This window comes from Heterocephalus glaber, unplaced genomic scaffold (genome assembly GCF_053883595.1).
Source record: "Heterocephalus glaber isolate CG9 unplaced genomic scaffold, H.glaber_assembly_v1.0 deba00001795, whole genome shotgun sequence".
NCBI lineage: Eukaryota > Metazoa > Chordata > Mammalia > Rodentia > Bathyergidae > Heterocephalus > Heterocephalus glaber.
The window spans coordinates 3,602,262-3,672,899 of record NW_028258476.1 but is presented as its reverse complement, the minus strand read 5'-3'; the positions used below and the strand labels follow the sequence as shown (position 1 = coordinate 3,672,899).

General features: G+C 45.2%; 3 protein-coding genes and 2 long non-coding RNA genes across 5 annotated transcripts; 3 read left to right on the top strand and 2 right to left on the bottom strand.

Moving 5' to 3' along the window:
• Positions 1-9,668: 9,668 nt before the first annotated feature.
• LOC147820836 (uncharacterized) lies at positions 9,669-10,602 on the top strand. The gene is made up of 2 exons (XR_015448142.1): positions 9,669-9,797; positions 10,094-10,602. It is a non-coding gene; the product is annotated as an uncharacterized LOC147820836 (long non-coding RNA).
• A 2,328-nt stretch (positions 10,603-12,930) lies between these two features.
• Positions 12,931-14,396, top strand: Crct1 (cysteine rich C-terminal 1). Its single transcript, XM_087203379.1, has 2 exons — positions 12,931-13,039; positions 13,804-14,396. The coding sequence occupies exon 2, from the start codon at positions 13,826-13,828 to the stop codon at positions 14,108-14,110; it is 285 nt and encodes a 94-aa protein (XP_087059505.1). The 5' UTR covers positions 12,931-13,039; positions 13,804-13,825; the 3' UTR covers positions 14,111-14,396.
• Positions 14,397-45,500: 31,104 nt separating this feature from the next.
• Positions 45,501-47,027, bottom strand: LOC147820834 (late cornified envelope protein 3A-like). Its single transcript, XM_087203343.1, has 2 exons — positions 46,573-47,027; positions 45,501-46,090 (listed from the first exon to the last, which is right to left on the bottom strand). Exon 2 carries the CDS (start codon positions 46,069-46,071, stop codon positions 45,775-45,777), a length of 297 nt encoding a protein of 98 aa, XP_087059469.1. The 5' UTR covers positions 46,072-46,090; positions 46,573-47,027; the 3' UTR covers positions 45,501-45,774.
• A 703-nt stretch (positions 47,028-47,730) lies between these two features.
• Positions 47,731-69,657, top strand: LOC110347024 (uncharacterized). The gene is made up of 3 exons (XR_002391358.2): positions 47,731-49,777; positions 66,824-66,959; positions 67,493-69,657. It is a non-coding gene; the product is annotated as an uncharacterized LOC110347024 (long non-coding RNA).
• LOC147820833 (late cornified envelope protein 3A-like) lies at positions 60,835-62,225 on the bottom strand. Its single transcript, XM_087203344.1, has 2 exons — positions 62,133-62,225; positions 60,835-61,763 (listed from the first exon to the last, which is right to left on the bottom strand). The coding sequence occupies exon 2, from the start codon at positions 61,744-61,746 to the stop codon at positions 61,450-61,452; it is 297 nt and encodes a 98-aa protein (XP_087059470.1). The 5' UTR covers positions 61,747-61,763; positions 62,133-62,225; the 3' UTR covers positions 60,835-61,449.
• Positions 69,658-70,638: the final 981 nt, after the last annotated feature.

Below are 70,638 nucleotides of genomic sequence, written 5' to 3'. Positions count from 1 at the left end.
GTTCCCTCAACCAGCCCGATGGCAGCAGGTGCAAGCGTCGGTGTCAGGCTCAGCTTCCTTCCTCTCTCTCTCCCTATTCTTCCTTTGTGCTTTTCTCCTCTCTCTTCCTTCTTGCCACAGAATTTAATGTCTGCCTATCACATTCCCAGCACCTTCTGGGTCCTGGGGATTTACTAATGAGCTAGAAACCTATGGAGATGAACTCTATTGGGGACATGAAGAGTTTGATCCAGGGCCTGAGCTCTCTCTGTACCGGAGAAGCCATGAGCCCTAGGAATACTGCAGTATCTTCCAGGAGCTGCCAGAGTTCTGGATGGCTGGCCTCTCGGAAGCACTTCCATAGAGTAGTAATGCTAACCAAGCCTTCAAGACTGCAGGCCAATTTCTCTCTTTTCCTTCACACTGTGTTACCTGCCCAGGCCTTTTTATTTTGAGACAAGCTCCCAATGGCTAAGTTGCACAGGCTGGCTTTGAACTTACGATCCCAGTTTCCTGCTCCTTTCAGGTAGCTGCCTAGGGGTGTGGAGCCAGCAGCAGAAATAAGATGTCTCTTTTCCCCTAAGATTTTCCCATGATCTACTGGGCTCCCTGGCACTTTTCTGGGCAGTGGCCCTTGAGGGGACACTCTTCCAGGTGGGGAGGGATGGGTCAGATCTCTGAGGACTCCAGTGACCTAGGAGTCCAAGAATAGTTCCAGAAGGACTTGGTGTCACTCAATTTATCAAATGAGGCATCCAAACTTCCAGTGTTTGCCCGGTGTCCCAGGGACACCAAGGCAACAGGTTGAGCAGTGATTTCAGCTACAGCTTCCAACTGATTCAGGCTGAGTCAAGGTCAGAACTTGCTGTGTGGTGACCATGCTGGCCCTGTGGCCTCCTCCCTCCATGACAAGGATAGCTCATTCTTTCATTTCTTCTTTCTCCACCCAAGAAATATTTGCTGAATGCTATGAGCTCTGTGCTTGGCCTGGAGGACTCACAGGGTTAATAACCCAAGGCATCTGCCCTAAGGAGCTCTGCATAGAAGTAGGGATAAGAGTTGCAGGACGTCTCCACCCCATGTTGATGTTTTCCAGGGTAGTGGGGGAGCAGCCAGGGTCTAATATGGAGAGATTCGGTGGTGAGCATAGCCCGGGTCAAGGCCGTGCTGAGGAGGCTCTGCATCGCAGGAGTGAAGGCTGGGGTCTGTCTTGGAGGACAGACCTCGGCAGGCGCCTGAGAAGCAGGCAGGGGTGAAGGAAGAAGGGGGTTCTAGGTGCATTCAAGGATGGCAATAATTTCATGTGGTTATAGTGTCCACATGGTGCAGGGGACACAAGACTGGGGAGGAAGTGCAAAGTCACGAGGAATCCAGGCACCGTTGTGGGAGGTGGGGGGCCGTTGAAGAGTTTTTCCTTTTCACATCTTTTTCTCTTTCTCTTTTCTTTTTTCTTAGTACGTGCTTGTGGTATATAATGACCACTTTTATTGTGGGTATTCGGATCATATACATGACACATTTTAATTCTTTTTGTGTTCTCTTCCCTATTGGTGCCTATTGTTTCTCTCTTTTTTTTTCTTTTTCTTTTTTTTTGGTACCAGGGATTGAACTTGGGACCTTGTGCTTGTGGGGCAGGCGCGGTGCCACTGAGCTACATCCTTGGCCCCGGTGCCTGTTGTTTATGTAGCTAATGGGCTTCATTTTGGACTGAAAAGACCTGTGGATGTTGAAGTAGAGGTGTGGGATGGAGGATACACACAGGGCAATCGGGAGAAGGTCTAGGCCTGAATTCCCTGGATGGAGCAGTCCGCAGCCCTAGAGCTGAGACAGTCCTAGTCCCCATTACTGTGTTAGTTGGCGGAAAGGGCTGGCACAAAGGCAACAGGAAATGCCTGGCCATTTCGTCATTGGCCTCGAGACTTCAGGCACCTGTGCAATTGCTCAGATGCCTGTGACCTAACTCAGGCATGCTCTGCCTGTCCTCCAGAGGCTTGAGTGTGGCTGAGCAGGCTTGGGGAAGTCCTGGCCCCACAGGACAAGGGCAGTCGCAGGCTGGGGCAGGCATGGTGGGTGGTGTCCAGTGCTGAAGGAGGAGGGGAGGAGAGAGAAGCTCCAACCTAAAGAGATGAGTTCTGTTGCCAGCATTTATGAGCAGCTTTCCTTTGCATATTCTGCCGTATTTATTTATTTTTAAATTATCAGCAGAAGCACGACTACCTGAAGAAGAATGGCATGTAGGGGGGAAGAGAAAACTCTGTCACTCATTTCCCGTCCTTTCTTTTCTTTCCTTCTTCCTCTCCCTCCTTGCCTCTTTCTTTGTTCTCTTTCTCTCTTCTTTCCCTTTGCCCTGTTCTCAGCCTGAAACTAGGCCTCGGGTTTGCAAAATTAAATTAAAGTCCTGGCTCATGAACGTGATCAACTGAGCTCTGAGATCTTGAGGAAGAAGATGGAATCTTTGGGTAGGAGAAGTTGTTTTGGGAATGGTCATTTCAATTCAATAAACACTGAGCCCCTTCCCTATGTGAGCCAGGACATGAGGCAGCCCATGGGTGGCGAGGAACACAAAGAAGTGGAGGGCTCACCAGACTGGTCCCCAGCAGGGGCCCAGGGCTTGGCATCAGGATGCACCTCAGGCCCCTGGCACTGGTGACTCTTTATCCGGGCCTCCATGCCTCCCTCCCTCTGCCTGCCTCCGTTCAGCTCTCATTCCCAGGGCATCTGGTGTTTTCCTAGCTCCACACTTTGGACAGTCCATGGAAGGGCAGCACTTGGGTCCTGCTCTGAGTCAGCGAGTGGCCGGGTCGGGCTACCTGAGACCAGGCAGGCAAGCGGAGGCATTTGAGGTGCAGACAGATGAGAGGAGGGTACTCGGGAGCAGTGGGTGGCGGTTCTTCCTTGTACCTCCAGTGCCAAGCAGGTGCCTGGTGCCAGAGAAACTCAGAACATCTAAAACTTTATAGAGAAGCGAAGAGTGCCATTTTATGGAGCCTCCTCTGATCCCTTCGTCTGTTTTCAGTTTCAGTGTCTATGTGCTGTAAACATTTATTGTCCAAGTAATACATATTTGTTGCAGAAAATTAGATGATGTTGGTAAGCAAAATGAAGAAGAAATGCTTGCAATCCCTTGCCTGGAAGTAGTTGCTTTTAACATCTTAATATAGACTCATCCAGTCTTTCTGATGATTATTTACATACTCTATATAAATGTGCAGATGTCTTTAGACCGGATACATAAATGGAAAGGTCACATTGTCCACACTACTGTAACTGGCTGTATGCTTCTCTAGCCCACTGTCCATGGGCTTTGCCCATGATCGGAGACTGCTCCCACTGCAGCCCTTTGGGGCACCTGTGTCTTCACTGGGCTGACAACTCAGTGAACAGTGCTGGTGGCTTTGTCAGCTTTGCCTCCTCACTGCCTAGTCCCAGCCTGGTTCCCTTAACAGAAGTTCTGAGAACTGAAAACCTTCCCCGCAGAGGCCCCTGCTCTGCTGCTGGTAAATAGGGGGCCTCATACAGCTCTGAGGGACAGCTCAGCTCACAGTGGGATGTCCGCTCTTCTGCAGCCAGCCCTCCCTGCTGCCTGCCTCCTGCCACCCGTGCTATCAGACCGTCTCCAGCTGGGAAAACAAGCTGCCTCAGCACAGGCGCTTCCGGGAGCCTCCTGGGCTATTTTTACTCCAGAGTCCCCGCCCTGGATATTTACTTACTCTCCAGCAGGAGCAATCCTCCTTTCTCCAGTTACTCACTCTGGAGGCTCCCTGGGCATCCGCGCCCCAGGCTCTAGCTTTGCAAATACTCCCTACCGGAAGAGATAACACCGCAGCTGGCTGGGAGCATCCCACCTCCCCAGAACCGGCCAGCTGGGCTGGCTGTGCTGGCCCGCAGGCGGAGGTTTTCCAGGAGGTGCTGGGGCACGTGTGTCTCGCTCCCCTACAGCTGTGAGTCAGCCTCTGGTGTCCCTGCTTGCACTCATGTCTGGACATTCATTTCTTGGAGGTGGAGATGCCCAAGAAGGCAAGAAGAGAGCTCTGGCGCTGGAGACCAGAACTGCTAGACCCCTTCCACTTGGCACTCCCTTCGCTTGGGACAAGACCAAAGCTCCATTCGAGGCTCTATTGTAGGATCTTTCCAGAAGAGTAGCACAGTTGGCTTTTGTGCATGACACGTTACTCACTGGGGACTCAGTCTGTGCACAGCTTTCCTAAAGCTACACAGACACTAGGCTGAAGGTCACTGTGATGGTAAGAGTGAACATTTAGGGTCCAACAGAGACTTGGGATCCAAAGAGCAGAGTTTGAAGCCTGGCAACTTTTCTTATTCTCCATGTGACCAAACAAATTGTTTGGCATATCAGGACATTGATTTTCTCTTTGAATTTCAAGGGTAGTACCCTCTTTTATACCCCACAGGGTTGTTGCAAAGATTCAAATAAAGGAATGAATACAAAGATACCTTATAACTGATAAAAGGCTCTCCATGGGTGAAAGACAGAGCAGTCTTCCTGAGAAGAGATGCAAGTAGGTCTTTCTGCCTCTAATGGGCTCACAGTGGTGCAAGTTCATTGTCCTACTCTCTGCAATGTGTAAGGCCTGATTAGGGAGCTGTAGGGCCAAGGAAGGCCCTGAGAATGCCCTAGAAAGCATCCATCCTGACCTACCTGGGTTTTCACTGATAATGATGAAGAAAATGACGAAAATGAGACAGACTAACAGGCACCAAGTACTGTGCACATGCCAGGTCCAGGGCCAAGGGCTTAATGGGCGCTGTCTCGGGGATCCTCATACAGCGGGCCTGCTACTAGCTGGACACTGTTGTCGCCATCCTCATGTCATGGATAATAATGTCCAGGAGCCTTGTCCACCTGTGAGTCCTCTCTGTGGTCTCCTTACTGAGCTTCCCCTTGGCCGAAGGACACCCTCTAACCCAGGGCCATCGAGAATCCTCCTGTTCATCAGATCAGATAGCTTTCAATCCCAGCCACCAATGGAAAGACATATCAATCAATGACCCCATGTTAATTGATTAAGCTACATTCTAAAATTTAAGGCTAGTTTTAGAACTGTGTGTGCTAGTCTTGTATTGCTGCTGTAACAAAGAACCACAGAATTAGTAGATTTAAATAGCACAGATTTAATACCTTTTAAGTTTTGTAGGTCAGAATTGGCATGGGTTTCTCTAGGCTAAAATTGGGGTTTCAGCAGGACTGTGCTCTTTCTGAAGGCTCAGGAAAAATCCATCTTCTGGCTTTTTCCAACTTCCCGAGGCTGCTCCCATTCCTTGGGCTATGGCCCCTTCCCCTGTCTTCAGAATGCCTCACTCCAACCTCTGCTTCTGTTGTCATATCCCTTCTCTCTAACCTTGACCGTCTTGTCTCCCTTCAAAAGGACTCTTGTAATTACATCGATCCCACCTGCATAGCCAGGAAAATCTCCCATTTCAAGATCCTTAACTTAAACACATCTATGAAGTCCCTACGGCTGTGTAAGGTAATATTTCGCAGATTTTGGATGTGTGTGTGTGTGTGTGTGTGTGCATGTGTGTGTGTGTGTAGGGCAGGATGCACATCATTTGGTCTCCCAAAGATCCATATATGCTATATCAGGGCAACAATAAGCAGTAAAAATAAGTTGAATAAAAAGTGATGTTCCATTCGGGATCAGCACATGGATGAGAGCAGCACTGTCCAGGGCCCCAGCAGGTAGGGGTCAGCACAAAGAAGCAGAGAGAGAAAGCCCACTGGAGGACAGAGGCTTGCAGGGTCCCCCGGTCTGTCCTGGTCTGGCAGTGTTGAGACGGCCTGATGGGGATGTCTAGGATTTGTTCTCCTTTACAACTTGAGCTCATTACACAACTCCATGCTCACCGAGCACGTGCAGGTTAAGACTTGACTACTTTGGGGAATTTTCCTACGGGAAGGAAGAGAATGTACCTGTCTGGCCAACATTCAGGACTCATGTTTCTCTTTGTAAACTGATGTCCTCAGTCTCTTGTGAGTTAGGCACAGTGAATCAGTGTCCCCAGGACTGACAAGGTCAGAGGCATGAACAGGGTTGAACTTTTGGGGCAGGCAATAGTCATCTGGGAGGGTTCTTGGGGACCTGCCAACTGGGCCCTCCCTGGTAATGTCTGACTCTGCCTTTCAGACACAGATACCTGATTTCTGGTCATTGAAGGTAGTAGAAGAATTACTTCCAACTTTTCTAAACATGGGATTCAGGCCACAATTCACCACATTTATTAGTATTTCACTCCAGCTTCAATGGTCATTTTTTTTTTTTTTTTTTTTCCAGTACCAGGGATCGAACTCGGCTCCTTCCATTTGCACAGCAGGAGGCAAAACCACTGAGCTAAATCCCTGGCCCCTCAATGGTCATGTTTAATAAGCACATTACAATTATCCCTCAGTTCCTCAGGGGGAGGTTCCAGGACTCCCTTTGGATACCAAATCCTCAGCTGTCCAAGTCCCTTATAATCAATGGCACAACATTTGCAGATGACCTCATTCACCTCCTCTCGCATCTCCAGATCGATACCTAATGGAATGTACAGTTAAATGCTATGCACATAGTTGCCATACCGCACGGCTAGGGAGCAAAGAGAAGACAAAAACTGTACACATTCATGTTTAGTAAGTGCAATCCTTTTCCTGAGTATTTCTGATCTGTAATTGGCTGAATCCATGGCTGAAGAACCACAGATACACAGGGTCATCTGCATGTAAAATAGGGCTTCTACCAAAACACCTTGAAAAGAAATAAATTATTATTCAAGAGCCTGAGGACTGTGATGGGAGAAGGCAGATACCAGGGACTGTGTCCTAGCTCTGCCTGGAATTCTGTGTGTGGCCCAGGGTGAGCCCCTCTCCTTCACTGAGTCTCACTTCCTCTCCCGGGTGGTCTCAGTCAGAGTCCCGGTCCTCACTGTGCATCAGTCCCAGGGAGGCTTTGGAGAATGTCAGCATCTGGGCCTCACCGGGCTGAGAACCACTGGTTCCAAATGATGGTGAAGGTGTCTTCCACATCCTCTGTAATTCCATGACATGCCTGGAATTTATTAATGAGAGTCTGGGTTTGGATTTGTTGGGGGCATCTGTCTTCCTTTCTGAGCAGCAAGTTTAACTGAATATGAAAATTAAAATTGAGCATCTATTCCCGCAAAGCACTAAAAACTAGATCATTTGGGGTTTCTAAACTCAAAAGCTTTACTTATGTAGTCAGGTAGGTGTCTGTAGACCTAGATAAGTATAAGTGAAAGAGGACAGAATTGTTCCTTTAAAAGTCCATCACACCCATGTATTAAATGGGTGATTCCTTTAGCTGCTATTAAACTTCTTCCAGAAATCCTGAGCCTGTGTTTTGTATTCTTTCTTATATTTCTCAGCTTGGAGGGAGAGGTGTGGCCCTGATATCTTGTGGTCAAGGCCGCCTGTCTGTCACAACCTGGTGGTGTTTATCTAAACCCACTCTGCCAACTGTGAGCTGAGACTGAAAAGTGGCAGAGCCTTGGGGTTTCATTGTAATATTTACTGAGTGCTTACTATGTACTAGGCACTATGCCAAGAACTTAATGGATACCAGGGCATTTAATATGCAAAGAACCCTATGGAAGAAACACTATTCTCAGTTTGCGGAGAGGACAGTGACCATACCACTGTGAGCACGGAGCTGGGACTCAAACCCAGAGGCTGGTCCTAGCTCTAAGGCTTTCAACCACTCATACAGAGGTTCTGCACCCTCCATGAAATATTTTTCTAGCACCCAAAATAATGCTCCCCCCAAATTGATGTTTACATTAAGATGTTAAGTGACAAGTTAAACTATTATATGCACTGCGATAAAGACTATATAAGCTCAAAATCAAACACAAATCATTAAAAAACTACACATGGTTTAGAAAAAAAGGAAGGAAATGAGTAAAATATTAATAGTAACTTGGGGATGGGTTTACAGAATGATCTTTAATTTTTAACAGTAAGTATTCTTCCTTTATAATCTAATCTATCAGTGTCAAGTAAATACTCAATCTTTTGCTATGGAAAATATTAGGGCTAAGTTCTGGTATTACAAAAAGAGTATTGGTTTCAAACACAGGGATACCAATAACTTGAAATTTAGAATATATTTTCTCACAAAAATAAGGATATCCACACAGATTACATTATTTTCATTTATTTTTGAAATACCTTAGCTTTTTAATTTTTAATTTATTTTCCAATATGGATGCATAAAACATAAAATTGTACATATTTATAGGGTACAATGTGACGTTTTCACACATTGGTACAGATTGTTTTTAGACTGACATTTTGAACTCATAGTTCCATAGTGTTTTTGAAGAACTTTGTATTGCCTTTTCAAAAATTTTTTTTCTTTTTAATATTTTGTGGACTGAAGATTGAACCTGGGGCCTTAACACTTAGCTACATCCCCAGGTACTTTTTAATTTTTTATTCTGAGTCAGAGTTTCATTAAGTCACCCAGTTTGGGTTTGAACTAGTGATGCTGTTACCTCAACCTTGTGTATTGAGCTAAGATTTGTTACTATCCTTATTTTCCAATGACGATTAGGAAATGTGACTGAGATTGCTCATGTGGAGGGAGCAAACCTGGTAACTGGACCAGGACAGCTTCTCTCCAGAGCCTGGACTGTAACTGAGGCACCATGCTTCCCACTGCAGCCCTTTAACCCAGAATGGAACTGAGGTACCATATGTTTCTCTTGTCTTATATTCTCCCAATGCAAATTTCATTGCCAATATTCCATATTTTGGCTACCTTTCCCATACAAACTAATTTTGATGACTTTCTGGAGACCTAGCTCCCCTTCAGAATATTGTTTGTAGCAAAAATAAGCTTTGGATTCAACGATGGGCTTTCGAAACCTGTGTGCACTTTCCCTCCACCAGCTCCCACCCTCTGTCCCCACATCCAAAGAAGACTTTCTGTCTGTGGCCATTTTCAGAAATGGATCTCTCTAGCTCTTGCCTTAGGGAAGATTAGAGCTGATGCCTTATTTCTGGCAACTTCCAGATGAGTCTAGTTCCCCAGCTCCACTCTCAGTATTCCCAAGGTCCCACCCCCTTACTTTGGGTCCACCAAAGCTGTCTTTTTTTAGGACCACACTGAGATAGGTACATAGGTCATTCCTGGGATTCTTCAGCCCATTCTAAGGGATTGTTCATGCTGAATCTGTGCCACTTGTGAGTCTTGGTGCTTCAAGTTCAGACAGGGGCAGATGTCCAACCACCCACATCATCTGCATTAGACCTGCCAAAAATAACATCACCGGAATATCAAGCATTCCCCCTGCAGGCTACGGCACCATCTGAGAAGGAACAAAGCCATTTTAGACTATTGGTCTGGGCTTGGGATTTTCTTTTGGCTCTCCATCCTTATTCTAAAAAGGACCACTTAATTTCCATATTGAGAATCTCTCTGTCCATTTCCTACTCTAAGGAGCAAACACACCTTTTTTTCACCCCAGACTGGCCCTGCTCAGGAAATAGGAGCCGAGCAGAGCTGCCCGTGAGATTGACAGGCGTGGTGTGCACCATGTAAGGCTCCGTGGCCGTCTCCAAGGCCTGCAACCCTAGGTGACCTGCCTGTGGGTTAATACTTCAGATGCTTTTGGAGGGAGGAATCGGGTGCTTGGGCTGTGAGGGGAGGATGTCACCCATGCCTGTGAAAGATGCTGTCGGCATCCGAGCATGGCCAGGTACCAGGCCAGAGAGGAACTGTATAAAAGGCGAGAGCTTCCGACAGTGCCTCAATCCACCTCAGTCCTTCCTGGGTGATCCAATCGAGTCAGTGAGCCAGGTAGAGCACATCTCGTTGGAGAAAAACAAGGAGAAGGGGGTTGAGGTTGGCAGGGGAAGAGGGTGGGTGGAAGAGGAAGGCATGCGGGGTTAGCATCTTTTTGAAGTTGCTAGGGCTTAATTTGAAAGTCTGAGGTCCTACATTGAAACCATTTGTGGGTTTGTTGTGATGCGTCTTAGGTTTTAAAAATCTGATCATCGTGGAGAGAAACCTTGCGAATTCATAGTTCCATTTTTAAATGTAAGAAAGTTACCTTGGACTCAATGAACTCAACCCCTTTGTATATTGTCTTTCAGCTCATTCATTTCCTGCCCAGATGTCCTGCCAGCAAAGCCAGAAGCAGTGCCAGCCCCCTCCCAAGTGCCCTCCGAAGTACACGCCCAAGTGTCCACCCAAGTCTCCCTGTCCATCTCCAGTCTCCTCCTGCTGCAGCCTTGGCTCTAGCGGCTGCTGTGGCTCCAGCTCTGGGGGCTGCTGCAGCTCTGGGGGTGGTGGCTGCTGCCTGAGCCACCACAAGCCCCGCCGATCTCTCCGACTTCGACACCGACACCAGAGCTCTGGCTGCTGCAGCAGTGACTGCTGTGGCAGCAGTGGAGGTGGCAGTGGCTGCTGTGGCAGCAGTGGAGGTGGCAGTGGCTGCTGTGGCAGCAGTGGAGGTGGCAGTGGCCAGCAGTCTGGGGACTGCTGCTGACCTGGGCCACAAGGACCACCAAGGAGCAGAATTAGCAGAAGACCTGTCCAGCCTGAGGAGTCTCTTGTCCTGTTCTCCAGCAGAAGTGCCTCAGAAATGCTTTGAGGTTCTCCTTCCTCCTGTCATTGTTCATCCACTGTGACATCTACCTCTGATGTTCTCTGTCCCTCTTACAGTTCTCTGGAGCACAAGGTGTTGCAATTCAGTTATGAAGCTGTTTTCTCTGCAACAATAAAGCTTCTTATTTCTGATGTTCCTGCCTCCTGGTTATGCTCTGTTTACTTCCCCCGCTCCCTACCCCCTAAAGTAAGCCATCTCCCCTTCCCTTCCTTTAAGTGCAAGTGGGCACTTAAAGATATCTGTTTGAGAAGCACATTTTGGCTAAGACTTCCAGAAAACAATTATTTCCTTTAATGGTCTGAATTTGGGAATTTCAAATTTGAAGGAAAAAGTCATGTCTGAGACCAGTGTGCTGGACACAAGCTCACACGAGGGAAGGGGCAGGAGTGGCGTGAGGAGAGGAGGGCTGCAAATATCTTCCATAGTTCGGGAAAGTTTCTCTTCTATTATGGGGAATAAGATTGCCAAAAGTGCTCACTCTGAAGTCCAAGGCATGGGAACTCTACTTTTCTGATGATTACAATCCCAGGTGATTCTATGAGTTGGCCAGAGAGGAACACGCTGGGGAGGTTCTGGGGCAGTGGGTTAGGAGGCAGAGATGACATAGCTGAGCCCATTTCCCCTGGATCCTCAAACCCTGGCTTTGGGTCTGAGTAGAGAATCAAGAAACACACTAATCTCTGCCAGAGACCGTCATCACTTGTGTGTGTGTGTGTGTGTGTGTGTGTGCGCACGTGGTGGGAGTGGGGAAGGGGCTTTTAGTCACTATGGGGGGGTCCAGGACATGTTCCTTTAGGAATGGGTTGGTTCCTTCAGGGGACCTCAAAAAGTTCATGATAGAAAGGATTTTTCCAAATCAACTTTCTCTATACAAGTTCTACAGTTGACCCCTCCTTTGATACGAATGAGTTAGCAGGTAAAGTAAGTTCGTATGAGGGATCACAGCAGATCTGTGTGACATGCAGCCACTGGGCCAGATCTCTTCTCATACTGATTCTTATCAAGCCCTTGTCTTCGCTCTTTTTTAAAGAACTTTGCATGGCCCCGAGGAGACCTCCCTGCATCTTGTTGCTCCACCACTTCCTTCTCTCCTCACTTCTTGCACTGTCTCATTCAGACTTGTCAAGAGGTGCTCTGGTTTGGCAACCTGTTAATCAGGCTCCAAAGCTACATTAGATTAAGCTGGTGTCTTTCATGACCTGCCTTTCCTTGCGTGTTTCCTCGTGCTGCTCCCTGCTAGCCTATTCCCAGCCCATCTCTCAGCATGGACCCTTGAATTCTTAGCCTTGTACTTCTCTTGCGCCTCACCTTCGTGGATGTGGCTGGCCAATCGCATTGATTAAGAAGCAGCTCTGTGACAGTGACCTCTGATTCTTAAAACTAGCTATTCTAAAAGAAACAATCATCACTGAGACTTGGGCCTCTGGAGAGGACTTCTTTTTACCTCATTTTCTTTATCTTCCCTTCTCTGCTCACCCCTCCCTCCCTCCTTCCTTTTTCTTCTCTTCTCTTCCCTGTCGGCTTCCCCTCCATCCCTCATTTCCTTTTCTTTTTATTCCTCCCTCATCCCTCCCTTCTATCTCTTTATTCTTTTGTTTTCGTTCCAATGGGGGAAAAAGGCTCCAGGGAGATCCTGTCTTCAAAGGGAGATGGAGGTGGCAGGTGGGGTCAGAAGCAGAGGGTCTGAAGCCTGGTTTTCCACCTGCAGTTGCCCGTATTTTTCTCCTAGGCACACTAGGGCTGTATCATGGGGATATGGTACCCTGATTACCTTCACAACTCTTCTTGTCTTACTGGTCCCTTAAATTTGCCTCGGTTTTTCTTCCTTTCTCTGCACCACTGGAATTCCCACAGGCACACCCTCATCTTCACTGAGCTCCATCTGGGATTATCTGGATGAAAACTAGTGGGTTTAACACATAGCCTGTGGCCTACTCTGAGCTGCCAAGGACCAAAGCCAGAGAGATGCCAACCCAGATAATAACAGAACTACTCACTGTTGAGGGGATGGGTCCATAGGGAAGGATGGGTGGGCAGGAGGACTGTGTGTGTGTGTACAGTGCAGAGGAGTTCAGAAGGGGTCCATCTCTCTTCCCTGGGGCCCCATGCCTGCTCTAGGCACACACAGCCCTTCCAGCTAGGAAGTGTCCTGTTTGGAAAGTAAACATACCACAGCAATCCTGGCACCTCTGTGGAGTGACTTGGATGCCCATGTGCACCACCTCCGGTACTACCAGAGTGATGACTCCTCCTGTGCTGAGTGTCAGCTGAGCATGTGGATTGGGAAATGGGCCCCTCCCAAGCCCAAGCTTGACTGGAATCTTATAAAAGGTTCTCCCAGCTGTCCACTGCTCAGTCCATTGCCTACCTGCAGCAGGTGTCACCTTCTGCTTGGAGAGCTGAGTGAGTCTTCCAGTGGAGCCGGCTTCTGGTAAGTGTCCACTCGGGGCCTAAGGAAGGAAGGTGGGGAGGACTGAGGACAGAGAGGAGGAGAGGGCGGACTCCAGCCGGCGGGTGGATGTGAAAGGAGCCCTGAGGAGCACCTTCGGCACCAAGGGAGCCAACCTCTGAGCTAATGAGGATGTGGAGGCTGAGTGTGTGTGACTTTTGCAAAGTTGTGCAGCGGGTCTGCAGAAGAGCTGAGATGAGAACCCAGGAATTTTCCCATCCTCTGCACAGCTGGCCTTTCCTTAGTGGTAGCAGGGGCAGCGAGGCTCCAGCAAGAGAGAACAACCAGGGCAGCCTTCTGTGTCTGGATACAGACAGGAGGCGGGACTCGTGTCGGTCAGCATTTGCTAACAGATAAAACGGCAATGCTAGTAACCGAGACTATGACCTGAACGTCAGCGGTCAAAGTGAAATGGGGAAAGGAGAACAGCCCCGCGATTTCGACTGGATCATGCAGATACACTGTTGCAACGTCCTCTGTTTTCCACTTTGGAAACCCTGGGTGGTCCTCATTCTAGTCAGAAACTGGGAAACCACTGGCTTTCTGCAGAGGGCGTTTCCTGCCCTCTGCGCTTTTAACTCGCTGGAAACACCTCTTTTGGGTTTGTTTCTTTGCTTCCACCCGTCCTTGGAGCTTTACTTTTTCCTGACACGCCAGGTTGATTTGTTCACTTGAGGCCGAATCCCCAAGCTCAAGTTTCCCAGTTGCAAAGCTGTGCTCTGTCTCAAAGGCCGCATCTCTTCCAGGTTCGCCTTGAGGAGGTCAAGCATGTCCCAGCAGGGTGCATCGTCCGCCAAAGGCTTCTCCAAGGGGTCTTCGCAGGGCCCCACTCCGTGCCCCGCCCCGGCGCCGGCTCCGGTGCCCTCCCGCTCCTCTTCTTGCTGCGGCGGCTGCTGTGGAGACACCGGCTGCTGCGGCTCCGGCTCCACCGGCTGCTGCTGCTTCCCCAGGAGGCGCCGCCGGCAGCGCGGGGGCTGCTGCTGCTGCAGGAGCAGCCAGAGATCGCAGGGCTCCTGCAATAACCACAGCTCAGGCTGCTGCGGAGGCTGCTGAGCTGGCCGAGCCCACGCTGAGCCCAGCGCGACCCCTCCCCGTGTGTGTGACAGCTCCGGGCGGGCTGGGCCTCCGAGTCAGACTCCGCAAAGCTAACTGCACTCCGATGCCCAGGAGCCCACTGTGTCCTCAGTCCCAGTGGGATGTCCCTCTGGGGGTCTGCGGGCCGCGGATGGAACCCTGGACTCTAGTATGTGCAGGGGCCCGTACGCAGCAGGTGCTTAAAACGTGCCCACTGAGTTGTCCTGTGAAGACGCCATAATAAAGCTTCTACCTGCTGAGAACACTTCTTTCCCTGTTCATTTCCTCATCGTGTGTTTATTAGCCTTACTTTATTACCTCATTCACGACCACTCACAGGAGGTAAAAGAAGAAAAACTTTATGCTGGAAAAAGCATGTGGCCTTCTGGTAGTTAACTGCAATAGCCGGGATTACCTATCAACTCTCCTAGGTATTCTAAGAATTTTTCGAGGCAAGCGTCATCAGATTTCCCGGATGACTCACTAAGTGGGTGTTGTTGCGCCCGTTTTGTAGAAGAGAAACTGAGGTTAAGTACTCTGCAGTCACTTAGGCTTGCCTGCTGAGGAGGACTGGACATGTGATTCCAGGGCTTGCTCTGCCACCGCTCTGCTCTGCGGGGGCCCCAGCCACACACCCTCTGTGTGGCTGAGGTTCGGATGGGAAACTTCAGGGGACTTTGGACGCAGGGCCGCTGAGGTTTGTTTGTTATTGCTTTTGTTTTGTTTCTTGTCAGGGAGGATCCTCGAGCCTGGCTCAGTGTGGAGACTTTCTAAACTGTGCCTTTCCAGAGACTAGAGCTGCCTCCCCCTTGTAGCCCAGGGAGGGTCAGGACCCCAGGGATGTGACATGCTGTGCTCAGAAAAGCACCAACCTCCTTTCCTGGTAAGGGTGGTGGTGCCATCATGAATAGGACAGAAGCCCGGCGGTGGGCCAGGGTTTGATGGCTCACTGTAGGGGAGAGGAAGTACCAGGAAGAGCCTTCCACATGGTGTCAGCTGGGTTCAGAGAGGAGGAAATCATAATGGTGATAATCATAGGTAATAAAGTAGCTACTAACTTTGTTCCAGACACATGCTGAGGCACCTTATATATTATGTCACTTAATCCGCATGTAATCTCTCAAAAATAGACATTGACTCCTCTCTCTTTATATATTGGGGTTCAAGGAGTTTCAGTGATTTGGCTCAGAGATGCACAGGTAGCCTCTGACACCGAGTGATAGATTTGAGATTCGAACTGAAGACCTTAACACCAAAGTGGATGCTCTCGTGCCCACTGTCACGCTCTACAACCTTAGAAATCACCGCCTCGCAGGGGAAGAGGTACTTGAGAGACACACCCAGGCTCTTAGGAAATTACAGCTTGGCTTCTCAGCCACTGTGGTATTCATGATCGAGTGACTGGAGCGCTCTGACACAGCATCCACCCAAAGGCATCTACTCGAGGTAGCTCCTCGGAGACAAGGTCAGAAATGTTCACTGATTCATCAGGCTGTTTAAAGCTGAGGTCAAGCAACCCCCATGAAGGAGGCTCGCAAGGGCAGCCTGCCATGCACGGGAGTGGCCCTCGCTTCCATCCCTGAGATTCTGTGGTTCCCCGTGGGAGGGGACTGGTGGAAGCTGTTAGTAAACAGATGACGCCACCCAGGACCTGCCTCCTCCACACGAGGAGCGTGAGGTGCGTGGCAGCAACAGACCCTGGGATTGGTGGACTGAGTCAGGAAGGGAAACAGCTTGACTCAGAGCAGACTGGAAAGCCAACCGAGGGCCAGGGGCAGCCCCAGAGCAGGAAGCCGAAGCTGAGTATTGGGAAAGAAAGTGGCTTACCAGGAGACACGTGAATGTGAACGGGAATACATCCCTGTGCACATGAGGCGCGTGGACGGTGTTGCGTGGCTCACTGTGAGGGTGGCAGCAGCAGGGGTCCCACGCATTGCTGAAGCCCCGCAAGCACACAGCAGGGAGACAGATGGTTTCAGGGTTCCGCCCTCACTGGCAACTTGAGGCCATGAGTGTTTAAGGGCTGCTTCCAGGTACCTTGGCCACCAGACACTTTCACTAACTACCCCCTTTCTCTGAAAATAAGACCGGGCTGGAAAATAATCAGCCTTGGAAACGAGAGATGAAAAGTGCCTAAGTCAGCCCATCTGGCCTTCCCCGGCGTCAGTGTTCTCCTGCTCGGTGGCTGCTGTGTAAGGCGGGGAAGGCAGGATGGGCTGATGGGGGCTGGCAGTTTTCATCTCTCGTTTTCAAGGCTGATTATTTTCCAGCCCGGTCTTGTTTTCAGGAAAAGAGGGTACTAAAAGAGTAGCTTTGCGTCTAGTCACTCAGCACACTGAATTGCTAGGGCGATCAATAGCATGCTCGAAGCTTGGCATTATTTTATTCACTTCTTGCAACTTCCCCGCAAGATAAGTTTCCTCCACTTTTTCTTGGTAAGAAAACTGGTACACGGGACTGTTGGTTAGCTCATAAATGGCAGAATAAGGCTTTGGGCTTGATGTTTCTGGTTCCCAAATCAACCTTTTCAACCAAATTCTATACTACGCATTTCGGGGACGAAGAGGAATAGCTGTGTACTTGACGGATGAAGGAGAAAGGGGGTCTGAGGGCATGGTGGTGGGGTAGAAAAATCCTTGTGGCACATTCTCAGAGAGGGAGAGAGGAAACCAGGTCAAGAATGATTTGAGCACCAATTAAAGGAATTTAAATGCTATATTTGCGGTGTAATAGGAAAATAGTGCTGAAAGAAATACTTCAAAGAGGTAGGAGTTGACCCACATAGCATCTACAGTGGTCTTGGCCATGCCCTTAAGATTAACCAGGTGCAAGAGTTGGCGTGCTCTAGAGTGATGTGTCCAGAGCAATACCACTGTGGGCAGGAGCAATGGCCTGGGCTTGCCGCGGGAGTCTGAACCCTGCACACAGGGTGAGTCAGAAAAGGAAATGATAGACATGCAAAGCACTTGTCTGGAAGGAAGGAGAATAGATAAAGTTGGGTGCAGTGTTGGGATGAGGATGGGACTGCGACTCCAGATACAGAGTCCTTGAGAACTGGAATGAACACAGCTGAGATAAATACTAAGACGCCGTACAAAGGTGGGAGCCAGTCTTAGTGAATGGATGTGGTTTCGCTTCTGCAGCGAAAGATACGAGCCAACAGACGGCTCTGTCTTTTGCAGCCCAGAGATCTCCGTGTAAAGAACAAAAATGGAGACGCTGGGGTGCACAAGGACTATGTGGTGAGAAATGAATAAATGAATGGGCAAAACAGACACCTACGAGGTTAGCTGAGGAGGAGACCAAACGGTGAGGGAGAAGCTGAGTTACACGCGAAGAGGACGAAGACAATGGAGTCCGAGAAATCCCTCAGAGACGTGGCCTAGACAGTTTGTAAGGCTCTGGCTCTAGAAATCCAGGCGGAAGAGAACCAAGATTGCAGAAGCTGGAGGGTGTCGCACGCTCAGGTTAGTCACACAGGATCTTCCTTCCCAGGGCCAAAGCCGTCTTGGTGTCTTTAGACCACTGAACAGTTATAGTAGGAAACTCCATCTGGGAGGATAGCAGTTTCATCTTAATTCGGTGAAACAGGTTGGACAAGCGAACTGGCATCAGGGTGCATCAGGAAAACACCCTTTTCTGGAGATGACGCTGCCCCAGCTCAAAGTGACTTGGCTCTGATGACAGTCAGCGCTAGAAAATCAAGTATCTCCTCTTCTCTGATAAACATTTCAAGGCAGGATCATGGTTACGAATTGAACTATGTACCTCATGTTTGAGAATTTAATAGTTCTATAGCCAATGAGCTGTGTTTATTTGAAAACTTAATTTGTAGTGTTTAAAGGCCATTTTCCATTCTCTTTTCCTCCATAGCCCATTTTTCTACTCATAGGAAACTTAACTGCATGTATGTAAGAGATAGGAATTAATATTCTCCCTCTTTCCCAGCCTTTACATGATTTTCTGTACATTCACTACTGTAATCTTTTATTCATTAAAAACTTATTGAGCAGGGTAGTATTTTCTGGGCATTTTATGATACAAAAAAGTAACTTCTCCAGTTAATCAGTGGGAAAGTCAAATATCATAAAAGTGTGTAATGGGAGAAATGCTTGAAGTCAGCACCAGAGAGGGGGGTGGCCCATCCAGCTGAGGCAACAGGTGTTGCTTGAATTGAACCCTGAAGGGTATATAGGCATTGGTCAGGCTGAGAATGTAGGAAAAAATTAGTTAAATTAATACTTGCATTAAATATTTATTGGAGTAAACAAGCGGAAAGGCCAGAGAGGTGAGCCTGGGTTTTGTAGCAAACAATTTTGTACGGCTGAGGCTCATGGAGACAGAATAGGTGGGATGATCTCCATCCCTGTCAGGAAACAGGCGTTGCAGGGCTTTGTGTGTCTTGCCAAAGCTCCTGGGCTTTGCCCGGGAGCCATGATGGGTCTTGGCATTTTGCATTTTGGGGCTTGATAGGTCTCTCTCTCTCTGCAATTATATTAAAGACACCCTGAGCTGGGGTTGAAGCTCAGTGGTACAGCCCTTGCTTTGCATGCTCAAGACTCCAAGTCCAATCCCCAGGGCTGAAAAACAACAAACTTTAGCCCAAGAAAGAGGGCTCCTAACTTCATCTCGAGGGTTATGCCCACCTACCTTTTCTTACTGTCTCTCTTCAATTTCAGAGTGCCAATCACAATTCTGTCACGTAAATCTTCCTTAGCCCTGTTGGATAATGATTGCTCCACTAACCATATTGCCAGATCGTCTCACTCCAGTCACCAAGCCATCTCTGAAGCTAACATCCAGCGATGTCCCCTGAGTCCCCCTGGTCCCCAGCATCCTGGCTTTCCTTCCAGTGCCGCCCACCACTGATCAGCCCCTGCCCTTGCGCTCTGGACCCTGCATTTCTCTCAGTGTTTTCTAATCGTTGCTCACCTCCCAGCCCTTCAGTCTCTGCTAGGATCTCCTCAGGTTCACTCATGCATTTCACCTAAAGTTCTGCCTTTTTGTTTCTACAGACCTCCTTAATTCGGTCGCACATTCTTCCTATTTTTATTTGAGGGCCTCATATGTCCAGGCTGTTAGTCAGAATTTCAGATAGGAACGTGGAACCTGATGATTCCTTTATGTGAATGACTCCAAAGTCTCTACTAGTAGTCTTATTACAGGTTAAAAGTTGCAAATTTTGGGGCCAGGGATTTAGCTCAGTGGCACCGTGCTTGCCTTGCAAGAGCAAGGTCCTGAGTTCGATCACTGGTACTGCAAAAATAAAAAAAAATAAATAAAAGTTGCAAATTCCTATGGGATAGTTTCTTTTGGATATCTCACATACATCTCACATAAACATAATTACTCTACAATTAGTTATTTTCTTTCTTTCTTTTTTCTTTTGTTTTTTCTGTATCGGGACTTTGTACTTACCAGGCAGGCACGGCGCCGCTGAGCTACATCTCCAGTTATTTTCTTTTTCCTTCAGATTTTTCTAGTCAGAGTGGGAACACTGCCACTAGCTGCACTAAAAAAGTGCAGTGAAACTTGGGACTCTTTCTTTTCTGTTGTTTTTGTATCTAAACAGATAGCAAGCTATATTGTTTTTTCCTTTCCAGGAGTCCTCCTTTTTATCCTTTCCTTTCTCTATCTACAACCATCATTTCTAGATTTTCAACAAAAAAAGGGCAAGGAATTTGAAAGTGAAGGAGCCTATCTATCCTGCAGTGCCAGAGCGGCTGGAGTTGGAAATCTTTATCCACGCGGACACCGGCTGCCTATAGGGAGGTCAGAACCCCAAGCCGCTAACTCTGACTAACATTGTGTTACTTTAAATTCTTTGTTGTCCAATATTATAGCCTTAATCTTTTCTTTTTGTGGTACCAGGGATCAAACTTGGGGCCTTGCTCTTGCAAGGCAGGCTGCAGAACCACTGAGCTAAATCAGCGACCCCTATTGTAGCTTAATCTTAATACCCTCAAATTAGCCATCATTATTTCTACCATTTTATATTATCAATGGTTGTTATTTTATTCATATTTCCATCTTTTTCCCTCTTCCCTTGTCATTTATTTACATCATTCTTGCCTTCCTGTTCAATTTCCTTCTTCATGAAATAAATACTCTGGTATTCTTTTAGTTATTATTCACTAAGGGTAAACTCAATCTTTATCTGAAACTATCTTAGGTTGGTCCTTGCGCTTAAATGACATTTTACCCGAATATACCATCCAGGTATGCAAATTTTGCTTAGAAACATTTTAGAGATATTTCTGGTACTAATGATCGAGAAGAGTAAGCTTAATTTATTTTCTTTTCCTCTCTCCTCCCTCGCTCCCTCCTTTCCTTCCTTTTGTACTGAGGATTGAACACAGGGTGCTGTACCATGAGCTACATCCCTACCTCTTTTACTACTTTTTGTTTGTTTTAAATTTTAGACAGGATCTCACTGAGTTGCCCGGACAGGACTGAAACTTGTGGTTCTCCTTGCTCAGCTTCCATAAATGTGGGAATTACAAGAGTGCACCTCTGTGGCCAGCTTTAATTTTCTCTTGTGGAGGAAGGCAAGTAATCTGTTTCATCTTCTGTCACTTTTATATTTCTGAGGACCTGTGACTTTATTCATTCTTGAAAATTTAAAGTTAATATTCTTCAAATACTGCCTTTCATTCTTTCTTAGGTTTCCTTTTAGAAGCATGAAGGATATTCCAGAAACCACTATTCTAAATCATTTCAACATATAGTCAGCGCTCTGTCCACAGGTTCTGTGTCCATGGATTCAAACAACTGCATTGAAAATATGTTTTAAAAGTTGCCTTTGTACTAAACATGTGCAGAATTTGTAAAATTTTCACTATGCCCTCAACAATCCACAACGACAACTATTTATGTTGCATTTACATTGTGTTAGGTATTATAAATAATCTAGCACTGATGTAAAGTATGGGAGAATGTGCGTAGGTTAGGTTCAAATACTATACCATTTGATACAAGGGACTGAGCAACCTCAGATTTATCCCTGGGATTCTTGGAACTAATTTCCTATACATTCTGAGGGTTTCTTCAGTTTATAAGTCCTCTTCTCAATGCTTTTAAACATTTTGTCTGCCAACTAACTATTATGTTAACTTTCATATCTATATCTCCTTCTGTATAGCTTAATAAAACTCCCAATTTTTAATGGAATTTGTGGGTGCCCAGAATAAGCATTCCAGGCTCCCTTGCAGCTAAGGGTGGTGCATGGCCCAGGTCTCAACAATAGGATACTAGTGGAAGTATCTCTGAGACAATTATTAAAAATGATAGACCCCCAAACTTTGCCCCTTTCCTTCTTCACCCTTTTCTTCTCATTGCATGGGATGTATATCAGTGGCTGGCACTGCATATAGGATCAAAAAAACAAGTGTCACCCACTAGGAGCAGAAACAGAAAGATAGAAAAAGAATCAGCTCCAAACGAGAGCAGCTTCTTTGTAGCTTGTGGCATGCTTTCTTTAGTCCATCCTTTGCAGTGAAGTAGTCTGCCTTTGGGTTCTCAAAGTTTTTTCCTATTCTTCATGCCCTTAGATCTCAAATTCCTAAAAAATGACAACTTCCACCCTCAGCCAACTGCCATATCAACTTAAAGGCTTCCTATTTTGGTTTTGGTTTTCAATTGTTCCTTTCATTCTGGAATTTGAGGATTTCTCTTACTTTATTGCAACTTTACATAAACATTAAAATGATTCATTATATTTTATCTAATACTTAAGATGATTATAATAACAAAGATTTAAAAATCTTCTAATAAAAAATTACTGCTAGAACCAGTAGTCGGTACTTTGAAAGTCCTAGACTGTCTTGTTTGTACTAAGGATGTATTAAGGAAAATGATGTTGTATTAAGGAAAAGAGAAATTTCTGCTGTTCTTGAAGGCACATATGCTCTGGGTACTGCTGTGGAGGGACCAGTGGTACTTGATGTGAAAGAACCTCAAAAGAAAGTCAAGCCCCTGCGTGGACCCCTGATTGTCATCCCATGGCTAAACACAGCAGGTCTTTTATACAACTTGTAGACTCTGAGTTTCTGAGGACCGTGATTGTATCCTATACATCTTGATGTTTCTCCAGTTTGCACTATGATTTATAGGTAGAAGTTGGTCAACCCAGCTGTTGATTGTGTTGACAGCAGAAGGTATATAATTTAATCCTTGCTTTGCACTTTATACTCACCAGAAAATTACACCAAGGTGTGGCACATTTCAGTATGAAGTAGCATATTAATCTGTACTCCACCCAGACCAGAAACATACAAAAAATACCTGGGCTCATTTTTGACATTATATTCATTCCAGAACTAATTTATAATCAATAATAAAGTAGAAATGATTCATGCAATAACTGTTTAGTTCAAAATATTTAAAAAAACCCTTGTAGTCATAAATGGTCCAAAATTTAGGTCATCTTTAGCATTTTATGGAATTATTAGATTTGATCACTTACTCAAATGTAGAAAAAAGTCCCCTGGTTAATTCTGAATAGAGACAGGATGTTAAATCAATGCCTTACATGGTAGTTTATTTTATCTTGAAAAATTTCATTTTTAAGAAAATCATTGTATTCACTTTTAGATATTGAAGTAACTTTTTCTCTTATTACTGAATGATTGTATTCATTGTAGAAAAATTAATATAAATAAGCAAATGATAACTCATAATTTTATCATCCACAGATAATCATTTTCACACCTGATTGTGTATTCTTCTAGATCTTTCTTTTTGGAAAAGTTTTTTCTTTTAAAAATATCCAGGCTGTGAAGGTTATTTTTTTATGTGATGTTTTCACTCAATAATGTAATAGCATTTTTTCATGACAATAAACATTCATCCAGAGCATATTTTTATGTTTGAATAGTTTTGTGTTTCACGGGTAGTCCACTATTTATTTAACCCACTCCTTATTGTTGGGCATTGTCTCACCTGCAATTCTTTACTGTAATCAAATCTGCACGGAATGCACATAATTTCTTCATTCAACAAATATTTATTAAACACTTTAACTCTACCCAGTACTATATTAAGTACAGAGGATTCAAAACGGGGGACAAAGTTCCTGCACTCACTGTTACCTACACAGGGAGCTAGACAACAAACAAGTAACCAGACCACGAATAAGATAATCACAGAGTGACAATTGCTAAGAAGAAAATAAAGCAGGTAATGAGATAGACAGTGACAGAGTCAGGTCTGTAATTTAGGGTTAGAAGATGGGCGGAGTCACACGGCCACAGGATAAACCTCAGGTGAACCGGCAGAGATAGAAGGTGCTGCACGCTGTACTATGCCAGCCTTCCACCCCAGGAGCAGAGCCTGCTGGTTGACACCAGTCCCCTGCCCCGAGCCCAGCCCGACCTCCGCTGTCTGACCCCAGTGTTGCCCTCTGGGAGCGCTGTCTGCTCTGTCTGCCTTGTAAAAATAATATCCCTTGAACGTATGAAGCCTGACATTTCGCAAAGAAGTTGCACATTCAACCTAACATATTTATCACTATTTTCTTTACTTTTAATATGGAATTGTTCAAACCTGTGCAAATAGAAAATGCAATAGCCCTCAATTATTCAGCAATCAGATGATAAAAGTTAATATTTTACCAATACTGATTAATAGTTACTAATTCATCTACTCCCTGGACTCCTATTTTTTTCTATATTGACCATTTTTTTTATATTGGTGTATCTTGCTGGACTATTTTAAAGCAAAGTTCAGAATCATATTTTACAACCCTTAAATACTAAAGTATGAATCTTTACCCACAGGGACATTCTGTATAACATGAACACCATTACTATTCCTAACAGAATGGACAATCCTTCTTCAATATCTCAAAACAGTTTATGCTCACATTTTCACAATACAAGTGGTGCCTTGGTTCACGAATGGTTCTTGTCCAATTCTGTTTGTGACCCGAATCAAGGAAAGAATTAAGTTTGTGAACAGAAGTACTGCTTGTAATCTCAAAAATGTGGCTCTAGCATCGGTTTGCTTGATGCAAATGGAGTCCACACATTTAGTCAAATGTCTCTAAAGTTTCTTCTAATCCTTGACAAATCCTCTTTCTCCTCCACATTATTTATTCTTTAAAAGAAACAGCCTATTTATCTTAAAGAATTACTCACATTTTGAATTTGAATGATTGTTTCTTTTTGGTGTCATTTATCTTTCTTGTGATGTGCCTCACTAATTCTTATAAACTTATACGTAGATCTAGGAGCTTCAATTAAATTCATTCAATTTTTTTCTTGGCAAGTACATGTCAGATGTGATGCTGTACACTTATTATCGTATCACAGAAGACATATACTGTCTGGATGATCTACTCTTAGTGATATTAACATTGACTTCTCTAAGTTCCCCATGAACCTGTCACTTAATGGTATAAACATGTCCCATGCTTGTTGCTAGAGCCATTATTTCACTAGAGGTTAATAAATGGTGATTTCCTAATTCTATCACTCATTCTTCATTTATGAACTGGAATTGCTTTTTTTTTTGTTTTAACCAAAAATAACTTTCTCATCAACTGGTGGCCTGAAACACTGCATATAGGAAAGACAGAATGAAAACTAAATTCTTTCTCTTGTTAATTTTCAGAAAAAGGAGATGTTAGCTTATCAATTTCCAAAGATAACCTTTAAAAAGAATTATGAATTTTCTGTTTTCATAGGTATTGATCAGTGGTAGTTGCTATTTCTCCACTGTTTTAAACAGTGGGAGCCCTTGAATATTGGCTCTTGTGTGTTTTTGTCACAATGCCAATAGACTACCATAACATCCTTGATATCTAGTACAGTAGATCTCTTGGGCTGCCTCATAACTAGACTCAGGTATTTTTTTCCTAGGATGTCTGTTTTCTTGTAGTGGGAAATGGTATTTGGTTACCTTAATGTGAATACTATAGATGCAAAATGTTACTAAATTATTATTCTTGCCAGATCCTTCACTGAACAAATCCAGTATATATTTAAAAAGAGAAAATCATCAATTAATAATGATATTTCTGATTAAAACTTTACATTTCAGGATATGTGCTTAAGTTCTTTGATCTTATGCTTGTAGCTTTTTCTTACACTGAAAATTTTGTTTTTTTAAAATTTTAACCTACAATACAGCCATGTTCCTTTCCAAATGATAATGCGAACATTGCTACTGTTGGTAAGATCTTTAAATGCTATGTAAGCTTACTCTGAGACTCATTTGGTCCCTGGGAGACAGATGAGTAAAAAAATTGTGTTTTAAAGTTACTTGGCCTAATTCTTTTCTTTTTTTTTAAATTTTAAAAAATTTTTTTTAGTTTGATTTTGATGTTTAGACATTTTAGTTTAAAATTTTACTCCTGTAACATTTATATTAATCCAAATCCCCAAATAAGAAACAAGATACATTCAGCAAAATCCAGCTTCCTTCCTAGTTTCTGTTACAAAAGTAATCTTTTTCAATATCAGTTTTTAGTTTAGTTTCTTTAAGTCATTATCTTTCCATCTTATTTCAACCCCTTTGTATAAAGCTATTATTATTACGTTGATAATAGAGGAAGTAGCACCATCCTGTTTAAACTCAGGCCAACGAAATTCAAATCCTGCGCTCCTTCCCGTGTCCCATACTGCCGCCTACAGGCACCTTAAGGAATTTCAAGGGAAGGCAACCTTCAGTTAACCTTCGGGTTAGGTGTCCAATTAAAGACTTCTTGCTTTAGGGATGAATCCGCCATCTCTAGAATTACATAATACACGTATGAGGATTATTTTAGGGCTTAGTGTGTGGACAAAAATGTGTGACTAACCACATATGTGTGCTCTCAGGGAAACAAACTATCCTTAAACGCTGTTGTTTCGTGCTGCACAGTGCAAGTTTCCCTGAGTCCCCGCGAGACACTTGCCGGGGACAATGTACAAGAGAAAAGTAGTTCTGACATTAACGAGGACGATAATCCATGAAACAACTGTAATTTCTTGAAGTCTCATTTGGGTCCTTTTAACAGTAAAAAAAAAAATCTGTTCAATGTACTAAAATGATGATAGTTTTAATTTTTTCCTTCTAATATAATCTAATTTTAGATTGTATTGACAACTAGGCAGAAAATAATGAATATATTTATTTATTTCTGTACTGATAGCTGAACCCAGGGCCTTTGCACTGAGATATATACATATATTTTAAGTCTTAAGACAGGATTTTGTTAAGTTGTCCAGGTTGAGCTTCAGCTTCGGATCCTTCTTCCTCTGCCTGTCCCTAATTGGGCAAGTGCACAAACAGGATAGGGTGGCATTTATTTTCCTCCAAAGGGTTTCTTCTGGACTCACCTAGCTGCCCTGGGTCACCTGGAGGCCACACTCAACACGAGGACTTAAAGGCAAGCTCCAAACCTGGCCAAGCCTCTCTCCTGTTTAGTTCTGCTTCCTGGGACAACCAGAGACAAAAGAAAGGGTTTTGTAGAGCGGGGCTTGAAGCAGGCTCAGGACAGATTCAGAAGGCAGAGCCACAGCTTTCCTGGCACCCCTGCTCTGCCTTGGAAAGATCCAAGGATGCGTCTTCGTAACTTTTGGGCTCAATTTCAGACACGTTTCCATGGCAGAGCGTTTGTCAGTGTCCCAGGCAGTTCCTTGTTAACAATAGAATCGAGTTATTTTTAAACAAGGGCAGGAGGTGGGAGAAGGTCCATAGGAGGTGGCATTAGGGCAAGGCAGCCCCAAAAGTGCTCGGCAGAGCGAGCCCATCCCGCCAAGGAGCAGGAGCAGGGCTTGGGGCCACCAGGGCTCCCTCCAGCCAGGGCTGGGGGTCCCGCAGCTGCACACCGGAGCCACGGCTGTCCCACTCTTTCTTCTGGGTCAGCGGCCATGCAGGAGGAGCAGTCACTGCCTGGTGACCTGGAAGGGCCAAGCCACTGCTCCTTTGGTTACAATGAACCCAGAGGTCGACTTGTCCAGGGCTGCAGCCGAGGAGTGTTTCTTCCTTTGGTGCTGGCACAGTCAGGACCCCTCATTCTTAGGAAACTGACGCTGCCCAACTACTTCTTTGAAAAATAAAGTTATTTTCTGACATTTCATACACATAAGTCATACGCATTTGTTAAATTTTGGGAAACAATGAAAACATGAAAAACGGACTGTGTATACAATGGGGACCGCATCTCACGTCTGTATGTGCTGCCTTCCCACGTTATAAGAATTTGTCTGTATTTTTTGTCCACCTTCCGAAATAGTTGTAACCACTGAGCAGTATTTTACCCATTTTATGGGTGCACATTTTTGCCTAACCCATTTCTGTTGGACATCGAAGCAGGTCCTACTTCATTACCTCTCTAAAGAATGACACATCACCGCCTGCTTCCCAAGCCCATGGACCCGAGTTCCACCCCCGGTACCAAAAAAAAAAAAAAAAAAAAAAAAAAAAAGGAATGACACACACATTTTTAAAGAAAAAAAATCTCTAATTTAACTGATTTAACCGAGGGCATTTCCTAGCAGTAATTGCCACTGTCAAATCAAAGATCTCTCCAGGGTTTGGGCCGCGTGGTGGCTGGACCATTCCCACGCATGCAGGCGCCCTCTGGTGGCGGAAGCTAGACATTCGGAAAGAGGTCATTAGTAGGTAAGCAGTTTTTTATTGGGCTACTTAACAGTTCTTTTGCTACCTGCCTTTGTCCTTTATCAAAATTTTCAGAAACTGAAATAATTTTTTATGTCTTAATATGTTGGGGCTTTTTGCATTCATGTTACATGGGAATTATAGTGTCAATAATATGGAATAACATTAATATTGCTTAATATATGATATAAAAGCTTTTTTTTTTTCTTTTCTTTTGTCTGTTTTTTCTTTCTTTCTTTTTTTTAGTGTGCCGGGAATTGACAGAGGTGCACTGAGCTACATCCGCAGTCCTTTATTTTTTATTTTGAGACAGGGTCTCATTAAGTTGTTAAATTGCCCGGGCCGGGCTAGAACTCACGATTGTCCTGCCTCAGCCTTCCGCGGACAGGGTTGCAGGCGTGGGCCACAGCGCCGTGCTTACCCACATGTCCATAGTTTTTCCTCCCTCCCTCCCCCTTCCTTTCTCCCTCCCACACTTCCTTCCTTCTCTGTTCACTCTGCAAAGGCCTCACCCTGTGCTTTGGTGCTGACGTGGGTTCCACTGGGCGATTTGGGGGCTTGGGTACGCAGTGGTTTCTCTGCGCTGGACGCCGTTACCTAGCGATCACCCACGGCGCGGGGAGCTCCGGACTGGCTGCTCCTGGTCCCCAGGCCTGCCCACCCCGCGCTGTGTGGGAGAAGCAGCACAGCATCCCAGGCGCAGGCTAGAGAAGGGGTGGGCAGGACAGGGACCTGAGGGGGGGAGCGAACAGTTTGCCAAGGACGGCCTCCCAGTGCCCTTTCTGGGGCCGGGGGCGGGACGATGCGCAAAGCAAACAGTGCAGGCTGCTTCCGACTGGGCCACACGGAAGCGGAAGGCGTGGGGCAACAAGGAAGGAAGGGGCTTTAGGAAGGAGCAGACACCTGGGCCCAGCAGGATGGGGAAAACTTCCTAGGCCGCCCTCGTCCTAACGCTTATTTACAGGACCGGAGACCCCTCCCTCCCTGGTGGCCACATCCTTTGCGGTTTTAAATCTCCCCGTTATTCTCCAGATCTTCACCGAAGCAGTTGTGTTCGTCATCCCGCAGCTTTCCTTTCTTCCTCTGGTCCCTTAACAACTTTTCTGCTAATTTTTTTTTTTTTTTTTTTGGAAGCCGGGATCGAACTCTGGGCCTTGCGCTTGTGAGGCAGGCGGCAGCACCACTGAGCTAAATCCCCGGCCCTTTCTGCTAATTATGGTGTCCTTTGACACCCCATTCCCTGCCTCTTAGTGGGGAACCTAGAGTAGCTTTTCGTACTTGGGTGGCAATGGGATCCAACAGAGTCCAGAGCACGTTAGGGGAAGCCAGGCCCTGCCGGGGTGTGGTGTGCTCTTCTTGCCCCGACGTAACCTGTTTCTACGGGCCATGGACAGGAGTTAAAGCCCCTGTTCTGGTCTTCAGTGACCATTTGTTCAGTGGCTGGAGGGGCGGAAGGGAGACGCCCACAGAACAAGGTCAGCAAAAAACTTTATTTTTTCGTAGGAGGAGACACAGGTGATAGCGAGGCAGATACTGCAAGCCCTGCAGGTAGGCGAGGTCTTCGGCCGCTCCTGGGAGTAGGCAGGAAGAGCCCTTGGAGAGAGCTCAGAGCTTTCTCCACACATCTCTCAGTGCTAAAGGGGACTGAAGTGTCTGGAAAAAGCATAGCATGCTGGCAGCAGTCCTTGGACTCTGCTTCCTTGAAAACTTCTTAGCACGGGGCAGCCGTCGCCCCCGGAGCTGGAGCTGAGGCCCCCGCAGCCCGCAGAGCTGGGCGCACAGCAGGAGGAGGCAGCAGGCAGACACTGTGCCGGGCTCTTCTGGGGGCACTCGGGGGAGGGGCACTGGGGAGGGGCCTGGCGCTGCTGCTGCTGGCTCTGCTGGCAGGACATCTCGCTGGGGTCGGAGAGCCTGGAGAGAGCACAGAAAAAGGTCAGTGCAAAAGTCTATGTCTGGCATAAACGGTGTCTCTGGGAATGGATTTACAGAGCCCTTGCTCCTAAGTCCAGCTGCTTCCTGAGCTGGACAGGAAAAAGGGAAACTGGTCTCCCACTGAACAGACCTGGACATACATCTCTTCCCACTGTGCCCTGCTTGCGGAAGAGGAGCTGACGCTTCCAAGTGGACCTAAGTCCTTGTGTTCACAGAAGCAGTGAGGGGAGTCCACTCAGGTGGCTGAGGGCTCCTGCAGCACCCTCGGGGCCCTGTGTCTCAGGAAAGAGTGGCAGGGCTGAGAGCCAGGACTCACATCCCGCAGAGCTCCCTGCTCTGCCCCTGTGCCCTGCCTGGGCTGCCCTCTGAGTTCTCTCTGCTGCCTCCACAGCAGACACCTCTGCTTCCCTGTCTTCCCCCCACCCTCCTGACTGAGCATCTGTCCCCTGCTGGGCACTCACCGGATTCAGAGGAGGCAGCGGAAGGCAGAAGGCTGTGCCCCAGGAGGCTGTGGATGAGGAGGCCCAGGCAGGAGCCCTTTATCCTGTGCAGGGCTGGTGATGCATGGGCTGGGCAGGCTGCTGCTTTCACACCCAGGGAGCCGACAGAGCCCAGTGCTCCCACTAGGTCTCCGTCTTCCTCTTGCCTGCCAAGATGCCTGGCAGGAGGGAATCAGTGAGCCCTGATTACCTCTCTCTAGGTGTGATGAGGACCTGACATTTCTTTCCTTTCACTTATTCAGCGCAGATGCTAGAACTTGAACTTTTGTGTTTCGCTGGGCAGTGTAAATGTAGAGTTGCATATGACCCATTTCCTGACCTCGAGTATTTCAAGTTTAACTGGAGCAACAGAGAAATAAACACATATGTCTGATGCCATGTGATTCACCTGTGAGATCACTGTCTCCAAATGCATCTATTGCTATGCATGTTCTCAAAGAGAAAGAGGTGTTTAAATGTGGTCAGTGCCTGACTCTTGAGGGTGTTGGGTGGTCTGAGATCCTTGTGCCCTGGGAATGCAGTGTAATAGGTAATGGGTGGAGGAATAGAGCCAGGCCCTATGTGAGGCAGGTGGAGACCCTCGGAGAACCAAAGTCGAGGTAGGGTTGTGTAGACAAGCAGACAAAATTGCCAAAGGACCTACAAGACTCATTCTTAATATGAGAAAGGCCAATTTGTCCATATTTGTCTTCCCAAGGGATTTATGATATTTATAAGAAAATAGAATGACCTGTGAGCATGGAGTATTGAAGATAATTGATGGGAGTCAGGAAGATGATTATTTTGTGAGTAATGATGAGGTTCATGATGGTGGTGATATCATGTGGATTGCAATTAATAGAACAAATCTGATAATTATTAATATTTGTGTAAGATGATTTTTATGAAGTCATAATTTGATTTCCGCATTGGATTTCATAGTGGTATTAGAGATAAAATTCTCAGTGAATTCATCCGCTGTCACAATAGTGGCATTTTGCTATTTGTTTCCAAAAAAGTTACAGTCAGAATTAGAGCATTATTTGTGCTTAGATTAAATTATAGTTTTTAAGTGAAGCATTTTTAGGGTTAATGTATGTTATTATTCTTTGTACTTTATAGTTTGTGCCTTTTAGATGCAAAATTTCCAAAAAGTGTATGTAGTTTTTTAGCTTACCCTCTTTAAAGCATGGTGATTCCATGATTTTATTTAGAGATAGTCAAGGGCAAATGAATGGCTCTTGTTCTTAAAGAATGTGGTTTGGGATGGAAGAAAGTGGGAGGGCTAGAGTTGGTATTGGCTCTCTTCTCTGATTTTTTTCTTTCTCCAAGAATCTCTTGCTGAGGGATATCTTTTAAGGCTTAGGTCTAAAACTATACTGGAATGTAGACTTATTTGGAATGGTTTAAGACCTCACCATTGCTAGTACATTGGAAGGATTTACTCATGAAGGGTGAAGAGGGTACATTTTCACACCAGTCTGGATGATGATGTTGAAGAAGGACACGAAGGGTTGAAAAGCACATCACAATTTCTCCCAGTTTTTCTGATGATGGAGGCCAGAGACTGCAGCATGGGCAGAGGACCAGGCTAATGAAAGCTGCCACTGGGGAACTCCAGACCTTCTAAAGGTTCTATCCTGGCCCCTTCCTTGTTGGGACTCTCCTCTAGTCTGTCTTTCCTCACAGTTTCAATATTTGCCCCAAGCTCCCTCTCCTGCCACCACTAGCACCTCTCCCCAATGAATTATCTTCCACTTAAGTCACTCATCTCATATTACTTCATTTAGTAAACTCTTATTGGACAACATCAATATTCCCCATGCAAAGAGCACTGGGGAAACCTCTGTAGTAGAACAGTTATGTTGACGGGCTTGTAGCTGTTGTAGAGATGGTACACCATCTGGAATATGAAGAGATGGTTGTTATAGGAATGGGGCTTGTGCTAGTTAATTTGGAGGAAGACTCCCAGGAAAATGAAGTTCTGCTCTGGTTTGGGTGGGTTTGAAAGCAGAGACATTTCTGTGACAGAATGTCTTAATACTTTTTAACTAGAAAGCAGGAGCAATGAGGCAGGGCTAAAGCCATTACTGGTGAAGAGGTAGAAGTCACTACTATTGGCTAAGAAAAGGGGAAGTTTGGCCATTTTTGTGGTTTGGACAATGCTCTTACATTGTTGATACTCACAGTGGTTTTGTTTGTGCCTTGTCCCCTCAGGGTTGCAGAGTTATCTTGTCTGATTTTGGAGTTTGGGGAAATTGTTTGTATTTGACAGCAGATCATTAGCCTAGCTACTAGAGCCAGGCCAGCTGCTGCCAGTACTCTGGGGCTGCTCCCTCTTTTCTTAGCAATCATTTTGGGCCAGGTTTCTTGGCCTGCAGTAGGGATACAGCAGTTAACAGAGAGTATTTCTATTCTGTGAGTTAATAGTCTGGTAAATTGAACAAATATAGAAAAATTAACTACACCAGGCCCCTCAAAGGAATTCCAAGTGCCTTGGGGCGTGTAAAAATGTAACGGAGTCCAGCCACTGCGGCCAAAGTGAGCTTTGTTTCCTGAGGCCCTCCGAAGGAAGCTGTCTCACAACCGCAGCAAGAGCAGCAGTCATTTTTCCCTCAGGGCTGCCACCCTGCATTCTCACAGGACCGGAGGTGGGAGGAGGGAGCAACACTTGAAAAAGTAACACAAGTCACATTTTGGGAAAGTTTCAGAGGATCCCAACCTCTTTGCCAGGATTAAATAGCTACTTTTACCTCTTTTGTTTCATGCTTCTTTCTCTTTTACTTTTTTATTAGTGCATGTTTGCAGTTGTGACGTCTACATTCCTTGTGTGGAGTTGGTACGTGTGCAACACACACCTTAATTCCTTTTCTCATCCCCTTTCCCTCTTTTCTCCATCTCCTTTATGAAACACAAAGGGATGTCAGTAGAGCTTTCCTCTAGCCCCGTCCCTGCCTGCCCATCTTAGAAGCTTTCCCGAGAGATGAAGACATGGAGAGCATCGATCCCACGTTCACCTCCTCGAGCTGCTCCTGTCTTGTCCTCCTCTTCCTCACGCAATCAGGTGCTCTGCAGCTGCCATGTGAGGACAGACAGTAGCTGTGAGGCTAGGTCTGCCCACTTCTCCCAGAGCAGAAGAGCACCAGTTCCCGGGTCTTACCCCGACGAATCTTGGCTCTCTGTGGCCTCACAGCATTGAGGAAATAGTGATGCTGGCCTGGCTGGATGAAGGTTGAGGGACTCTCGTGACTTAGTCATTCTAATGGGAGGTGAGGGAACAGGCAGCAAGGATCTCAGGTTAGCTCCTCGGAGCCCATGTCAGCAATCTAGGATGAATCAGCAAACACAAAACTCTTCTCCCTTTGCCTGCAACTCACAGTTCCTTCTCAGTTCTGTCCCTCCCATACCTGTAACAGTTGTATTCCATGACAAGCAGCTGAGGCACTCTTAAGGAAAAGAGGAAGAAATGGCCAGACAGTGCCACGTACCTTCAATGCCAGTTACATAGATTCTCATTTCCTCCTGAGATTAAGTGTAGTATTTTTTTTTTTTTTTTGGCACCGGGGATCGAGCTCGGGTCCTTCTGCTTTCAAAGCAGGTGGTGGCACCACTGAGCTAAATCCCCGGCCCTAAGTGTAGTATTTTGAGGTATACTCACCTCCCTAGCCCCTGAGAATGCTCGGGATGTTTTCAGTATGTATGAGTAGGTTGGAATAGAATTTTCTTTCAGAATTGGATGTTGTCTGAAGTCCAGAAGCTAAAAATAATAGTTACCCCTTATTCTCTTAAATTAAAGTAAGCCTAGGAGAAGCCATAGAACATCTCTGCAGCACTTGCTACAAAAAGATGAAGCCCCATTGATCTGTCCCAGCTATATATTGAGAAGGCGGAATTCTGAAGAGGACTTTTAGGAAGGAAGTTAATGTCCTAGAAGAGAGTGCTGTGCTTTCTCCTTTATTTTGTACAGGAGAGGGAAGTGGTTGCTCTCCCGCAGTATAAATAAGTTTAAGGGAGGATTTACAGTGACAACTTGTAGGTGTCAGAGGTCCTAAAAGGAAGGGACATAGAATTATTTTTGTGGTCCTGGGAATTGAACCCAGGCCCTTCACACTGAGATACGTCCCCAGCAGCCACCCCCCCCACCCCTCCCCGCTTTAGTTTTATTTTGAAACAGGGTCTCACTCAGTAGCCTGACGTGGGCTTGAATTTGTGATCTTCCTGCCTCAGCCCGCCAGAGTCCTAGGACTACAGTTACAGGTATGTGCCACCAGGCCTGACAGGGAGACAGGATTTTTATCCTCAAGATGAATGTCTGCTTTGATAGCAGACTTGCTTGCTGATGTCCCCTCTGATCCTATTGTTGAAAGAAGAGAAGGAACTAAAGAGATAGAACAGGGTGTTAACACAAGGCAGTAGAGGACGTCTGGGGAGAAAGGTAAGCTTGCAGTCTTGCTGTTGTTGTGCTTGGGACGACTGCCTGGTAGGTGCAGTGCTCTTAGCATCAAGAAGCTACGGCTTGTGCCAATGAAGGTATGGGCTTGGGCCGCACCTGAAGAGCTCAGATTGGACTGCACATCCCAGGTCTAGGAGCTGTACCATGGAGGGACCCTTTGCAGATGCCCAGCAGGACTTACATAAGTACCTGCAACATGGCCCTCGTGTGGAGCCTGCCATCCTGAGGGAGCAAGCAAGGACCAGTGGAAGCTAGTGGTATAGTCAGCTATGAACTAAATTTCCCCTTCTCTTTCCCATCTCCTAGTACAATGGAAGGGAAAGGGCCCTCAGGAGGGAGGTGGGGAGAAGGAGGAGGAGTGAGTCAATTACGTCTCCTTCTAACTCTAGTTCCTGAGGGGAGCCATGGACAGTGTTCAGGAAAGGGAGGATTTGAGTTTGAGGATTTTGAACAGAATTAAATTTGGCTGGTTTGGACGTAATTATCCATGAAAGTGACTGAAAAAAACCCGTGGAATTTCTCTGAGATGCTGTTTCAGTTAACATAATAGAGGGAAAAACAATGACTCAAGGGCCGGGGATTTAGCTCAGTGGTTCTGCCGCCTACCTCACAAGCGCAAGGTCCCAAGTTCGATCCCTGGTACCAAAAAAACACACAAAAAAATGACTAGAAAACAACAACAAAAAAACCTGCTTCTTCTTCTATCACACTGAGTTTGGAGCATTAAATGCACTAGTTAAGAGGCTCTAAGAAGATCTTTTTAACAGCAAGGGCATTTTTAAAAGAATCTATGCCTTTTCTAGTTTTAGTTCAAATCGGTAAATGCCGAGACTCCATATCACACAGGACAGGCAAAGAGCAGACTCAGAGCAGTTGAGTGGAAGTTTCATGATGTCCCCACAGGTGTGGAGGCTCACTGGGAAGTGGGAACTGGGAAGTTCCTGTGGATGAGGGATATGGTAAAGTTGTGAAGGTCAGAGTGGGAGTCTTCGAGGCATAGGAGGATCTTAGAAGCTCAAGAGGCAGAGGAGAGGACGTAGGGTGTGGAATGAGAGGAACATCTGTGTGCTACTCACCTGTAGCCCACAGGAAAGATGGAAAAAGCTAAACTCTCCGGGAGGCAGTAAACTGTTGGCCAAGTTCTTTGGCTTCAGCACCTTCCACCTCCTTTTCCGGGTCTTCTCTGGAATTCTTCTGTTTTCTCAGAACTTCCTGTCTGTCCCGAATGTGAAGAGAGGAAGTTGACACATTAGGCACACGGAGGGTCTGTGGTGGGTATGGGCAGCAGTGTCGCTTTAGTGACTGCTGCTCAGTGTTTAAGGAATTCACTTTGGCTTTGAGGGAGGCCTCATCTCTAGAGGGCCTGAAGTGCATCCAGGTTCATATGGGATAAGTGGCTGTAGGGTGGCTGGGAGGGAAAGTAAATGGGATCATTGAAGGAACCCAGTGACATTCAATAGAGAAAACATGGAGTAGGCACCACAAAAATAGTGTCTGGGAAAACGCCAATAGTGTCCGAGTGGGTCATTCTGGAAATTAGATCCAAAGTACGGTTGCCAACACCAGAACACAGCGAAAACTGAAACCCACTATTTATGAATGAACACGGTTTAAAAATGAAAAAGCTTAGGGTTTGGGGTGCGTATGTGATTTTCAGGTTGACTAGCACATTCTGTGAGGGACTCACCCACTCCTGCTTTCATCACCAATGTCCCGGTTGGGACTTCTCACCCAGGAGGTAGAGGGACAAGGGAGGAGGAAAGGCAGCACCCAGCACATCTGTGTGGCTCACTGGATCACCCGGTGTTGCTCCTGTGTGGCTTGCGTCTGAGCTGTGCCCAACAGGATATGAAAGCCTGTGACTGCGCAGGCAGAAAGGCTCCCCAGAGAAGAGACTGCAGCAGCACTGAGGAGACGCTTGGCCCTGGCTTAACGCTCCTCTACTTTCGCTTCTAGGATATCTTGGGGAGATTTAGAGTCCAGATGAGGGAAAAATGCAAATCATGGCACGTGTTTACATCCATGTTAAACCTGTTTATTTCAGAGCTTGTGGTTGTGAACACACAGCTTAGCCGAAATTCCTGAGCAGAGACTGAAGAGAAATAGAAAGTAACTTGGGTTGAGGAGTCGTGAGTCCAGTGAGAACTGATGAAATTTTAGAGCTCTTTTCCCGTTTTGGTTTGCAGGTGAGAAGTGCGTGGTGCAGTGGGGAAGTGCAATTATGTCTTATTTCAGGGGCAGTATCGTGAGTTTTGAGGAGAGACGGGCTCCAATAAACCCAAGACTGTTAAACTCTCTGTTCCTCAGTCTTTCTATTGTTCTGTCAGTCTTAATTTTTTCATTCATTAAAAATCATTCATTCTTTCAAACAACTCATATTCAGATGACAATATACACTATGTTGGGCAAAGGAGATACAAGAACGAAGAAGATACTATCCCTGTCCTTAAGGTGATAATGTAGGGCTGAGAGACAAGTAGTTAAATAAAAATGAACCCCTGAGGATGCAGAAATACATGTGTGTGGGAATCCTCAGGCCGGAGGGGACAGTTCTGTGGTGCCCTGCAGTGACTTTGAATGAATAGTGCATCCAGAGGTTGCCATCTGCTCTCGTGATGGTGGATGAGATAAGCAGGTTGTAGAGCTTGTATCTGTCCAGGGGCAGTAAATCCAGTTGGCTCAACAAGACGATGCCTGTGAACCCTAGAGGCATTGTGGGGGCCACAAGGATAGAGATATAATTCTGGGGAAGAGGGGAAATGGGACCGAGGGAAGCTCTGGGGGCATACAAGCCTTAGAAGCAGAATAATATGCTAAGAGTATCTGTTCTTTTAGACACATGCTTCCAGGCTTGAATCTCTCCCTGATTCTCCTAATAGTTGCATTAAAGTACAGATATCTGAAGAAAAAAACTATTTATGTAGAGGAACCATGACCCAAAGATGTCACAAGTGAAACTATAGATTGAGTAAGAAATCTACAAAGACTGTGGCTATGTGCCTTACACATCGATGACTGTTTAAATACTATGCCAGTGTCATAGTGACTGTAGTATTCATTCTAAGAGAACCAGGATAAAGAGTGATTCAGACTGTCTGCTCTGGCTAAGGAAGATTAGCCCAAAGATGAATGATTACATTTGCACGTGATTCTAATGCATTGATAAGGGGATAAATGTGTACACCTAACATAAGGTGGACTGAGGTTGTGGGAAGTGCAGCTAGGTAAGGTCTGTAGCACTTTCCATTGGATTTTTATAACAGCGGATGTCTATATCCTGAATCAGTATATTAAAGATATGTAAGAAAGTGACCACCATTTAGCTTTGAGAAAACATTACTCTGTTAAACGTGTCTGATTATTCTGATTCAGGAAGGGCTCTAGGCACAGCCATGCTTTTAGATGTTCTCATGCATCATAGCCAAGTGGAAAACTAAAGATCTTTCAAGACACTTGAGTGAATATGGCTGTTTACTGCACCTGTGGGTGGAGAAAAGGAGACAGGAAAGGAGGTGGACTGTTCAATTTTTGAACTAACATTTTACCATCAGAATCAGAAATCCCTTGTGTTGATCAGCTCATACCTTTGGTGTGAAAATAAGCAGATGTTAGATGTCCTTTTTGTATCCACCAAAACAAAGACATCGAATTATACATTAATTGCCCATGGTGGAGGCCTTCATTGAGTTCAGTACCCTTTACCAGCATCTATTCCATATCCCAGAATGAAAATCCAACTGAATAAAGACCTGAATTTGCCTGACTCTAAGACTTTGCAAAGAAATCAAAATATGTCTCCATCAGTCCCACTGGAATGTAAGATCCCCAAGAGGGGAAATCATCTTGTTCTACAATGATTCAAGTGTCTAGCCTGGTAGCACATAATAACTGTTGAACAAGTGAATTACTGAGGAAGTGGGTTTGAGCGTTAGAGAAGGAGTCTCCTGAGGAGGACCAAAAAATCTTTCTCTTTGTATTTACTGCAACCTAACTTATCTGAGCCAACTTTGAGTGACATTAATAACTGACATTACTTCTTCTTTCGTTTGACTATAAAAATGGCTCACATCTCTGAGCAGAACCCTAGTGGCACATTGCAATTTAGACCTAACTGGACGGGCATTGCCAAATCTCTCAGCCCGGTGCCAGAGAGTCCTGGCTGATGCCATGTTACAGGGTTTAAATTGCAAACCAAAAACTGAGAACTATTTCTCTGACTCCCAATGTGAACTTTTGCCCTTGGCCCATAAATCTCAGTCATGTCCATCTTCAAATACTAATTTAGGGCCATTGGGCAGATCTACGATCCATTTTATAGGCTCAAATTACAAAAACATTCTAATACAAGGTTTTGCAAACTTAAAATTCTTGGCAAATCTCTTTCTAGGAACCAAGGATATTCATCCTTTTACCTTATTTGTCATATTTGCATCATAACTTGTCATCTTTCATGGCCCTGGGTCTAGTTCTTTCCAAGAACTTCTCAAATTTTGAGTAGTATGTGGTGTGTAGCAGACAATTGAAAGTCTATTATAATGTAAGTCTTAAAACTGTGGAAACTTTTAAAAAATGTAGTTTCTTAGATGACTGATTTGAGTATTGGACGTAAATTTCTCAGAGCATTTCTGGCCTCAGCTCCCTCCCAGGACTCCTTTTGGCACCTTTGTGATCCTCAGGCCTTAAAAAAAATGAGTGTCTGTGAACATAGGAGAAGAAATTAATTTCTAGTTTCCTATTTTCCAAGAGCTTCAAAAACCTTTTGCAATTGAAGCATTCATATGTTATCAGACATAACACTTTCCATTTTTATGTGGCCTTAGACTGGTTTCTCGGTATTTATCCACTTCAGCTCAGGGTCTGTCTTATCTCTTTGGATTTCTGTATTTTCCTGAGAAACATTCTGGCTTGAATTCTGACTGGCCCTTTCTCTTGTATGCTATTATGCTCAAACCTGGTATTGTTTGGCTGCACACCAGGCACAGTGATTTCCATCCTGGGGTGTCGCTGAGTTCCAAACTCTTGAGGGAACGTTCTTAAAAGTGTGGCTCAGGTGGCTTGGCATTTTAGTGAGATGACATTTAGCAAGCACAGTGCTGCAGAGTACAATAATTGCCGAGGAAGTCTACTCTTTTCTTACATCTAAAACATCTTAGAAGGAATCAGAAAACCATGGTGGCCAGGAGTACGGGCTGGGTTGTGTAGTTCAAAGGATGAGAGTGAAGATTAAACCATTAACGTCCGTCAGGGCCTGGGTGTACAGGAGGTGGTAAGCAAGTCTTTGAATTTATGGATGTGCCTGATTGATAACCACTGCAGTGGTCTCACTTTTATTTCCTCTTTCTCCAACATTTCTCTCAGTGTTTGCCCTTGCAGTCACCTCCCCGTTCCTCTCCTTCCATGCGTATATTCAGCCTCCCAGAGCCCATTCCCATCTTCTGACCCATTTCTTACACGTGGAAATGAGGTGAATGCTCCCCCCGGCCATGTCTTCTACTGAAGCCTCTTTCCAGCCCCATCACAAAACTCCTCACGCTCTTCTGAGGATGGAGGGGACTGTGGTTTCTGCTGCCTCTAAAACTGCCCATGTCAAGCTCACTGCCCAGGGCAACAGTGGTCTCCAAGCCACGGAAGTGGCTGGAGCCTGGAAGCTCACAGTCAGCAGCTGGGACTCTGGGTCTTGCAGTGGAAGAGATGGGACCTCAAGTAGCATTGCCACCTGCCCACGGTGCTGTGAGCCCCAGAGCTGGAATGAGCATATGAGTGGACACGGGGGCAAATGCTTCGGGACTCCTATGGATCAGCACCGCTGCTGATTTTGCTGGCCAGGCCTCTCAGCAGAGTCAGTGACCCTAGAGAGAATCAACAAGCTCAGCCGTGCAGAAGGCTCTGGTCAGCGTCTCCTCTGAACTGAGAAACGCATGAACGAAATGAAAACTGCTTTGCAGTTAGTTTATCAGCAGAATTTGCTCTTTTCCCTCTGGTCTTCTGCTAGAAAAGAACATTGAACCTTTTCTAATTGGGCTCCCAAGTCATCTCCTCTCCTTGTGATCATGGAGGGAGTGGAACCTGTTAGGCTAAAGCGTCCTCGAGGCTGCTGGCTGGATGCGAGCCTCTGTCGGAACACGCACCCCGGGGTTGGGATGGGGGTGTGAGGAGAACTCGTGCTCTCTGCAGTCACGGAACCTCTGAGACATCGCCTGAAGGTGGCATTCACTGACCCCTCCTTCTGCTGCTTCCACCCTTGCTTCTCTCTCCTCTGATGGAAGCCTGGCCTTGTCTTTCTAATTCTTGCAGCTCAGGTTGTGTCTCCAGCTAGATACTTGTCTGATTGTATGGAAGAGAGAGAAAGTTGTCCCTGAAGAGTCTGTGGATTGAAGAGCCCGATCAGGGCCTCCAAACTGTGGTGCTCAGGACTGGGTTGCTGGGAGAAGGTGACAGCACCGAATTCCCAGCCTAACTTCATGTCTTCATCATCTTTCAGGCACAGAACGATGCATGTGACTACAGCGAGCCAGGAAGCCCTGCTTCTTGCTTATGTGTTTTCTGCTCAGGTTGCCTACATACTTGTACATAGAGACCCTGTCCCACACTTGTCAGTGGGATGGGGAGTTGGCTATGACACTGAGTCCGATACAAAGCAATGAACTGAATACTAGAAAGACAAGCCCATAAATAGGGTACCCCTGCGTGATAAATGCTGTCATGCAAGTGACTAGGCGCAAAGCCTGCCATTCTTTGGGTGTCAGCCTGCTTTTTACCAGTATGTCCCCTCAGAAACACTGGGCACCCACATGCCATCAGCTCTTGCTTTTGGGGAGGTTCCCGAGCAAGGGGTTCTGGGAATGGATGGGAGAAAGTCAGCGGAGTGAGGGTTCCCAAAGAGCCTTTGTGGTATCCAGCGGCAGCCTGGGGTTCCTGGGCAGGAGAAGGTCAGATCAGCGCCGATTGAAAGGCTGATGTAGAGGAGGTGGTTGCAGTTGTAGCCACAAGAGTTACAGTTCACGGATATGGGCTCATTGAAGAAGTTCTGCAAATGTGAATGACAGTTGTGGGTTTCATGAGAATAATTCTCTCAGGTGGGATGCTGCTTATGAGGTGGGTGTGGTGTTGAGTGCACCTCATTTAATAGCTTGAGTGTTTTGGGTACAGTCAATTGGTGTAAACTGAGTGTATTTTCCTTGAGAATTTCATTTTAATTTGGGGGATTGATTTTTTATCCAGTTTCTAATATTAAAATAATTATACTTTCATAGATAATTTTCAAGATAAACAACAGTCAAGACTGCAATCATTTTTTTCTTTGTTTTGGTACCAGGGATCGAACTCCGGTCCTTGTGCTTGGGAGGAAGACTACAATCTTTACAGCACTTAGGAAGTGGGATCTAAGCTGTTAAAAGGAGTGGGGCCATGAGCACCTGAAGCTCAGAGGGGATGAGCTCTCTGGACCAGCCAAGAAGATCCAGGCTCATGTCTTGAGGGAGAGAAGGTATCTGTACACGGGCCCAGCGCAGGAAGGGGAGCGGCCCAGGGTCATTCTGGGGCCCCTACAGAGACACAGTACCTCGTGGTGTGGATCCCGGCCTGCCACTCACTATGGACTTCAGTCTCATGGTGGGTGGGAGGGAAATGGAAAGGGAGAGGGTGGTTCTGATGGAAGAGACCCTGATGACCCCCCGAATGCCTGGCCTTGAATTTTGTTCAGGGCTTCCTTTCCCTCCCTCCCCCTTTCTTCCTGTTGTTGTTTCTTTAGAATTGTGCTGAGCAGGAGAGCTCCTTATAATCTCCCTTCCCAGACCCTCCATATTTTCCTGGGCAGATGCCAAGAGTTTTTCCAGGAGGGAAGTCACGGGACTCTCAGTACCTGTGCCCCAGCCTCATTGTAGGCCTTCCGTTTAAGTTTTCTCACCCATTCATTCGCTCATCCATGTACTCATATTCACACAGGACATGCAGCACTGATAGAGCACACATGCATTCTGCCGCACACAGGGGACTTAGACTTGTCTCTCTCCTAGAGCAGCGGGGCAGACAGACACTTAATAACACAAGCAGGACTCAACAGGGTAAGTGCCACAGTATGGGTGCGTGGCAAGTTCTCAGGTCTGAGGTTGGAGCCTTTGGGTGTTAGTGCCCTTTTCCTGAAGTGACTGAGTGGGAGGATGTGTCTGGATGTTGTCACCTGCTGTCATCTGGGACGAGAGGAGAGATGAAGTCACTGGCCTATGAGAATAGCATTTCGATGAGCAGTAGCAGCAGAGATAGAACTGGCTGATGTGTCCATGCGCAGCCAGCCGGAGGGCGACATCAAGATGAGCTCATGGACCACGGGGTGTCCACACCAGTGGGGAGAGGCAGTGCAGGCACTGAGGGGGACCGGAGCTGAGGGGGGTGCTGGCAATAATCACAGACAACATAGCACACGTTAAGAGCATTCATTTTGGAGTCAAACATTCCTGAGTTTGAAGCCCACTTCCCCAGGAAACATTAGTGTCTGGAGAAAGTTGTAGAATAATAGAAGCACAGTAAGACAATGATATCTCAGTGACAGAGACAAGAAATCTGTAGAAGCTGGAACAACATAGTTTGAAAATTAAAATACATCCGAGGGAGGGCCACGTATCTTAGTGACTTTGGTGTTTATTCTAAAAGCTCCAGGAGCAGTTTAAGGGCAGGAGTGGCTCACCCTGGCTGGGGCGGTGAAAGGAGATTAGTGAGCTGTGAGTAATGTTCATGGGTGTGGCAGTGAAGCTTGGCAGTGATTGACCAAGGGCTTGGAAACTGCAGTTCTGTAAGCCGCACAGTGTTTTTCCGTAGCATTTGATTCCGTCCTCTGAAACATCACTTTCAGGAATGGGAGAAGTTTTTCAAGCCACAAAGATCCATTAAAGCTTTTAAAAAAAAAATGTTGATGACAATTACATGTCTGGTTATCCCGTTACAAGAAGACCTTTAGGTGCAGCTGAAATAGGGAATATTCATGGGCAGAAAAGAGTGGCTGGGAGAAGAGATTTCCTGGGGCTGTGGGAATCCCACACGCAGGGGTAGGAGAGGGCATAGGAGGAGGCCAGGAGGGCAAGTGTCTCCTTGCATAGGGCCTGTCTCCTCAGCCCTCACGCGCTACCCTCTCCACACCTAACTGTTGTCTCTGGGCATGGAATTAGCAAATGCCTGTCTTTCTTGTCACTACCAACACCCCCATTTCAAATCCTCAGTGCTTTCCCAAGCTGGGAATCTTCCCTGGGAGTATGAAGTGAATCCTATTGTTCCCTCACCTCTAAAGCACGAGAGGCTGTCTGAGGAAAGAACCCCTCTCTGTGATGCATGGGGAACCGTGGACGTCTCCCTCGGACCCATTTTGAATGTGAGTTCACAAGAAAAGAAATTTTGTCTCTCTGACTCCTTGCTGCACCACTGGGGGCTAGGATCAAGTGCATAAGAGGTACTCAATCAATATGGGAGTGAATGAATACGTCAGGGGCTCAGGATTTTGTGTCACGTTGATGAGGTTTGGGAGGGGGTTGTTCCGGTCCTTTTTTCCATTGCTGAGGGCTCTGCTTTGGTCACTTTGAGCTTCCCAGGATCTCTGTGGTGTCCCAGTTAGGCACTTTTTGGGTGGACCCGATCCCTTTTCTCTTCACTCGTACTTGCTTCAGAGCAGTGCTTGGAGCTGCTTTGGGCCCCTGAGCTGTGTTCTGCAGCTCCTGTCCCTGCAGCTCCCACCCTCCAGTCTGGTTGGGTCTGGGATGGTGTCCAGGTGTGCACAGAGCTGTGAGGCCCATGCACTGTCCCCTGTGTCCCATGTGCGAAGCCCTTCAGGCCCTCAGGTGTGTGTGGCCATTCCTTGGGAGCTGGCTGCTCACTGCTGTGTACTCACTCAGCTGGTTCCTGTCTCTTGGTGACTCTGACTGAACACAACCTAAAGCCCCAAGCTGAAGCTCCTGCTGCAACTCGTGCCTTGGTGTTTTAGACCTGGTTGCTGCACGTTTGGTATTAAGCTCCTCTGGGGCTCCTCCTGATGCCTCCAATTTTAAGAATTACTGGATTGGGTTGGATAAAATTCTTTTAAAATTCAGTACCTCCATAAAGTGATCCATAATTTTTAGCCCTCTGCCTGCTTTACATGGTTCATAATATTAATTTCTCTTAGTATTTGCAGTTTGGCTGTAGCTGGGGTTCTGCGACATTTCAAAGGTGTTCTGGCAGTCAAAGCGAGCTATTACTCTTCCTTCACATTTAGGAACATTATTCAATCTCAGGAGCACCAGGATCACACAACTGAGGCCTAAAAATACCACTCACTGAGCTTGCACCTCTCATGCATTGGAATCAGGGTCGTAAAGAGATTCAAAATTAATGAATATTTACTTTTTTGATTATATCAATTTATAATTCCTGCAACAGTTCTCCTTTTCTTCCCCCGAAACTCTAATTTTCACAACTCCACTCATCTTGTTGACTGAACTCCCAGCCGTACCTCTGCTCCTTGGTGTCACCGATGCCAACAGTCCTGGCAGTCTTCACTTGTCTCTCTGGATCCTCAAAGAGTAAGCAAGATGTCTTCCTCCATCTTTTCTCTTCCTTTGTCTTTTTGTTCTGCTTTTCTGCCCAGGTTCTGTTGCTTCATGCTGGGACCCCCTGCCTCTGCATTAGGACCCCATAAAGAGCTTATTGAAATCATTCCCTTGGGACACACTGAAAATTTGGGCTGTATCCGTGTCTCAGTTTCCACGAAGAGTCAAACCCCTTTTCTCCCTCTCATTTTAACATAAGACTCTTTGTAGCCCTCCTACCAATGGAGGGGAGAAGATTTGCTGTTTCTTTCTGGTGCATGACTCGGAATCTGCACCCAGAACTGGGTTGTACGGGCCAAGGAACTGAGCAGAGGACAGAATGAAGGACAAGTGAGACTTCAGTGACAACAGGACTGGAAACTTTATTTTCGGATAGGATTGGGTGCACGTGCTGCCACTCCTCAGCTGGAGTGGAGACTGTGAGATGCTGACATCGGGGAGGAAGCGGTCTCTGGGAGAACATGGGACCCTGGACAGCAACCCGCAGCCTGGCCAGTGAAAGCCACAGCAAGGCCTCTGGAAAGGGTGCAACAAGATGAGCCGCTCTCTGGCTCTTGGGATTCTTGTTTCCTCCGAAATCCGGGTCTCAGCATCAGGTCCAGGTCAGCAGCCGCCCCCAGAGCTGTGGCCACAGCCAGAGCCCCCACACTGCCGGCCGCTGGCACCATCACACGAGTCCGAGCTCCGCAGCCTGCACCTGTGCGACCTGCGGCGCCTGTGCGGGCTCAGGCAGCAGCCGCCCCCGGAGCTGGAGCTGAGGCCCCCGCAGCCCGCAGAGCTGGGCGCACAGCAGGAGGAGGCAGCAGGCAGACACTGTGCCGGGCTCTTCTGGGGGCACTCGGGGGAGGGGCACTGGGGAGGGGCCTGGCGCTGCTGCTGCTGGCTCTGCTGGCAGGACATCTCGCTGGGGTCGGAGAGCCTGGAGAGAGCACAGAAAAAGGTCAGTGCAAAAGTCTATGTCTGGCATAAACGGTGTCTCTGGGAATGGATTTACAGAGCCCTTGCTCCTAAGTCCAGCTGCTTCCTGAGCTGGACAGGAAAAAGGGAAACTGGTCTCCCACTGAACAGACCTGGACATACATCTCTTCCCACTGTGCCCTGCTTGCGGAAGAGGAGCTGACGCTTCCAAGTGGACCTAAGTCCTTGTGTTCACAGAAGCAGTGAGGGGAGTCCACTCAGGTGGCTGAGGGCTCCTGCAGCACCCTCGGGGCCCTGTGTCTCAGGAAAGAGTGGCAGGGCTGAGAGCCAGGACTCACATCCCGCAGAGCTCCCTGCTCTGCCCCTGTGCCCTGCCTGGGCTGCCCTCTGAGTTCTCTCTGCTGCCTCCACAGCAGACACCTCTGCTTCCCTGTCTTCCCCCCACCCTCCTGACTGAGCATCTGTCCCCTGCTGGGCACTCACCGGATTCAGAGGAGGCAGCGGAAGGCAGAAGGCTGTGCCCCAGGAGGCTGTGGATGAGCAGGCCCAGGCAGGAGCCCTTTTATCCTGTGTAGGGCTGGTGATGCATGGGCTGGGCAGGCTGCTATTTCACACCCAGGGAGCCGACAGCTGGGGCAGGGCCAGCATCATCCATTCATCACCTTCCTGTGTGCTCACTGTGATGCCTGACAAGGGACACCCAGGAAGTTGCTTCCTGCCCCCTGTCACCTCACTCAGGCCTGGTGTGGTCCCCCGCTGTCCCCTGGGAGCAGTTATTCAGCTCCCATTCCTTCACTCAGGCTCTGCACCATGGCTCTTCTGGGAACACGTCATACCTGGACGGACACGGCTCTTCTCTGTTCTTGAGTAGCTCAGTCTGCAGGAAAGAGAGACGGATATGTTAATACACACACTTGGGAACAGAGTCAAACCCCCAGTGTAAATGCTGCAGTGCAACCATGAATGAGGCCTGCAGGCTTGAAGTCTTGGTCTTCGATGTCAGCCTTCCCTCACCCTGAATATGACCCAAAGCTCCCATATCAAGATGTCACCAGCCGCTGTCCACTCAAGCCCCTGGGCTGAGAGGAGGGGTGGAAGTGCGGTACATAGAGCCAAGACTTCATTTGGGTGAAGTGGCATCCAGGGTCCAACTACGGGGCTCCATAGAAAATGAGATAAAATTGAGTTGTTAGCTTTTGATGAATACAATAATTTAGTAGAGCCAACAGTATATGACATTTGTGTATGGTCTACTGAATTAAGCTGAAGGCCTTTTTCAGGTGAGTAATTTAGCATTCGTTGTGTTGTATTTATTACATTTTTAATGGAAAGTAACTGTCAAGGGTACAATAACATTTAATAATCCTATTTAAATCTCATTTTCTATTAAGTTATATTTCTTATTTATATTTTCTGACATAGATCGATATTCGTGGTCTGTTTAAAACTGGTTGTAGCAGTTTATAAAATGACATATAGAATTATTCAAAAAAGGTATTTTAAATAAAATGCTTTTCCAGTAAGTATGTCCCATTCTATGAATATTAAAGCTTATAGGATTAGTTACTTATTTTTTGTTAAAATTTTTATTATAGGCCTTAATTCCTCCCTCTTTTGCTTCCTCTCTCTCTCTGTCTCTCTGTCTCTCTCTCTCTCTCTCCCTTTTGCTTCACTTTTCAAGTGCTCTTCTCTGAAACATGGAGATTTCATAGTTCTTTCTCCCGAGACTCCTGAGATAATGCATTGCCCTGTGTCAGTGGAAGTTGCAGCTCAGGATGCTAAGCGGGAGGGTGTTCAGAGACACATGCCCTCCAGAGCTGTTTCCCTCACATTGCTGAGTGTTCCAGCAAATAGCTACTGTTCTGGAGAAGGAACTGATGAGAGAGGATGACGAGATTACCTTCATACCACCCTGTGCGAGAAAGCTGAAGATAGATGTAGACTGGTGGAAAACATCGGCCTTCTTCACCAGCTTTGCCAGTGTGCAATGCTTGGGAGAATGCCAGATTGGAAGAAGGGCCTAGACTAATTCAGTGGCCACTTTCAGGGAACTCTGGGCCTCATGTAAAGTCCATCTGGTCTCTGGTCTGTGGTCATGGTAGGAGAAAGCACCCCATGTCTGTCTTCCACAGCCTTAGCATTTGGCCTGCAACACTGCTACAGATTTAGTGTTTTTTCTTTCTCCTCACAATTCATGTCTGAAATCCCAACACCCATTATGGTGGTATTAGAGGATGGGGCCTTTGTGAAGTAATGGAACCATGGAAATGCTGCCCCAACAAATGGGGATTAGTGCCCTTAAAAAAAAAGACCTCAGGGTGCCTTCTAGTCTCCTTTCAATTATGTGTGGAAACAAGGAGACGTTCACAGAAATAGGGCAGGAAGAAGCCCTCACTAAAATTTGACTGGGTTGCTACCCTGACACAGAAGAGCTGTGAGAAATAAATTTCTGTTCTTTTTAAGTCTCCTTCCTCTATGGTATTGTATTATAGCAGCCTGAATGAGTTAAGAAAGCCATGGCTTCCTGTTCTTCATACCCCGTTTCCTGGAATTTCCTCTCACTTAAGCCATTCATCTCTAGCTGTCTTCATTGAGAAATGCTTTGTGGAACATAAACCATGGACTAGGCACCCTGGATGGCACTGGGAACATGGTAGAAAACGAGGAGGGCTTATAGCCCAGCACAGAGGGTGAACATCAAGTGAAGAAGGACAACTCCTTCCAGGGTGCAGGGCTCTTAGTTCTCTGAATCTTATCTAAACAAGTCTGGGGTTTGGGCCTCTGGACAAGTGAGCATTTATTTGAAAATTTTGTGATATTTCCAGAAGCATGAGTAGGAGCCATTTTCGGCTAAGTGCATAAAAATTTGAGTCATTTGGGAACAACATTTGAAAAGTAAGCCCAGGATAATTTAGCATGGCCCAAATCAAAGCTTCCAGAACCAATCAGTGAGGAGTCTTCTCTGTTCTTTATGAAATGCAGGTCATCTTCGATTGGGCTTCTCTCTGGTCCACCCCTAACTGCCTGTCTCAATGCTGTGGTTTCAAGTCCTTAATCCTAGAGAAGGAGTGGCTCTTCCCTGGTTGTCCAGGGAGTATTACTGAGGTCCCCACTGAGAGTCTCAATCTCCTGCAAGGAAATATGACAGAAGGTGAAAGAAAGACACAGAAATAAGACTTAAACAGAAAGCAAGGATCTGGTATCATCTGAGCTGATCTGGGCAGCAAAGACAAAAGGCACACAAAACCTCCTGTGTTTACTGATTACAAGCACGGGAATAGGGCAGGGTATATGTGAGACACTTGCCAAGACTAGTCATCACAAGCAAGCTCATAACAGAGGGGCAGTGCATTCCTGCAGGAGAAACAAAGGGAGACCAGGACTCGGTTGCAGTTAACCGGTAACTGATCAGGTCAGTGGGGGAGGCCGCAATGCAGGGAAAGGAATTTAGTTGGAGCCACACTGTTCTCAGCCATGATGTTATCTCAATCAGGGTCCTGCAGCTTCACAGACCAGGACAGAGTCTCCTCTACAGCCTGCCAGTAAACTGGACAGGAGAGTCAGCTGGAGAGTATCGGGTAACCCCACAGGGTCACCACTGCAGGAATGCCATCTCAAGGAGAATAGATATTCCAGGATCCAGAGGGTGCAGGAGCAGCACAAAGACTTGTCAGAGGGATGACCTGAGGTAAGTCAGATGACCTGACTTATTAATAATGGAGATAAGTATGAAGCCTTCTGGGTTTACTTCCTTGGGTATATTTTGATTAGGTCACGTAACTTACAAGTCAGTGATGACTCTTCCTTTCCAACCAATCAGAGATAATTATCAATTCAAGATTTTCTTCTCACCAAAATAGTGTATACTTGGTGACACTTAGCTGAGTCATAATTAGGTAAGATGGGAGGAGAGAGATGGACAATGTTGCCTTTTTGTTTTGTTGAGCTATAATCATATGCCATAAATTCCACCTTTGTAAAGTGTATAATTTGTTGGCTTTCAAGATATTCAAAAGTTGTGCAAACACAACAACTTAATCCAGAACATTTTTATCACTCCCAGAAAGAACCCTGTACCCATTACTAGTCACCCTTCATTCCCCATTGTCCTCCTGGTAACTAATAATCTACTTTGTGTTTCCATGGATTTGCCTATTATACACAATGTACCACTTTTTGTTTTGATTTCTTGCATTTAGCATATGGTTTTCAAGGTTTATGTATGCTGTGGTATTTATTAGTACTCCATTTCTTTTTATAGTAAATAATGAATATTTGGATTATTTCCAATTTTTGACCATTAAAAATAGTGTAGCTATGTACTTAGTCTTTGTTGTTTTCTACCTTCTGCTTTCAGTTTAGTTTGCTCCTTTTTTCTATTACCTTAATGTATAAGATTAGTTTATTGATCTGAGATTTTTCTTCTTGTTTAATATAGGTGACTACAGCTGTATACTTCTCTCTGAGCACTCCTTTGGATGTATCTCATAAGTTTTGATATGTTGTGTCTTCATTTTTATTCATCTCGAAATGTTTTTAAATTTCCCTTCTGATTTCTTCTTTGACCCATTGGTTGCTTATCACTGTGTTGTTTAATTTGCAAATACTTTTGAATTTTCTAGTTTCCTTATCTACTAATTTCTAGTTTCATTTTACTGTGGTTGGAGAAAATACTTTGGTTTTTTTTTTTTTTGATACTGGGGATTGAACTCAGGTCCTTGTGCTTGCGAGGCAGGTGGAGGAACCACTGAGCTAAATCCCCTGGCCCGAGAAGATACTTTGTATTATTTCAGTTGTTTAAAATTTAGTGATGCTTCTTTTTAAAGTCAAACAAATCATCAATCCTAATCAATGTTCCATGTGCATTTGAGAAAAATGTATGTTCTGCTATTGTGGTTGGAGTATTTAAAAAGATGTCTGTTAGGTCGACTTGGTTTAGAGTGCTGTTAAAGACTTCGTTTCTGTGATGATCTTTTGTCTAGTTGTTCCATTATTCAAAGTGGAGTATGAAAGGCTTCAATTATTATTATTATTATTACACTGACAATGTATTGTCTATTTCTTTGTTAGTCTTGCTTCATGTAATTTGAGACTCTATTGTTAGGTGCCTATACATATATGTGCGGTAACCATTTCTTTAATCGACTGATCTTTTTATCATTACAAGATGTTCTTCTTTGTCTCTAATATTTATTTCTCTTAAAGTCTATCTTGTCCTATATAAGGATGGTGATTCTAGCTTTTTCATTTATTGTTACATGGTGTATGTCTTCTATCTTGTACTTTTAATCTGTTTATGACCTTGAATCTAAAGTGTCTTTTGTAGACTGTCCTTTGTTGTATCATTCTATTTTATCCTTTAGGTCAATTTCTACCTTTTGATTGTAGTATTTAACATATACACATTTAACATAATTACTTTAAGGTAGAATTGATGTCCCAAAGAACATCAATTTTTGTTCCTGTTTTTTTCTAATATGGTTTTCATTTAATAGCTAATTTCTAGTGTACTCTTTCAGTTTCTATGTTATATATTTTGCTGTATTTTTTGAGTTATTTTCTCAGTAGTTACTTTTGGGATTATTAATATCAGCATCTCAATTTAAAACAATTCCATTCAGATCACTAAAAACAATTTTTGATAACACACGAAAGCTTTGGTTTTACATAGCATCATTCTTTTTCTCTTCTACATGCTGTTATTGTCACACAAATCACATCTTTATTTGTTATAAGATCGTTAACCTAGTTTTATAATTATTGCTTTACGCATTGTTTTAAAATCAGATAGAATAATAAAGGTACAAATACAAAATGTATTTATACTGTTTTTTATATTTATCTGTGTACTTTATCCACACTCTTTTATTTCTGTGTATGAATTTGTGCCCATATTAGTGTCCTTTCATTCAGTCTGAAAGACTCTCTTATATTTCTTGTAGAGTAAGGGTTCCAGGCCACAAGGTCCTGTGTGTGTGTGTGTGTGTGTGTGTGTTTAAATCTAGGAATGTCTTTATTTCCCCTTATTCTTAAAGCATAGTTTTGCTAAACAAAGTGTGGTGGTGCAAATTTGGGATCCTATCACTTGGGAGGTGATGGAATTAGAATTGTAAGTTCAAGGGCCGGGATTTAGCTCCATGGCACTGCACCTGCCTCGTAAGTGCAAGGTCCTGAGTTCAATCCCCGGTACCAAAAAAAAAAAAAAAAAAAAGAATTGTGAGTTCAGGGACAGCCTGGGGGACACAGTTAGTTCAAGGTTAGCCTGGACTAAGCAGTGAGACCCTTTTTTAAAAAACAAAAAGGAGAGTTTTTCTGGATATAAAACTGTGTAAAACTATTGGCTCACACTTGTTTTCTTTCAGCACTTTAAATATGCCATCTTGTTGACTTCTGTTTGGCATAGTTTTGGATGAGAAACCAGCTGTTAATCTCACTGTCTTACTTGTATGTAATGAGTTTTTTCTCTCTTGTTGTTTTAAAGATTTTCTCTTTGTTTTTGTCTTTTGATAGTCTGATTATGATACGCTCATATATGGAGTTCTCTGACCATATCTACTTGGAGTTTGTTGCTCTTGGATGAGTAGATCGATATATTTTAAAAAATTGATCTATTTTACAAAATCAAATTTAGGAGGTCTTGACTTTTATTACTTCAAGTATTCTTTCTGTCCTTTTATTTCTAACATCTCTTACTGGGGCTCTCATTATGTGAATATTGGCGAATTCGATGGTACTCCACACATTTCTGATGCTCTGCTCAGCTTTTTACAATTTTTTTTCTTTTTGTTCCTCAGATTAGGTAATCACAATTGCTTTATCTGCAAACTCTCAAATATGCTATTGAGCACATCTAGGGAATTTTAATTATTATTCTTTTCAAGCCAAAAAATTTCACTTGCTTATTTTTAAATTCTAATTTTTTATTACTATTCTCTATTTGGCAAGACAACATTCTAACACCTTCTTTTAGCTCTTGAGGCATAGTTTATGTTAGTATTTTGAACACATTGAAATAGCTGATTTTCATCTTTGTCTGGTAAATCTCCCTCAGGGACAGTTTCTGTTGACTGATTTGTTCCTGTTGGGTGGGTCATATTTTGTTGTTTATTTGCCTGCCCAGCACTGTGCCTGAAATTATTTTAAATAATATAATATGGCAATCACTTCCCCACCCCTCCCTGGGGTTTGTGGCAGTTGTTTGTTATTATTGTTATTTTTGTTTGTTTATCTATTTAATGACTTTCCTGAACTAGTTCTGTAAAGTTTGTATTCGTCCATATTTGTGGTCAAGGAATTCTGTTAGCTAAGGGGACAGCAATTTCCTTAAATGCTTTGTGCTGAGAAGTACCTCAGTTTTTGCTGGGAAATTGTGTTTGTGTGTGTGTGTGTGTGTGTGTGTGTGTGTATGTGTCAAGACTTCAGAAAGCAATTTACAAATATGCTTTGGGTTTCATTTCACAAATATGTGCAGAACTTCAAAAGTATTCAAATGTGGGATCTTAGGACAGTCACAGGTCTTTCCTGGGCATACAGATGTTCTTAGAAATCCACATAGATGCCTAGGTTTTCAGGAATACGTCAGAGATTTCTCTAGACACCTTGCTCCTCAGGCTTTTCATTAAAGCTTTTTGTTCGACCTCTGGTTTGCTCAATGGTTACCACCATCTCAGACAGCTGCGATGTTAACAATTTCCACTAATTGTTTTCAACAACTGTTGTGGGAGCAAAGCTGTTGGCAGTGAGTGAGCTCCGAGTCAGGTGGAATAAAGAGGTCCCCTGCTGCCTGGGATTCCAGGGGACCGCCATGTAGCACAGCTCATCACAATTCTTTAGACATGTAGCTTTTGGGCCTTCCAGACCTTTTCTTTTCTCCCCAGTGGCTACTAAAATTGTAGTTCTCAAGAGTGCTATGGCACCAGGGACAGCGAGAGGGGAATAGAGGACGTTTAAATGGCATAAAGTTCACTGTTCTTACTGATATTCTGCTGCTTTTCTTGATTGAACAGTTCTAATATTTTATAAACCTTTCTGGTAAATTTTCAGAGCCAATTTCTTTTGATAAATTGATTTTGACAATTTTGTGAGTTCTTGAGACTTTTTAAATGGAGGAGCAGATTTTTAGGCCTCCAGGCTCCACCATTCCTAGCCTTTCCTTCTTAACTGGACAATATTTGTCCCTACTTCATCGTCTAGGTTATAAACTCTCCTACAGTAAGGTTTATCATTTTGAGAGAAACAGTTCACGTTATTGCCCTTACAGACCTCCATGTATAGCTGGGATATGTGAAGCAATGAGATTAAGCTTTTCCTCTTTGTTTTTCAAGAATTTCCAAAAAGCAACTCCTACCTTGTCAGGTACAGGCCCTAAGAATCCCCCACTTGGCAGATGGAGGCTGGAGGGAGCCCTGATGCTACCCCTCTCTGGCCTGCTAGGGAGGATTAGAAAGATTAGAAAGCTACAAAATGATGAGAAGTGTCCCAAGTAGGACAGAACACTGTGGCTTTCTTATTACCTTTCATGTAAGGAAGGGAAGACGTTATTTCTCCAACCCTCCACTAGAGAAAAGCGACAGACATTTCAAGAGACATTTTGGAGTTTAGAGATGCCTGAAAGACAGGGAGACTGAAATTTTATAGCTCAGCTTCGTTACTAGACTTGCTGTGGGCTTATTAGAGCTGCAAACAAGTTGGAAATAGAAAATAGGAAGGAGGCAGGGAAAGCAAAATTGTCAAGACCCCGCTGTTTTTTTCTGAAGGTGATATGTTTACTTTTTCTCATTTTATTTGTTTTCTTTTTTGATGTTTTGCTTTTTGTTGTTTTGGTTTGTTTTGAAGCACAACTTCTGCTGGTATTTTTTAGATATGTATAATGATACCACCCATCACAGGGAATTTGTACCTGTGCACCATGTATCTTGCTTGTTTTTTCCCATCCCCGCTCGACCTCTTCCTCTCCTTATACACAAAAGGTTTGTTTCCATTTTTCCTTACATTTTCTCATTGTTCCCCTGCCCCTTCTTTCCTTCCCCCCTCTCTCTCCCTCGTTCCCCTTACCCTTTGGACGCTTGCTTCCCATTGCCCAATTACTAGTGCACATTGTTGGCAGTGCAGTCCTTATTTGCACTTTCGGTTTCTCACACCAGACCCCACCTCTGACATGGTGAGAGCGCAGGAGTTTCCCTGAGCCAGGTGCACAGGTTGGAAGGCAGCCGGGCTACAGCTGTCCTGCCATGGTCCTGCCGGGAACGTGGCTGCCAAGGTGAGAACTCTGAGGCTTCTACCAACCAGTCTGAAAGAAGAGAGGACAAGGGTCCAAGAAGATCCAACGTTCCAAGTCAGGTCGCCGTGTTACAAGTAGACCCTGGGTCTGACTCCTTGGAGGAAGCAGCTGTTTACTTGGTGATAGCACCCTGGGTCTTCGACACAGAGCTCATACAGCTAAGAAAGCACTCCAGCAGCACTAATCATATAGGGGCTGTTTTTCTCCTCCTCTCCCTCATCCTGGCTCACAAACAGTGGAGGAGGTGGGGACCCAGCAGGTAGAGGAGGAGGCCTGGAATGAGTGACAGCTCCCTGGGTGTCTCGCACACTGTCCTTCAGGAGAGGTTTGGATTGTGCCTGGGGAGGGAAAGGGGTCAAGATTCTTACACTGAGTTAAATTCTACCGGATAACATGAGAAAAATCCCTGAATCCTTGAAAATGGTTAGCATGCTCTGAAATAAACTTGAGATATTATCAAAGGAGAGCCAGTGAAGCATAGTAGGAAATAGAGACGTGGCGGAATTACATTTTTTTATCCAATGAGTTCAGGCTGCTTAAAAGTACTTGTTAAAAGGTCCTTGGAAGGTTTTTGTTTCTTTGGTACCAGGGATTAAACCCGGGTCCTTGGGCTTGTGCAGCAGGCGGTGAAACCACTGAGCTAAATCCCCGGCCTGGCCCTTGGAAGATTTTTGCAGTGGAGACTCTCTTGCTTCCTCCTCCCTGCCCACTATCAGTCAGTAGATAAACCAATACCCAGTTTCATAAAGTATGTAATGTTTCCCAAACTGCACGTAGGAAATCATTCCGTTCTGGCATTAATTATTGCTTTGTAAAGTTAGGCTTTTATGATAAAAACATGAAAAGCTTCTGATGTCAAGACTGGAAAGTATTGTGGCTCCCAATTCTTATCACCTCAACCTCCAGTTTCAGCAAGGCTTCACAGAGGGTGGTATTTCTGGAGAGAACTGAGAGCTCTCTGCAGCAAACACCCTCAACTTTGGCTGTACCTTGGACTCCTCTGGGAAAATTTTAATAAACCACTAAAGTCTGAGCTCCACCCCTAACGGCTGACTGAGTTGAAGTGAAGGCTAGGACTTTTAAACTTTCTCCAGTGATCCTAATGCACAGCTCATTTGAGAAGATCAGGTCATACGGGGTGGAAGGAAAAGAATTGGGAGTTGAATGGGACTCTGTAGGTTTCAAGTCCTACGTCCACAGAAAAACAGTCTCTGGTAAGCAGCATCTTTCTCTGCCCGGGAGTAGCTAGCTGCCTTCTCCGGTCCCAACTGCTGTCATTCTCTCCTAAAACTCTCCTCTCCAGCTTTTCACCACTCTGTGACGTGTCAGTTGCCCGAGGACCTTTGTCTGAGGCCAGGACTGAGCAGGAGGGTGCTTTAGTGACCTGTGCTCTGTGTCTGTCTGAACATGCTAGGGAAAGATGCTGGTGTCAGGGAGGGTTGGGGCCCACGGAGGGTCTGGATGGGACCTGGCCACCAGGCACCCTGTGCCTCACGCATAGGCTTCTGCGTCTGCTGGAGGAAAGAGGAGAGAAAAAGGAAGCTTTCCCTTGAGAAGACCTGGCCTTACACCCGCGATGGGAAACCTTTTAGAGACCCAGTACCCAAACTGCATCCCACTTCGGTATTGCAAAGTGCCAACCCTGCAATTAAACCTGAATAAGGTTTTAGTTTAGCAAAAGCTACTCATACAGCTTGTGATGTCATTGCAGAGAGAGCCTTCCGTGCCTGCTGTGGCACGTTTGCCATAGGTCACTGCCTCAGTCCGAGACTCTCCAAATACCTGCTCCTTAACCTTGCAAGCTTGTTTTCTTCCCTCTTTTCCTTCCCTTTCTTTTTACATTACTTTTTTTTCTTACTTTTTCTTTTACTCTTTAGAAAAATAAATAGACACTGCAGAAATAGCACCGTGATAGACATACAGTCCCCAAGGCAGTACGCACATCTAATCGTAAGCAAATAAGATACGATCCTGGCCGAGTAGCTCACTGGGTAGCAGGGCAGACAGTGAGGCAATCCTGGAACTGTGGCCCAGGGTGAGAAGAGTATTGAACCCGTGTGAGGAGGCTACAGGCTCAGGCAAGAGCTTGTGGGCCTCAGTCCTTCCTTGCTTCATGAGTTTAGATGTTGTCATTTAGGGTCACTTAGGAGTGGTGGTGGTGAGGTCAGCCGCTTGTCACAGCTGACACTGGGCACAAAGCAGGGACAGCGGCAGCTGCTCCTGGGGCACACTGAGAGGGAATCCTGAAACCCTGGAGGCAGCCATCTCCCTTCAGAAGGGAGGGGCCAGATAAAACCCATGTCTGAGGGCAGAGCAAGGAGGCCAGAAGAGGCCCGCATGAAATACTGTGTAAGAACACTGGCCAGGGAGCAGGATGTCCCCAGCTTTGTTTCCTCGGTGAGGGTTATCCTAAGGTAGAGGTGTTTGAGGAGAGGAAAGGCTACAATGTAACGAAACAACAATGGCCAAAGATGTTAGAGGCACCTGATGAGCAGTGTATCAGAAAGTCACTCAGGCTGTGTTTTGAAGTTTCATGCATATGTCAGAGAAGGAGCTGATTCAGAGGCTGGGACATCCAGGGAGAATTTGGCTGGAAGGTGAGCTCTTACTGATGAAACATGAATAGTAATAGATGAGGGTGTGATTTGTGTACACCTAACACAATGCAATTGATATGACAGAATGTTTGTAGAAGTTGCATTCAAATTAGCTGTGTGTAATTTCCTATTGCATATTTCTTTTGAGTTTAATCAAACCTAAGAGTAGAACAAATCTCTCATATCATGGTGTGATGGAACTACAGCTTTTGATAAAACATTATCATTACAGTAAATGTCTCTGTTTATCCTGCTGCGGGAAGACCTGGAGTTCCAGCAGCCCAGGAGGAGATAAGGTGTACTAGGAAGAGAAGGGAAACATCTTCACAGCAGGGTGCAGACAGGTTTTCCACTGAGACTTGGGAGGAAGTGAGGAAGGGAGGCCGGAAATGGCATGGAACACGGGCCTGCTTTGCACCAGGACCTCCTCCTCAGCATTAGCACCGCATCCTTAATTCCCCTTTAACTTATGCCTAAGTATGAAATAAAAATGTTGCTACCTGAGATTTTTGCCACCCACAAGGCCAATATGCTTCATTCCCAATGTTTGTTTCCAGTCTGTGGTGCTTCACTGTGTTTATTAAACCTATATCGCCATCTCCATAGGCATGGAAATCTGCTAGATGAGGGGTTTTGTACCTTTGCTGCTGAACAAGAAACTTAGGGAACTCTCTTGAACAGATGATTCATGAGAAGAACATCTTTACTATTTTTTCTTCTCTCTCTCCAGCACTTTGAAGAAAGTCTGTAAATAACAGATGCTCAGTAAGTTATTTTTGAATGAATGAATGCTTAATTGCTGGCTCTTGGACATGGTCTATATGGTCTCCAGGTGAAAATCAGAGCATCTTTCCAATCCACTGAGCTTTTATAGATTGGGGACTACTTTGAGTGACAGCATCACAAATTGCAGAAGTTACAAATGATTGTCTTTGACTGTCCTGGTATTGTAGGTCCTAACTTTATTAGGTGGTTTGATTCCTATTTCTTCTCCTTCCTAGTGGATGTATTGATTTGAGGAACTGTTGGTCGCTTTGGCATTGAGAGCATGGACTTGAGATGTGCTTCTGAGTTTGTCCTCATTTTATAGTCCTTGGCGAATGGTGAGCGTCACTTCATCAAAGGTTGAATTCCTTCTTCTGTAGCTGATGTGCAGCTAGGAATATGGACCATGAATTCTAGCCATTCTTCACCCAGTGGTCCTCAATTTCAGGACCAGTGCAGTGGTTTTGCCCAGATTTGTGTGGTTCATGGCTCTTGGTCCACATGGCAAGACCTCACACACATGGTGGCAACTCCAACTTCGCAACCAACCTTATGCATCCTGAACATATTTAAAGGCATATTTTGAGCATACCTTGGGTACTATTTCTGTCTGTGATGGAGTGCTTCTCAAGAATACCTCAAGTTCTGAGTGACAAATTTAAGCTGTGGTGATAAATTTAAGCTTGTAGTGATAAATTTAACCTTGGCAGCTGTAGTTCCTACCTCTGGGAATTGTGTTGAGTTGGAGAGTGGATAAGACTTGGTCAGAGTTTCTCTACTTGAGAGCTCTTTTCTTTATTAAATTCCACACATTTTGAAAACTCTGAGCTCTTGGAAGTGAAAATAGTCGGTTTAATATTTTCTAAAAACTAACAACAACTTAAAAAAAATTCAACCAACCCCTAAAGTGCTGCAGAGATTTATTTTTTCACTTAGTACATCTAGCCTCACATCAATTTCCCCTCATTTTTTTTGAGGGGGGTATCAGGGATTGAACTTGGGACCTTCTGCTTGCAAGGCAGGTGGCAGAACCACTGAGTTAAATCCCTGGTGCTCCCCTCATTTTTAATTGGAATTTACTTTATGTTCTGTGGTGTTCCTTCAGTGTATTCTAAGAACCATCAGGAGTGGGTTTGCTGACAGGCCCGCTCCTTACACCAGTGTTTCAACAATCTGGCAGATAGAGTGGGATTCTTTTTCAAGGAGATGATTTCAACCTAGGAGGCAGCTGACTTTCACATTGTAGGCCCCAAATATAGCAACAAATATTAAAAAAAATTTCCCTGAAGACATGACTCCTGTGTTGGGTGCCTGATTTTTCAGATTAAAAAAAAGTGAAATAAAAATAAAAACACAACACGCAATTAAACAGCACCACAGAGATGTTAGGTTGAAAAGACTTGATGTAAAGTGGCAAGTGGCCCAGAGCATGGAGCCTCTGGTTGTGTGGCCTGGGTCCTGGCACAGTGAAGTCGAATGGACAGTCTCCCATCTGTCAACTGTAGTTTTTAAAAGTTCTTAACTTATAGTTTGCTTAAATAATTAGTTGAGCTTGCAGGAGTCAATTAAGGCTTCCTAATGCATGAGAAGCAAATAAGATTTAATCATATAATTACACTAATTCATAATCCTATCAATACTTCTCATTTTCTCTTTGTCTTTTTTCTATGTGTCTCGTAGGCCACATTCTTCCTACTATCACAGTTCCTGAATTCTCAGTCCCCTCTCCCTTGTGAACCATAACATCTTTAGCTTTAACTACTTCCCCTCAGCTGCCTCTCTGTGGACTATTATATGGTAGATGGAGTTTTCTGTTTTTCCTGAGGCCATCCATGTTTTAAATGTGTTGGAGTTGTCTCAGCCTTTGCATTATTGGGATTTGGGGAGATAATTCCATGTCGTGCAAGGCTATCCCATGCTTTTGATATCTGGGGGCATCACGGTCTCTGCTCACCAAGTGATTTTTCTAAGCCTCAGTTTTGACAACCAAAAGTGTCCTCAGGTATTTCCAAATGTCCCTTAGAGAGCCAAATTCCTGCAGTTGAAAAGCTCGGCCTGCTCTGCCTAGCTTTTGGTGGGTAGCTATCAAACTGGTATCGTTAGTGGGTAACTACTGACAATAAATTCACTCTTTCTTACTGAGGATGCCAGGAACAGCTCATCAAAAGAAAGCAGTGGCTGCTCATGGCAGCTAGGGAGTCTACTGTAAGATGAATACGCACCCCACGTTTTCCTGGATAAGCTATTCCTTCTAGAGGCCTTAGTCCACTCCCTCTCCTCTCCTCTCCCTTGCTGACTTACTAATTCAGTATGAAAAGACCTGAGAGGCCTCAGTATTTTCCAGACCAGAGCTGTGATTCTGTGCCCTCTGTGTGGCAGGCAGCCCTGGATCTGAGGAGCAGAGGAGCAGGGCACACAGCAGCCACCTGGGAGACTCACAGGGAAAGGACAGGAAGACGCCAGTGGTGAGGACACAGTGAGCTTTTTATTTTTTGACAAGGTGAAGCCCGGGGAGGTACAATCCTCAGTGGGACTTGAGATGCGGGCATGAGCCAGGATGTGGACTCTGGGAGAGCTGGAACCCAGGACAGGAACCCAGCACCAAGGCTGAAGCAGCCAGGGCAGAACATGTTGGAAAGCACGCGTCAAGATGAGCCGCTCCCTGGCTCTTGGGATTCTTGTTTCCTCCGAAATCCGGGTCTCAGCATCAGGTCCAGGTCAGCAGCCGCCCCCAGAGCTGTGGCCACAGCCAGAGCCCCCACACTGCCGGCCGCTGGCACCATCACACGAGTCCGAGCTCCGCAGCCTGCACCTGTGCGACCTGCGGCGCCTGTGCGGGCTCAGGCAGCAGCCGCCCCCGGAGCTGGAGCTGAGGCCCCCGCAGCCCGCAGAGCTGGGCGCACAGCAGGAGGAGGCAGCAGGCAGACACTGTGCCGGGCTCTTCTGGGGGCACTCGGGGGAGGGGCACTGGGGAGGGGCCTGGCGCTGCTGCTGCTGGCTCTGCTGGCAGGACATCTGGGCAGGAATTCTACCTTGAATAAAAGAACAGAAACATTGGAGAGCAGTGTCTTCTCATTTAGTTTGTCAAACACCACTCCGCCAACCAAGCTGCCCTGTAAGCCATGGTCTCTGAAAAAGAAACGGGAACATGGGGAGGGCACAGTCCTTTGGCGCAGGTCCCTGGAGGATGTGACATGGGTCAGTGTGCATCCTGTCAAAGCAGGAGAACAAGAATGGGAAGGGCACCGGTCCGGGGGCTGGTGCAGTTCACAGAGCCCTGACTTATGCTAAAGAGGCTACTTCCTCCCTCACCACCACCTCCCCCAGGGCCGCCCTCCAGGAGCCTCTTCCTCAGGTTCTGTTCCACACTGGCACTTCCAGACTGCCCGGAAAGCACTCACCAGAAGCAGAGCAGACAGGAGGAGAGAAAGGCTGTGGCTGCAGAGGCCGTGCTGAGAAGCCTGGGCCAGGCGGGCTTTTATCCCCTGCAGGGGGCGTGGCGTGCCGTTTCACCGTGCCACTGCTTTGGCCACCAGGGGAGTGACAGTGCCTGACGCATCCCAGGTTCCTGCACCAGTGTGCTCCTGGGCATGTGAGGTCTCAGAACGAGTGGAGCAAGGGTGTCCTTGTGACTGCTGCATTACTTCCCTCTGCTCTTCCTCAAACATGCTGCTTGGCCTTTGTCCATTCATTCACAGGCTTGGTGCCTTTTACTTCAGTCCACAGCAGTGATATGCAGATGTGTGTGAGACTTTTCTTCCCTCGAGTACCTTGTAGACTGTAACTCAGAAAAATGCCTTTGATCCGATGAGACAAATGTACTGAAAAAGTGTTTGCAAACACCTCAAGCCTAGGATCCCAGCCTCAGGTCTGAGAGGGTGATGGGGCCATCGGGTTTCTCCAGGAGGAGCATGAAGGAGTAAAATATGTGGGGCAAGGGATAGAAAGTCTCCTAGAAGTCCTACATATCACTCAGATGGCAAGATGGGGACCGGTGGCGCAGTCAGCATGGAGAAGGGAGGGATTTACAACTCTACAGGTGACAAGACTCGCAAGTGATATTAAGATGAAGAAGGAGAGGAAGGACCCTCTAGTCCCCGTCTTCCTGACTCTGGGATTTGTGTTATCTTTTCTGAGACTGTATTTGACAGAAGCAAATGGTTTATGTCTTCGGAAGACTTATGGAAGAATTATACAAAAGAATTATGATTATCAAACATTTTATTTCAGATAGGACCTATTTCAATTAACCTAATGTCCTCCAGGTTTATTCATCTTTGCACAAGGGAAGGATTTTCTTCTCTTTTTGTTCTAAATAGCATTTTCTTGTGTTTTCATGCTACATTTTCCCTATCCATTCATCCATTGATGGATACCTAGGCAGATTACATACTTTTGATACTATATATAGTACTATAATAAACGTAGGAGAGCATATATCTCTTCAAAATGTTAATGGCTTTCCTTGGGATATATACCCATAACTATCACATAGGACCACAAAATATGTCAGTTTTAATTTTTCAGAGGTACTGCTATACCACATCCAATAATGGCTGCACCAATTTACATTCCTGCCATCAATGCCTAAGTGTTTCCTTTGTACCGAATCCTCATCTATACTTGTTTCTCTTGTGTTTTTTGATAATAGGCAATCTAACAGGTATGAGGTGATATCTTTTTGAGGTTTTAATATTCATTTCTCTGATGATTAGTGATGTTATTTTTTCACATATATATAGGCTATTGTGTATTTTCTTTTGATAAATGTTTATTCAAGTCCTTTGTGCATTTTTAAATTAGGTGATTTGTTTTCTTACAATTGAGTTGTTTGTGTTAATAATGTACTTTGAATGTTAACTCTTTACCAGATGTATCATTCACAAATATTTTCTCCCATTTAATAAGTTATCTCTTCATTATTGTTTCTTTTGCTCTTTATAAATTTTTTTATTTTGATGCAATCACATTTGTCTAGTTTTGCTTCTATTGACTGGGGTTTGAAGATGAAAATCCATTTTTTTAACAAACCAAAATGAAGAATATTTCCTGCTATATCTTTTTGTAATTGTTTTATAGTTTCAGGTTTTATGTTAACTCTTTAATAGAAAGCCAATATACCAAAATCAGTAGTGCTTGTATATAGTAATAGCGAACTGCTCACCCAAAAAAGTTAAGAGAACAATCTCTCTTAAAATATATTTAAAATTAAAAATAATTTGAAATGAATTCAAATAGTTGAAAGATCTGTACACTGAAAACTCTAACACAATGACGTTAGAAAAGAAAGATGACAAAAATAAGTAGAAAGATATTCCATGTTCATGGATTGCCAGAATTAATACTGTTAAGATTCCACCGCAGAAGTGATGTTCGCAGCACGGTAGAATTTTCCAGCTCCAACCCCGCCCCCCACAAATCTAAGTATCAACTATGAAGAAACAAGAGCTTTCTGGTGAATAGGCTAAAACTCTGGAGTGAGGCTGAAGCACTCACTTGGACTGCAGAACTGGGAAGAGCCACATGGACAGGGTGGGAGGAGACTTTCATTGTGACAGCCTTGTCTCTGATCCAAGCCAGCACAGTTCTGAACACAGAACATCCATTGAGACCCACGGTTTTTATGGACAGAGTTAGAGGCAAATACTCAGCTTCTTCACCATTCTGGCATCCCTTTCAGGAGGTCCTTTCTTGTCTGTCTCAGAAGCAGCACTGGACGTATTAGCATGGCTTGACCTCCTGGGACTGTTTAGAAACAAAGAACAGGGGTGGGGCTCCCAGAGTCCATATTGTGAGCTTGGCAGTTACTCTGCTGTCCAGACAGCAGAGTTGCACTACCAGGAAGGTTCGACAGCAGCACTATCCTGCAGGAAGCATGGTCAACAGGTTGCTTAGAGATGAATACTTATAAAAATTACTACATGGTTGCAGTTGTTCCCTTTATAGATGATTGTTGAACTCTCCTTATCTCCTGGCTCAAGGAAGCTTCAAGGGGCGCATCAGAGGTTTAAGCCAGCCTTGAATCCTTCACTGGATTCCTCATACAGCTCTGGTGTTCTCCTGTAACCTTCCTTGAGCCTAGAGATGAGTCAGTTCAATAATTATCTACAAAGGGAGCTTTTGGTGTCATCTGGTCCCAGTTGCTGTCAGCTTCAACCCAGCTAAACCTTGGTACACTCTTTAGCCCTTGCCCAACCTGAAAATCAGGGCCAAGGTAGCAACTGACCACAGGAAAAAGACTTAGTTCCCTCCAAGTCCAGCAATCAGATGGAGAACACACCAAGCTCTAGTACTCAAGGCTACCCTGAGGTGAGAGGCAAGCCTGTGACCACGCATATCCCTTTAGCACAGCCCTTGGACCCCTCTCCCCTAAGTGGCCATCCAAGGTATCTTGCACAGCATCTGTGTCCAGCATGTGGCCCTGGGCAACTGCAAATCACAAACTTTAGTACTGGGTGGTAAGAAAGACACCCGACAGCAATGCCCAAACAGAAGCAGTGGCAGAGGCAAACAGCTCCGCCTTACTGCAGAATCCAGTCCATGATCCCATCAAACTGGAGAACAGCCAGAAGTTCCCCTCAACCCCAGAGCACACTTAACAGCCCAGCCCAACCAGAAAACACTGCAGCCATGTCTCCCTGTCCAGGGATATACACAACTGGCACAGACAGGATCCCAGGCTAGACAACGGAGGTAAGATCTATGACTGCTAAAGGCTGCAAAGGATGGCTATTTCCTCAACAGTGCAGGACTGAAGGTTTATGAAAAATCAGGAGAAAATTACACTGACATAAAGCCAATTACTAGAAGGAAGGAAATAACAAAGATCAGGGCAGAGAAAAATAGAACACAGTCTAGAAAAACAATAAGAAACAATGGCTAAGACTTGGTTTTTGACAAACACAAAATTGACAAACCTTTAGCTAGCTTAAGTAAGGAAAACAGATAGAAGACTCAAATAAATAAAATAGAAATGAAAGTGGAGACATGGCAACCTATAGCAAAGTGGAAAAAGGGATAAGAACTGCTGTGAAAAATTATACGCCAAAAAATTGGATGGCCTAGGAAAAAACCAGATAAACTCCTAGACATATACCACCTTCCAAAACGGAATCATGAAGAAATTAGAAAGCCTGCATGAAGCTAAGATTGCATCAAGAATAAAGAGTCTCAGGTCAGAGAAAAATTCAGGACAATTTCATATGGATATATTAATTAGCTTAGTTTAATTCCTCCACATTGTATACATGTATTAAACTTTACAATATAGTCTATAAACCTATTTCAGTTATGATTTAATAATAAAATCATAAAAACAAAAGTAAGAAAATGTTCTGACTAACCGAAGAGATCTACAGATTCCATGCAATGTCTACCAAAATTTTAATGGTAGTTAAATAGAAAAATCATCTTCAGATTCACATGTAACCTCTAAAGACCATGAATACCAAAAGCAGTCATTTGCAAAAGGAACAAAGCTGAAGATTTTGCACTCCCTAATTTTTAAATCTACCCCAAAACCACAGTTAAAAAATCCCAGCATGGCACCGGCACAAAAACAGACATAGATCAATGAAACAGAATAGAAATCCCAGAAATGAGTCCACACATTTACAGTCAAATAATATTTTACAAAGGTGCCAAGAACATCTAATAGGGAAACAACAATTTCTTAAATAAATGATATTGAAAAAAATCGAATATCCACACGCAGAAGAATGAGATTTGATAATCCCATCTCATATACCAAATCCTCTCAGTCTTCAAAATAAGTTCTCCATTCCTCTCTGGAATATTTTCATTTTCAGCCTAAATGCTGCTCTGGGGAGCAGCTACCAACTCACCGTGTTGCTCATCCCGCAACAGGGAAAAGGACAGGTTCGTGTGAGGCTAGGTGTGGAGGCGCAGAGGAAGCAGGAGTGGAGAAAACTGTGGCTTTGCCAGCGGGGGTGAGGCCTACGGCAGGGCAGGCAGGGAGGGAGGCCTGGGCAGGAGGGTGCTCCAGCAGGGGACTCTGGGAGCCCTCAGCTCTACTCTGGCCCGGGGTCTGTGACCCTCACCGGTGACTCCATTCCATGACTTTCCTCCTCAGGTCCAAAGTGGGTCTCAGCCTCCCTCCTTCTTCAGTGCCATCACTAGGCCTATTTACCCGGACCTGTTCTCACTTCAGTCTTCTGCTGTCACAGTGCTTGATTTGAGGAGAACGTGCTGAGTGTCAGCGAGAGCCAGTAAGTAGCTCACCTGGCTCAGTGTTGAGCAGTGAATGAGGGAGCATTTGCCTCCTTTAGGGACCGTAAAATCTAGCAGAGAAGGTAAATACTGCACAAGTGATTCCATCTGTGATGACTGAGCCCTGAAGCGAAGTGGAGATATTATTGGGTGGATGAGAGAGAATTGACTTTGTGTTGGTGTGCAAATCTAGCTGCAGAAGTGAATAATTACTATTTCAGGTAGAAAGCTTTCCCAGAAACAGGTGCAGAGTTCATTTTTAATCCCTGTGGTGTACAATTTTGAGTAGCTGTTATGCTATGCTGGGTGTAACACACGCCTCCCAGTCAGCGGGACTCAAGCATTTCAGCCTGGTCACCAGGAGGGTCCCTTTCCTCGTGAATTGAAAGCTGCCTTGTAGCAGGCTCCTCAGGCCCACCGTGAGTCTCTGTCTTAATCCCTATTTCACAGCCTGATGTTCTCAATCTTTTTCTTCTTTTAACGAAGCTCTTTTGCTTCACCCTTCCCTTATGGAGCTTCTCCTTTCTCACAGCCCAGTCATGCGCTCTCAGAACAGAGTCCACAGTGACCCTGAGGTGATGGAAGAAGATACTTCAGCTCATAGCCCAGCTGCTTATTCCTGAGCATGGGCAACTCCAGATGCTCTGCAGTGAAGATTTGGTCACGGTCCTGACATCCGGAGTACCTGGGATATCGGAGTGAAGAAAAGAACCCTACTTGACCGACTTCGTATGTATGAGGATCTGATGACCTAATAACACGTCCTTCCTCTAGACCAGGAAGTGCTTTATCTGAGGCCTAGTTCGGGGGTGAACCTCCCGAGCAGGCATGTTAGTAATAAATGAGCAAACAAATAAACAAGTTCCACTCTTGTCCTTGGCAACGTTGGACTGATGCTGTGAAGGGCAGCTGAGTCAGTTTTGGGGAAGATGAGATGAGTGAGCCGCATTGGCACCTTGAGAAGACATTTCTTCCTGGAGTTTATACTTAGTTTTCTTCCTCTTGGCTTTTGGGTGCATGCATTTGGATTAAAAATAATCCTTTGGGGGGCCGGGGATTTAGCTCAGTGATTTCGCCGCCTGCTGAGCAAGCGCAAGGACCCGAGTTCGATCCCCGGTACCAAAAAAAAAAAAATCCTTTGATCATGATAGATACTCACCATTGGTCCATACTGAACCTTCTTAAATAATGTATGTTTCTCTTTACCTATCTAATCGTTATTGAAACAAACAAAGAATTCACCACCCAAGTAAAAATAAGAACTTTGATAGTAAGTTAAATACATATGGGGTTGACCAACAAACCTCACACTCTGCTTGTCCCATCTGATGTAATTATTATCTTAAATCTTGTGTTTATAATTGTTTTATTTCCTTTTTTGTACTTTTGCCATTTTTCATTTATTTTTGAAAAGTATAATGTTTAATTGTTTTTTCTGTGTCTAAGCCAGATTCCTGGAGGTCTTATTTACATACCCAAAAAACCCTCATGCATTTATGTATCCAGTTTTGTGAGCTTTGACAAACACCACTGCATTAAAGAGATGAGACGTATAGCAAGCATCTTTATCACTAGAAAATAGCCCTCATGTACTTATGTTATTAATATCTCTCCCCTCTGTCAGCTCTTGACAGTCCCACTGATCTATTTCCAGTTCTTGTAACTTTGCCTTTTTGGAATGTCATATCATTGGAATAATTTCTTATGCAACAGTTCTGTTTTAAAAAGGGAGGGTGCTGCCTCAAAAGGGCAAGGACCTGCATTCAATCCCTGTACCAAAAACAAAAAACAAAACAAACAAACAAAAAAGTGAGGGTGGAGGAGCAGGGATGAAGATTAGTGCAAAGGTCCTGTACCAGAAAGAAAAAAAGTGGTTTCTTTCACACAGAATAATGCGTTTGAAATTCATCCCTGATGTCTCCTGTATCAGTAGTTCTTTCCATGTTAGTACATGTGCTGCCAAAGTGAGCACAGTTCTTTCCATTTTTGTTGGTATTAGCATTCCATTGTACGGATGTACCATGCTTTGTCTTTTCATTCCTGTACCAGCTGAAGGACATTGGGTTGCTTTAGGTCCTGAGAAGTTACAAATTAAGCCATGATAAATATTGTCCCATGAGTTTTTCTACAAATATCAAATTTTCCTCTTGACTAAATATTTAAGAATAAGATTTGTAGGGCAAATAATTATGTTTTAAGAAACTGTAAAACTTTTTTCCAAAGTAGCTCAAAGATATGCATTCCCACCAGCAGTGACTGAGAGTTCTAGTTGCTAGTATTTTGGGCCAGGTGCTTTTCTTATTTTACCATCCCAATGTGTGTGCTGTAGTATTCCATTTTGGTTTTAATTGGTATTTCCCTAGAGACTAAAGATGGTGAATGTCTTTCTTGTTCCTGTTTCTCATCCTCGTATTTTCTTTTTTTTTTTTTGGTACCGGGGATCGAACTTGGGCCCTTGCGCTTGTGCAGCAGGTGGTGAAACCACTGAGCTAAATCCTCGGCCCTCATCCTTGTATTTTCTTTATTGAAAAACTCTTCAAATACTTTTCCCATTAAAATCTGATTCGTATTGATTTGAAAGCTTTTAAAAATATTTTGAACAAAAGTCCTTAAACAGATAGGTTTGGCAAATATCTTCTCTAAGTCTGTAGTTTTCCTAGCAGTGTCTTTTGAAAAGCAAAAGTTTAAATTTTTATACACTCCAATATTTACTTTTCTAATTTCACTTTTTGTCATATCTGATACAATTTTTGGTGTAACTCTAGTCACAAATATTTGCTCTTATATTTCATTCTGGAAGTTCTGTTGTTTTGTGTTACGTGTTTGCATCTTACTCATGTTGAGTTAATTTTTATATATAGCATTGGGCATAACTTTTTAACGTATGGACTTTCAACTTTTCAGCATCACTTGTTAAATGACTGTCTTTTCTCCAGTCAACTGCCTTTGTGTCTCTGTTCAATGTTAATTAGTTACATTTTCTGAGTCCTTTTTGTTCCCTGTATTTCTGAGCTCTCCCTCTGCTCTGCTGCGGATCTCAGGGGGAAGCAGCCACTTTCTCACTATTAGTTTGTCACAGTGAGGGTGCTCCTCTCTGCTCCTCTTTGGCTGGGGGTTTTTATCATGAATTGCTATCGGGTTTTATCAAGTGCCTCTTCTGCTTCTATTGAGATGATCCCGTGGTTTTAGTTCCCTTAGTCTGGTGTGACTACAGCACTGTCTCCACTATACCCTGTGTCTCTTAAACATTTCTGACCTGCCTGAATTCTTCCACATTTAAAAAAAGAGGCACATTTTTACTAATTATGAGGATCTTTAGTCACATACGACCCGGATATGAGGCTGTTTCCTCAGTCTCTGAGGAAAGGATGAGGTCACAGGAACTCCATTTGTCAGGGACCCAGTAGCTGACTAGGACTAACAGTTCAACAATTCAAAGCGTCTCCACGGAAACAATGCCTTGGGTGTACAGAGTGGGGTGCTGCGGAGTTGCAGCACCCAGGCAGATAGTCCTCGTGACACAGGGTCCAGCTTGCTCTGCCATTCCCGCCCCAGCCCACGGCCTCGCTCCCCATCCTGCTCAGAGGAGCTCAGCAGCCTCCTCCCTCCTGGAGTCACCCTGAGACTTCGGAGTCCACCCAGCCGCCCACACTGGCGCTGCCCTTCCAGGAGTGTGAG

What these genes read in the sequence shown, in the direction of transcription:
- Crct1 (XM_087203379.1), top strand. Translation starts at nt 13,826, where the DNA reads ATGTCCCAGCAGGGTGCATCGTCCGCCAAAGGCTTCTCCAAGGGGTCT.
- LOC147820834 (XM_087203343.1), bottom strand. Translation starts at nt 46,071, where the DNA reads ATGTCCTGCCAGCAGAGCCAGCAGCAGCAGCGCCAGGCCCCTCCCCAG.
- LOC147820833 (XM_087203344.1), bottom strand. Translation starts at nt 61,746, where the DNA reads ATGTCCTGCCAGCAGAGCCAGCAGCAGCAGCGCCAGGCCCCTCCCCAG.